At 35.6% G+C, this 65899-nt stretch overlaps 5 protein-coding genes and 1 long non-coding RNA gene across 8 annotated transcripts; 4 read left to right on the plus strand and 2 right to left on the minus strand.

Annotated features, from left to right (window-relative positions):
- The first annotated feature begins 14248 nt into the window (after positions 1–14248).
- On the plus strand, positions 14249–17745 carry LOC147501037 (uncharacterized). Of its 2 annotated transcripts, XR_015221211.1 has the most exons (7): positions 14544–15163; positions 15250–15375; positions 15468–15619; positions 15801–15951; positions 16417–16550; positions 16957–17045; positions 17148–17672. XR_015221211.1 is itself a non-coding variant. In XM_086606072.1 (6 exons), exons 1-6 carry the CDS (start codon positions 14672–14674, stop codon positions 17155–17157), a joined length of 1065 nt encoding a protein of 354 aa, XP_086462198.1. In that variant the 5' UTR covers positions 14249–14671; the 3' UTR covers positions 17158–17745. The 2 variants fall into 2 exon arrangements, 1 of the variants encoding a protein (XP_086462198.1); XM_086606072.1 differs by lacking the exon at positions 16957–17045 and having other exon boundaries at positions 14249–15163; positions 17148–17745.
- A 453-nt stretch (positions 17746–18198) lies between these two features.
- On the minus strand, positions 18199–21717 carry LOC147501038 (UDP-galactose transporter 1-like). Of its 2 annotated transcripts, XM_086606074.1 has the most exons (6): positions 21447–21681; positions 21243–21361; positions 20246–20495; positions 19952–20159; positions 18802–19033; positions 18199–18697 (listed from the first exon to the last, which is right to left on the minus strand). In XM_086606074.1, exons 2-6 carry the CDS (start codon positions 21351–21353, stop codon positions 18485–18487), a joined length of 1014 nt encoding a protein of 337 aa, XP_086462200.1. In that variant the 5' UTR covers positions 21354–21361; positions 21447–21681; the 3' UTR covers positions 18199–18484. The 2 variants fall into 2 exon arrangements, with proteins under 2 accessions (XP_086462200.1, XP_086462199.1); XM_086606073.1 differs by having other exon boundaries at positions 21243–21717.
- Positions 21718–22993: 1276 nt separating this feature from the next.
- Positions 22994–25631, minus strand: LOC147501039 (uncharacterized). Its single transcript, XR_015219761.1, has 2 exons — positions 25299–25631; positions 22994–23523 (listed from the first exon to the last, which is right to left on the minus strand). It is a non-coding gene; the product is annotated as an uncharacterized LOC147501039 (long non-coding RNA).
- Positions 25632–32531: 6900 nt separating this feature from the next.
- On the plus strand, positions 32532–38832 carry EMB3103 (Pentatricopeptide repeat (PPR) superfamily protein). The gene is made up of 12 exons (XM_086606075.1): positions 32532–32801; positions 32935–33019; positions 33116–33379; positions 33468–33770; positions 34404–34508; positions 34827–34926; positions 35733–36052; positions 36867–37043; positions 37129–37257; positions 37714–37948; positions 38028–38576; positions 38764–38832. Exons 1-11 carry the CDS (start codon positions 32542–32544, stop codon positions 38051–38053), a joined length of 2004 nt encoding a protein of 667 aa, XP_086462201.1. The 5' UTR covers positions 32532–32541; the 3' UTR covers positions 38054–38576; positions 38764–38832.
- Positions 38833–39791: 959 nt separating this feature from the next.
- Positions 39792–42425, plus strand: HEMC (hydroxymethylbilane synthase). Its single transcript, XM_086606076.1, has 5 exons — positions 39792–40199; positions 40307–40712; positions 41228–41431; positions 41817–41994; positions 42085–42425. Exons 1-5 carry the CDS (start codon positions 39973–39975, stop codon positions 42210–42212), a joined length of 1143 nt encoding a protein of 380 aa, XP_086462202.1. The 5' UTR covers positions 39792–39972; the 3' UTR covers positions 42213–42425.
- Positions 42426–43228: 803 nt separating this feature from the next.
- LOC147501042 (ARM repeat superfamily protein) lies at positions 43229–60162 on the plus strand. Its single transcript, XM_086606078.1, has 31 exons — positions 43229–43408; positions 43475–43681; positions 43772–43953; positions 46084–46204; positions 46674–46895; positions 47758–47974; positions 48075–48220; positions 48310–48467; positions 48559–48708; positions 48780–48828; positions 50369–50584; positions 50951–51130; positions 51979–52121; positions 53083–53206; positions 53572–53718; positions 53860–53928; positions 55357–55493; positions 55641–55758; positions 56067–56201; positions 56298–56500; positions 56648–56795; positions 56882–57016; positions 57113–57199; positions 57300–57785; positions 57874–57941; positions 58031–58082; positions 58348–58407; positions 58512–58540; positions 59382–59515; positions 59773–59882; positions 59962–60162. Exons 1-30 carry the CDS (start codon positions 43292–43294, stop codon positions 59811–59813), a joined length of 4281 nt encoding a protein of 1426 aa, XP_086462204.1. The 5' UTR covers positions 43229–43291; the 3' UTR covers positions 59814–59882; positions 59962–60162.
- Positions 60163–65899: the final 5737 nt, after the last annotated feature.

A 65899-nucleotide genomic window follows, 5' to 3' on the forward strand; every position in this document is an offset into this window, starting at 1 on the left:
ATTTCCAATAACTATGAGAAGAGAAGTGTTATGGCCTTATTTAGGCCTATGAGGCCCATAAGTCCGAGAGAGGAGGCCCATAGGTCAGCAATATAAAAAGAAGAAGAGGAGTGAAGAAAAAGGAGAAAGAAGAAGAGGAGTGAAGAAAAAGGAGAAAGAGAAAGGAGAGATGGATTTTTTAGGTCGGGACTTCCTTTATCTGTTGGAGGGCTACTGCTTCTACCCATTTTGTGAAGTAATCAGTGGCCACTAACATGAATCGTCGCTTCCCTGGTGCTAATGGCAGTGTTCCAACAATGTCCATCCCCCACATTGCAAAGGGCCATGGGTTGAAGATGTTGTGTAGGGGTTCAGCCGGAGCGAAAATCAGCCTAGCATGTCTTTGGCATTTGCTGCATTTTTGCCCGTAAGATGTTGCCTCTCTTTTCATGTGTGGCCAGAAATATCCTTGGTTTATGAGTCGGTGTGCTGTAGTCCTCCCTGCTAAAAGCTATGTCACTGTACCCCGTGACACTCCGCGGAATTGCCCTGGGTAGAAGACTTACTTCGCACGTTTGTTGCATCTGCGCAGTCCTCCTCATCTTATCTCTTTGTCCATTCCACATTGGAATTTCACCACTGAATATGACATTTATGGTTCCCAGAATGCGGCGGTCCTCCGGTATTCTTTCCTCTTCTCTATTGCCCGCAATAAACTCTCTTAAGTTCCCCTCATCTATCATTTTTTGGACCAACCATCGCAATGCATAACACTCATTTGTTCCGTGGTTCCTTATTTGATGGTGATTGCAATATGGTTTGTCCGGTCTTTCTTCTGGATGGCTCCGCGGTGGAATGTAATCTTGTCTATCCTTTATGACTCTAAAGATGTCTTCTAGCGGTTTGTTCAACCGTGTATACACCCTATCTTGGTATGGTTTTCTGCCCCTATCCTCCTATCTTTCCCTTTCTTTGGGTCTTTCCATCTTGTAACTCCTATTTTCGTAGACCCCTCCCTTGATCTATTTTCCATCCGCACTCTACGTTTAACCCTTGATCTTGCTTTCATCCATCTATTGTGCTACTCCCACGTGTCCTCTACTATGTAGTCCATACAGATCCACCGCTATACTCGATCCTCCGCACTCTACGCTTAACCCTTGATCTTGTTTTCATCCTTCCATTGTGCTACTCCCACGTGTCCTCTACTACGTGGCACATACAGATCCACCGCTATACTCGATCCTCCGCACTCTACGCTTAACCCTTGATCTTGTTTTCATCCTTCCATTGTGCTACTCCCACGTGTCCTCTACTACGTGGCACATACAGATCCATCGCCTAGCCAATTACTCAATATCCTCCGCTCTATGGTTTTTGCATACTCCTCCTCTTTGGACTTCGTCCTAATAGCCCATTCATTCCTCCGGACCTACAAGGCCCATTAGGTTCTCCGGACCTATGAAGCCTATTAGGTTTAAATTAGACTGTAACAGTTGCCCCCTCTTGGAGCTGCGGACTATAAGTCCGCGGTGCCAAGAACTCATCCTCTGTAGGAACAGATGTGGTGCAGAGGAATCTACGCTTGATTTTATTTCTCTTGATCGACTTTATGATTTTTGTTTAGAGGACATGAGCTTATCATTTATGTTTTCTAGATGAGACTCCATATCGCAAAAAGAAGAACTACTAAATGATCATCCTCTCTAAGAAGACTACACATCGCAAAGCAATGAAGAAGTATTTCAACGGAAATTAGTGGACTTTAATCCCTATATACAGTACACCCCGAGACCTTTTGAGGTAAGCCCTCGCACCATGGCGGAATCAACTGCCAATGGATTTATGGACGACTCAACAGTAGTTATTTGAACTACAGAGTATTCAGCGCGGTATAGCCAATGGAGCCCAATCAAGGCTAGTGTTGGGGTGATAGTATGTGCACCAGTGCAGTAGTCCATGCCTGGACGGAAGCTTTGGCTGTATACTACTACTAGTGTACAAAAAATTATGTCATTTTGGCATATAGATCGACTATTCTACTACTAGTTAAATTGAAATCATCGACATCCAAAAGAAACTTAGGTCCGCAGACCCCCATGCCCCCAGTTCCACTGTGTTCGCGGTTCCAACTGAGCCACTACGGTATGCGGTATGCGGTATGCCAAAAGGTGGCTCGTGTGGGCAGAACCTCATCCATTCCCGAAATTGCTATGGGAGAAACTTCCTTGGCAACTATTCGCCATATTGTCCCCATTCCGCCATATTGTCCCCGAAGATCAGCCACTTACCCTTTAGTTAAGCCGGATTCTCCTATGGTCGACACCCAAGAGAAAATTGCTGCGGATTCCCTTAACATTACCGAAAAAACCATTGAGGAAGAATCAACTCCCAGGGCTGTAGACGATACTCCAGACGTGGAGTAATTTTACTACCACAATTTCTTCATAAACTTGCTATTTATTTAGAGTTTCATATCATTAAGAGTTAAAAATTGTACTCCATTTTACAAGACAAGTTTCTTGAATTCTCGACTTTCCTCGTATCATGGAGTTTGCATCTCGACTTTCATTGTATTTTGAATGTTGTGTATATTGATACCTAACATTGTTCAAATAATGTGTTGTACGCACCAGGAAGTGCAATTGTGCATAAAGAGTAATATAGAAAAACTCACTAAAGATCTTTTAACTCAATCTACTAAGTTTAATTATATAGGTCTGCGGTATCAACAATACACAACTCGCTCTGTTAACTAGTCTACTATCCAAGGGATAGGTCTGTGGTATCACCCATATCCAACTCGCTCTATCAACTATCACCCGTACCCAATTCACTCTGTCCACTAGTTTTACTATCTAAGGGGTAGGTCCGCAGTATCACCCATATCCAACTCACTCTATCAACTATCCGAAGGATAGGTCCGCGGTATCACCCATGCCCAATTTGCTCTATCAACTAGTCTATTATCCAACGGATAGGTCTGTGATATCACCCATAACCAACTCGCTCTATCAGCTAGTCTACTATCCAAGAGATAGGTCCGCGGTATCACCCATACTACACTGCTTCGTAAGAAGTCATTCATTTTGAATCTAGATATAACCCATATCACCCATATATAAATAGAGAATTCTTTCCCTTGTATCTGTTGGGGAACTTGTAGTATGTGGAAGCCAAGTATCATAATTCCACCTTCACTTCTTCCAAGATTTGTCACACCTGCAGAGAAATATTCTCGACCATATGCTGGCACCCATTTTTGGTGGTATAAAGGTTAAAAGTATAATGTGTAAAGTATTGGAAAATTTATGCCCAAAATCAAAGATCTATTTGATTTTACTTGCTTCATGTTTGTGTTGAACATCGGGCAAAGCCATGAAATCATCCTACTATCAGATGAAACCCTCCCAACCTTGTTACCATAGATGACTCAACCAAATCCTTGTAAGTCATTCTTAACCTACTGTTGTATTTATGAGGCAAGGGATCTGATGCTCATTTCTGCAAACACACCGAAAAAACCAACACACAACCAAACATCTAAAGAGTCAATAGATACCAAAATACTTTGCACATTTTGTGATACACCATTTTACACCATAATAAACTTGCTATTTATTTAGAGTTTCATATTCTTAAGTTTCTTGGACTCTCAACTTTCCTCATATCACGGATCATACCATCGGTGATATTACAATCCGAATCATACCATCCTGGGGTATTCTCTAGTACCGCGGTGGATGGTATTGATATTACAATCCACCTTTGCCCCCTAGTACTGCTTTCGAGTGACCATCTAAAGTATGAAAGCAAAGTATATCAAGGATGCATGCACATCAGCACATATGTTAATTGAGAATCGAAGTTTGTTGATGTAGAGGTTTGCACGAGAAACGTATGATTGATTCTCTACATTAAGTTTTACCTTTGACCATAGAAGCGTCACATGGAGTCATCCAGCACTCCAGCCCATCTTTCCTTGACCAGATGACAAGTCTTTTTTCCAAGTTCAAATCTCAAACGACATGGCCACACCGTTTGGGACCTAGTCCAAACGGTGTGGCCATGTCGTTTTAGACTAACTTCAAACGGTGTGGCCACACCGTTCAAGTCGCAAAAAAACAGACAAATCGTTTTTTCCAAATTCAAATCCCAAACGACATGGCCACATCATTTTGGACACAGTCCAGACGGTGTGACGAGACCGTTTGGTGTGAAATACAAACGACCTAGCCGCGTCGTTTAATTACTACATGCATAATTATTACATATATAATCACTGTACACATCAATAATTCCTACATGCATAATTATTACATGTATAATCACTGTACACATCAATAATTCCTACATGCAAAATTATTACATGCATAATTACTACATGCATAATTATTACATGTATAATCACTGTACACATCAATAATTCCTACATGCATAATTACTACATTCATAATTACGTTTAATTTAGATTTACCTTATTCTTATTAAATGCATCATCATCCATTCCTCTATTTTCTTCACTTTGAACTTGTTCTACATTTTCTTCTTGAATGGGGTCACTTGGACCTTGTTCTATATTTTCTTCTTGAATAGGGTCATGATGCATTACATTTTCTTCGTCATCTTCATGTTCTAAAATGGGGTTGGGCTCTTCCATTAGTGTTTAGTGTTATGGTTTAAGGGTTTATGGTTTTTTATGGTGGAAGAGAAGATAATAGAAGAAAATGGCTGAAAAAGTTGCAACAAGTCAAATTAACTTTGGTTTGGGGTCTGCCCAACACAAAACAACTTTTGGGACCAATGGCACATTTGTAATAAGTGTTTTAGTTTTTGGGGTTTGCCCAACACAATATGGGGTCCGGCAGTAACAAGTACCTTATTAATTGTAGTGGAAAATGTTGAGATTCTTTATTTTGATACAAATTACAAAATTCGAATTTCTCCAAGGTTACATGGTGTCTGTGGAGGGCTAGGGAAAGATTATAATAACTATAAAGTTATGTATATGTTAACACTTTTTTGGCCTCTGGTGTCCAGGAACAGTATTTAACCTTCTTTGATTGGCATAAATAAGTTCATACAAGAGTATGGAGTTCGCCTCCAATCCATTGATACCACTTTTTTCTTTTTTTATTTATTTTTTCTCTGCTAGTTTCTGAAATTACCGTTTCTATTTTAAGCTAACAAACAAGTTGTAACCTTCCACTACAACATTTATATGCATTCTTCAAAATCCAAATTCCGAAATGTAATATTGTGCAGATAGTGCCAACCGTTATCTTTTTTTCTAATTGTCTGATAATCAATTTAAGTGTCTCTAACTATGACTAGTATACTATTATGCAGTGGGAGCGTGAGCGGAGAGGGAGAGTGGAGAGGGAAAGGGAGAGGGAAGAGTGAGAAGGGAGAGAGAGAGATTGCAGTCGAGAGATTGAGAGGGCGTGGATAGCAGAGGGATGAAGAGAAGAGACGAAAAATAAGAACAGAAACCAACCAAATGATTTTTTGTCCACATACCCCCACTCGGCCAGAACGTTCGCTCCGCTTACTTGAAAATGTTACAACTTAACGTCCATACTTCTTCATATTATGTAGTAGCAGCTGACCAAGTGAGCGGAGGGAACGTTCTGGGCGAAGAGGGGATGTGGCCCAAATTGTAAATTGGTTGGTTTCTTTCGGTCTGTCCTCATTCATTATCTCCTCTTCTCTTCGTCCCTCTCCTCTCCCTCTCCACGCCCTCTCAATCTCTCCCTCTCTACTCACGCCCCCACTCCATACCAGTATACTAGTATTTGAAGTTTCATGTGCATTTCATATTTAATTATTACAAAGTTTATACAACTCTATCTAAATTCATGGTTGGCATAGTGAAATCTCTAACACAGTATAGCATGGCTTGGGTCTCTGCCCATCTTCTTCTACTCACCAACATTACCCCAAGAATTAACCTCATCAATGACACCTACACCTCAAAGCATTCCAAGAAAGCTGTAACAAAAATTTCATTCCCTATATTCTCTAGACGAATATAGAGAAATACATAGACAAATAATTATATTATCATTTTAAAGGAATAAGTAATAGATATAAAGAAGAAACATAATAGTTTTGGTTAAGGGTCATGAAAGTTGTTAAACTATTTGTAATATCATAAATTATTTCTATAATAGATTCAAACAAATATAATATTATATTTCTTCTAATTTAAAAGTGATTCAAGCTTTGTATATGGAAATGAAAATATTGACTTTTGAACAAGTGATGGAGAAAGGTTTGAGATTACAAATGTCATTTTTCTGACAAAGGTTGTTTTTTGGTTTCTATGTTACAAATGTCCGCTCAGATTTTTTCTTTAATGGTGTGGAAGGAAACCTTTAGTTTTAGACTTGGCTTGGATGTGAATAAAAATATAATTTATAAGAAATAAGTGAGAAAAGAAATTGAGAATAATAAGTTATGGACTTTGACTTGATGATCAAAGGAATAAAGTCTTATTTTTATTAAAGGCTAGTGCTCATTGTTCTTCATTAGCTCGCTAAGTTGACAAGTTTTTGTTATATAAAACAAGTTATTGGAGTACCACTTGGGTGTAAGTGATAGATTACAAAGGACAATGTTATTTTAATTGAAAATATTTAACAAAGAGTTGGACAATTATGGTATGTGTATTTATAGTGAAAGTATGAAACAGGGCCGGTTAGGACTTGGTTAGGGTCGGGCCTATGTTTTAGAATCTTATCCCTAGCCCCCTTACTAGAAGGCATTAGGGCGGGGCCCGCCCTAAACTCTGTGAGGGCTTTAGTTGTGAGGGCTTTATAGGGCTTAGGGTCGGGTCGGTCAGGGCCGGGTTAGGGTCGTTAGGGCCAAATTCCCACCCCTAGTGGATGGTACCCAATTATCCGAACCTGAACCGAAACCATTTATAACGGGTCTGAATCCTAAAATATTAGACCCATTTAAAGTGGGTCTTTAATAACCGACCCGATAAAGAACCGAAACCGTTAGAACTGAATAGTAAAAAACTAATAGATACCCAAACCGAAACCGGAACCGATTAGTTTGATTTTGATATATAGAATTTAGTATTATATTACACTAAATAAAAACAAACCCAAACATTATTATTATATATAGTCTATATTTGTTAGGTGTAAAATTATACTAAATATATATAACATTTAGCATAATAGTGAATGTGTGTTATTAAATGCATATTTTATAATATTACATTAAATATGTGTATTATAAATATTAATAATAATGTTTACGTGTCTACGTCTATACGTATAGTCGTTTACTATGAATTAATTTATGCACTGTCTATATTAATTAATGCATGAACGTGTACGTGCTTGATATATTACATGTATATATATTAGATAACGAATACGTGCAATACTAACTAACAATTGTGGTATATGTGGTATTTATTCTATATATGACGCATTACGTATAGTATAATATATATATGTTCGATTTAAAATATATACATACATACAATGTATGAGAATGTATTTAAAATTTTTAGATAACTTTCAAATATTATTATTGAATTTAGGACTATTACTTCTTATGAGATGACAAAAATATCGATGACAAGTGTTATAGTCACCGTAAATCAACTTTTATATCGGTTATATAACTAAAAAAAAATAATTTTAGTAATAAAAATGTATAACCCGATAAGGAATTGAAACCGGAATTGGAACCGACTTAATTAATGGTATGGGTCTGGATTTTCAAAATATAAGAAAAAATCCGAAAGAACCAAACCCGATAGGAACCGCTAAAAATAGACCCAAAACCGACTCATGAACACCCCTACCGCTGGCATAGAAAATTTGCCAGTGATGATTAGTCGTATCTCTAGGATTCGTCTAGTACTTGTTGCTGTTATTGTACATCTGGGGAGTATGCGGTTTAGATGAGCTAGACATGTAGGTGTCATGTTGGGCAAGTGGCAACACATTCTTCATACAAATTGCAGCTCGTTGGCTCATCCAATATGGTATGATTACCTAAATCTATAAAACTATTAAAGATGTAAAAAGTTATAATATCAAACATTGCGAAACAAATAAATGAGGGGTTATAGAAATATGAAAGATTCATATGAGATGTTGGAGAAAACTAACACATGGCATATGAGTAACTAAATCAAAAGAAGATTTATTTGGAATAGGAAAGGGAAAAGGCTTTGCTATTATTAATTGTAGTGGAAAATGTTGAAATGCTTTAAATTGATACAGTTACCATTTTTGTGCGAGTAATTTCTCGAGGTGGAGGGCTAGAAACGACCTGATTTTTCACAATAAGTCTATAATAGTGGGAAATATTATAATAGCTATAAAAGCATGTATATGTTAACACTTTGGAGAGAAACGATACAAGATTCGAGGAGCTTATAACTTGATGGGCTACTGTTATAACTCCAGATGATGTCATAATTTATCATTTTTTTAATTAAAAAGGTTGACCTGCCATATAAAATTTGCCGATTATTCGTATCTCTAGGATTTGTATAGGACTTGTTGCTGTTATTGTGAGTATGAGAGGATATTTTGTTAAGGATATCAGAAGCATCATCGACGCATTTCTATTTTTTGTTGTGACAAGTCAGCGTTTTTTAGTGAATAAAATTACCAAATTAAAGTTAAGTACCAACGCGAAAAATCTGAAAATTTGGTTCGTTTTCTGGACGGCACAACTTGTCTCGTGCGAAACTTTTTTTATTTGGCACAGGTAAACTTGTCCCGTGCCAATGGAATCCAATTCGTTCTCCACTTTGAGACTTCCAGTACTCATTCCATTTCATTTCAAGTTTTCATCATCCCATTTCAAGTTCTCCACTCCCTTCAATCACCAAATAAATATTTGTTTTTCAACCAAATTTGTTTATGTTTTTTGCAATTGATCAATTTCGTCGAGCTTGACGTAAGAAGAGCATTCTGTGTGGGTCGGGGTATCCTTGGGAAAATGAGGGTTAACTCGTACCGGAAAATGATTTCAATTTTTCACAGAGATTGAGTATTATTGATCATCCGACATTAGCTCCCGATCCAAACAAACATGTTTCGCGTTTATATAACACTGACGGAGTAAGTATGAGTTTATGAATGTTGTTCATTGATTTTGATTTAAAATCATGTTTAAAATTTATCGTATACTAACTATTTGATTAAATGCCTCAACATGTAGAAAATGAGTTCGACGAACTGGAGATGTGCAATGCCGAGCATTAAAGACTTCTGGAGTCACCTAGTGGAAAGAGGGGACGAAATGGAGCACGTAAGAGCTTAAAGTTTGGGAACACCTTTTGGTCCACTGATATCATGTACAAGCATTCGGACTGACCGTCCACTGGTATTTGCATTGGCGGAACGATGGTGGCACACCACGCACACTTTCGCCTTCCATGTGGTCAGATTGGTATCACACCACTTAACTTTACAATGCTAACGGGTTTAAGTGTGGGCGATAAGAAGCCAATTTTGTTTGATTCAAGTATCGAAGATTATTTTGAAAGGCTGAAGACTCTACTGCCTTCGTTGTTTGATTTTGAAGGTAGACTTGTTCCAGAAAATATGGATGGCAGATACATTTTGAACCTGCCCATTAGAGAAATATTCATGCAATGATTAGATTACGAATATTGTTTAAAACACGAAGTTGACGCTTTATATTTGGACCCAAACTCTGCGGAGGAATACGAGTTTATCAGGATTTTTTTGTTATATTTTTTGGGCCAAGTGGGTTTTACAACAGGAAAATATGGGATTCGGGCTGGTTGGTTAGCGTCTTTGGTATGCCTTGATAACTTGGAAGATTTTGACTGGAGAGATGCTTTCATGGCACACCTATATACAGGGCTTGATTTGTTTGTACAAACAAATGAAATGGGGAAGCAATGCAACAGAATTATTTTGATACTACAGGTAATTCAATAGGATTTAACTTTTAAGATATAAGCTTTTATTTTGTTAGTTAAATATTATATAATTTAATTAAATTAGATACACTTTCTTTTGATTATTTCAATACTGGTGGTATGAGTATTTGGCTTGCTTAAACCCTATACTGAAAGAGGATTGAGATAAGGACTTATGGCCTCGCCCACAGGGATGGGCTGCAGACGGTCATGCTAGATTAAGGGATGAGGTCCATAATGATCTTCAAGCTGCTAGGATCCAAATAGAGACGAAAAGTATGAGATCTATTGTTTGGAGTCCATGGCAAGATTTTCAATTTGAGAATATGCATATCTATCAGCATAGTACTCTAATGTCGTTAAAAAGATTCATATTGCAAGCCCCTGATATATGTGCTTGGTTCTTTGGAGATAGAGTGACTATGCAGACCATTGAATATAGAAATATTCCTGCTCCCCTACCCACAGATATATGTGCTATGGATGTATCAGAGAATTTGATTGAACTATATCGCATTGAGAGTGTGTGGGCGTGTTTTACTGATTATGTTGATGTAAACACCAATCTTGATTATGACACTTATTGGCGGAAAGTTTATAGGGGAAGCCTATATGCGGGTCCACTTTATAGAGGTGCAAACATGGATGTCGCAACTAGTCAGAGTTTTAGACGGGACGTTGAATTCCCATAACCTTCAAGTTCCATAAGAACATTTGGAGTCTATCGTGGTTATACACCCCCACCTAGTGATCCATACAACCCATGGTCATACTGCGTTGTTAGTTCTCAGGGAATGGAGAGCACATTTCACTTGGAACGTTCGGTGCTTGTACCTGACTTACAACAGTTTAATGAGGTATATTTATATTTCATTATGTTAATTTAAACACACTATGTATATTTTACTTAGATATAATATTGACACAATGCAGGAAACAGTGCGCGCTCAATTATCAGATGAAATGCAAATCAACCAGGGGATTCGAGCTAGTTTAATTGAGCACTCAACAGTATTATGCCTATTTAGACGAAGAACGAACGCAAAGAGCAAACGCTAAACATAGGATAGCTGAGATGACAAACGAATTGGCAGCCTTGGTAATTTTATTATATGTTTTACATTTTCAAATATTTTTTATATATATTCAATTTTAGATTTTAATTGCATTGTATTGATATTTCAGATATTAACTACCGATATCATACAGCAAAACAATGCTCCTAATAATAGAGGGCGAAAACGGAGAGGGAGTGGCTAGAGCAGTCAGGGCAGTGCTCTATAGTGCTATATTGCACTATTTTATAATAATTTAATGGTGTCATTGTTGGTTGTTATTGTTTTTAATGGTTTGAACATGTTTTTGAGAATCTTAACAGGTTTAGGTATATTAATTATGTTGATTAAACAAAGGAGGCTATGTCCAATTTTTTTTATGCATTAAATTAATTATTACACTGCATTAATTTAAAGTCAAGATATTTGGGGGCTAGTGAATCTATTCATTGCGTTAATTATTACATTGTTTTAATTATTATAGCAATTTTAGAATCTATACATGTTTTTTGTTATATAGACAAAGAAATTCTCATGTGAACAATCAAGCCCATATGAACGTGACGAATAAGCTTATGGGCCTCCAAGCCAAAACTGCATTGCATAATAAAGGAAAAATACACTAAAACAAATGGATCAATTTATATCCGTTGGCATTATTCCCAATGGATATATTTATATCCGTTGGAATTTATTCTCAACGGATATATTTCTATCCGTTGGGTCTTTGCCTATATATTCAAAGTCATTTTCATTCTTCACTTTAGCTTATCATTTTCATTCTCTAATCATTATCAACTTCAATTTCTATCTTATGTTCAACTACCAATATGGGCGGATCAAATATTGTCCACATTTCTACACCTAAGATTTGTCAGTGGTGTAAGAAAGTTGGTCATTACGCTACTTCATGTCCATACATTAACATCAAATGTCCAAAACCTGAATGCAACGACATGATGATAGTGGTCATAGCTACCAATGATGATGAAACATTGGAAAACAAACTTCTAAAGTGCGATGTTGATGATTGTCCCTCAAATATCAACATCTATCATTCAAAAAATGTTGACATACATGTATGTCATTTTTGCAAGGAAGCAGTAGATTTTTGCCCTAGGTGTGGCTTGTGCGATCAATGCAACCCTTCAATGTGTGGTGGAAAAGCAAATTGTACCTCTTAGAATTTAAGTGTAGAATATATAATATTTGTACGTTGTTTAATTCCGTAGTGTATTGTCTTTAATTGTTTTGCATATATTTTTAATTCCGTAGAATTTTATAAGATGTTTTGTGTTTTTATTTCAAATTAACTTATAATGTTTTTCATTTCTAGTTGAGTTGATTTGTTTTTAATTTCAACTTATAAACAAACACATTTTTTCAATAAAATATATTTTCATTAAAACAAAATACAATTTTATTTAAATAAAAACATACACGTAAACGATAAAAACATATTACAACATAAAACTTAAATAAATTAGTACATTAAAACATAATCTAATACCACTCAAGTACATGTCCAATAATATCCAAACAACGTTCATGAACAAATTCAACTCTTTTCATTTCTAGAAACATACGTTTCGCCGCAGTTTTTCGCTTTTCATCGCTATTGAAAGCACCAACAATCCTAAATGCCCGCGGCAAGGTAAGATATTTCTTACAATATTTGCAAATCCTCTCAAATCGTTCTAATAAGACTTTATTGGTTCTACCTCCATGATTGTTGTTATGCCTAAATATTCCACAAGTTGTATCCCAAATAACTCGCCTAGGTCCAACGCAATATTACGCTTCATTCATTCAAGTGCAACCATATATGCTCAACACAATAATTCATCTTCAGCAGCAGGGATGAATTCCAAATTACGTTTTGGACGAGAATGACGCTCCATATTTTGTGAATTGGCGAGAGAAAGATTAGTAAATTGGTGATCCATTTAATGAAATAAGAAAGATGAGTGAATTGGTGAAAAATAAGTGAGGTAGTGAAACAATATATATAGGCCATAAGGCCAACGGATCTAAATATATCCGTTCAGGCCCAACAGTACAAAAGCCCAATGGTACAAAATCGACCCATTTGTATTTTTTATTAAAAAAAAAAGGAAAAAATGTTGAATGGCAAAACTTGTCCCGTCCCGCTCTTGGACGGGACAATTTGTCCCGTGCGAGTCATTTCTATATTTCTGACTATTTTGATTTCGAATTTGACAACTATTATAATAAAAACGGTGTTTTGACAGCGCGTTGGGGACGAAAATTGTCAAATAAATTGTCAAATGTCACATTAGAAATCGAATTTAGAAATGTGCTGACGATACTCTCAGTGGGCTTTTCTTCATCTTTACTAAGTGTATAATGCGGTTTATATGAGCTAGCCATGTAGCTGTCATGTTGGGCAAGTAGCAACACATTCTTCATACAAATTGCAGCTCGTTGGCTCATCCAATACGGCATGATTACCTAAATCTATAAAACTATTAAAGATGGAGAAAGTTATAATATCAAACATTGCGAAACAAATAAATGAGGGGTTATAGAAATATGAAAGATTCATATGAGATGTTGGAGAAAACTAACACATGGAATATAAGTAACTAAATCCAAAGAAGATTTCTTTGGAATATGAAAGGGAAAAGGCTTTGCTATTATTAATTGTAGTGGAAAATGTTGAAATGCTTTAAATTGATACAATAACGAGGTGTATATGCTAACACTTTGGAGAGAAACCATACAAGATTCGAGTAGCTTATACTTTCCTCTAGTGTCCAGCATCAGTATTTAACCTTCTTTGATTGATCTTAATAAAAAAAATATATCAATCCGTTAAAAAAACCCAAGAAAGTTGTGATGCCTACTCCAATGTTCATCATAGCCATAAATAAGTTCATACAAGATTGTGGAGTTTGGCTCCAAAGCCGTTGATACCATTTTCTTTTTTTATTATTTTTTGTTTTATCTCTGTAGTCACTTTCATATAAATGATATAATTCTCGATTCCTTGTAATTTTACAATAAAATAAATTTCCTCATTTATTAAATTAACGTTTCTATTTTAAGCTAACAAACAAGTTGTAACCTTCCACTAAAACATTTATATGTATTCTTCAAAATCCAAATGTACTTGGATAAGAAGTTTCTAATCACCGAAATGTAATATTGTAGGGGATAGTGCCAAACGTGATATTTTTTTTTCTAATTTTATGATAATCAATTTAAGTGTCTCTAACTATGAAAATGTTACAACTTAATGTATCCATATTATTATGTAGCTAATCAAGTGAGCAGAGCGAATGATCTTGGCAAAAGGGGGAGGCTATGCGGTTAGTTGGTTTTTGTCTGTCTCTTCTCAACTTCTCTCTCATTTTTTCTTAGCCCCCAATACTCTTTCTCCTTCACCCATCTCTCTCTCCCCCGCAGTGCACTAGTATTCAAGTGAGTGGAGCGAACAGGGACTATGTGAACAAAAAGTTATTTAGTTGGTTTCTGTTTGTTATCATTTCTTGTCTTTTCTTTTCGATCCTCTTCCTCTCTCTCTCCCTCTTTCCTCTTCCCTCTCTACTCTCCACTCACGCCCCACTGCATATCAGTATACTAGTTGAAGCTTCATGTGCATTTAATATTTAATTATTATAAAGTTTATACAACTCTATCTAAATTCATGGTTGGCATAGTGAAACCTCTAACATAGTATAGCATGGCTTGGGTCTCTGCCCATCTTCTTCAACTCACCAACATTACCCCAAGAATTAACCTCATCAGTAACACCTACACCTCAAAGCATTCCAAGAAAGGCACAAAAATTTCATTCCCTATATTCTCTAGACGAACTTCCAAACGATCACTTGTTCATTTAGGCATTTCGTCATACTCTTTTCATGACCATTTAACAAACCATTTCTTCTCCCCAGAGAAACTACTTGTATGTATATACATTGTCATCTTTCTTCTCCTTAGACTTGTTTTCACTCTCTTACCACCAGACTTTCCTCAACGCTGGCATGATCTCATTGTTTCTTCTGAGAAAGCAGAAGCTGAGGCTATAAACTATCCTTCACATTTGTTCAAAGCCATTGTCGCTTATGAAGATCGTCGGTTTTTCTGGCATTGTGGGGTTGATCCTGTTGGGGTTGCTCGGGCCGTGTTATTGTTTCCCAAAGGTGGGGGCGGTAGTACGATCACGCAGCAGGTGGTTTTTTCTTCAATACTTGAGCTGCAAGTAAACAATTTGCCCTCAAATATCTAGAATTTATTTGTTCTTATTACACTTTGCAGCTTGTGAAGAACACATTTCTAACTAATGACCGTACCTTATCGAGAAAAGCCATTGAAATGTTATTGGCATTGATACTGGAGAGGAAGTTGTCAAAATCGAAAATTTTATGTTCCTATTTGAGCAAGGCAAGCGATGTATTTTTTTTTTTTTTTTTTCACATCTCTATTATGTTATAAATCTTTCATTGGAAAGTTTAACGGGAAATGTGATGATACAGATTTACTGGGGACATGGTGTTTATGGGATTGAGTCAGCATCTAATTTTTACTTTGGGAAGCACCCCACAGTTCTTACTTTAGGAGAATCTGCGATGCTTGCTGGCATTATACCTGCACCCGAATTACGATCACCATTCAATGAACCAAGCAGGTAACTCCTCTGTGAGTCTGATCTTTCTAATATACTGAAGATGTATTTTCATGGATCTATGTTCTGTTTGCTTTATAGTTGGATATGCGGCCTGCTTATGCTTTACATTCTTGAATAGTATACTCAAGAGCTTTTCATAGGTTTCCTCACAAGCAAATTATAACTTTCCTATTTCTCTAAGAGGGAAGACTTCGCAAGCAAGAGCATTGAGGAGGATGGTTGATGCTGGGTTTATTGATATCGAGGCAGCGCTTTCAATCGTGAATCAGCGTCTTTATATACATGGTGATGTGTCAGAACACCACACTAAAGTGTACTTTTTTTCTCATGAGGTATACTGTGACTTGCTTTCTCTAAGATTTACCTCCAATCGTCATTGATATAGTCTTAATAACAAGGAGTGAAGGACACACCATTTTCTACAAATAAACATTTTCTAAGACCATGTTTTACGTCGAATGGTCCATGAACCTTGAGGAAAACTTGCCTTTTATAAATTTTATCATAAAATGTGCAGGCAGAATGAACGTCAATTGATATAAGAAAAGTGAAGGTCAGCACAAGGCTCTAAAGAAGGGTCTGCCCGAATACTAAGTTATTTTATATTTGACACGTTCTATTAGGAAGTTCAATTTTCATGTTAATATAGTGAGCACTGGACGAAGTATAGGGCTAGGAAGAATTTCTAGTTCCTTTCAGTAAATGTCATTCTACTAAAATAATCTCGAACTTACGCATATTTCTTAAAGCATCTAGACTGGGGACCTTTTAACATTATGATTGATTTGTTTTAGCAGGAACCAAGGAACTTGAATAAAGGACAAGTCCGAATCTTTGGTGCAAAGGATATCTGGGACTGGGAAAGAGAAAGTAAAGTATGGGAAACAAGAGAAAATATGGAAAGATGGGCCATGAGAGTTCGAGAAAAGAGGTACACTGCAACAATTTCAACTGTAAAAACATGTGGAATATTCTTCTTTTCCGGTAACTGAAAGCTAAGGAATCTTTCTATTGTTTAGCATTTGTTAACACTAGCCTTTACTGTCTAACTCATCATTTTCACAAAGAGCCATCTTCATCCGGGTCCTTCGAGTCCGAGGTGTTACTGATGGCTTCTGGATAGCCTATGCCTCACATACCCATAAAATGCACAACCAATAAGCGTAACTGCACATCCAGCAGCATTTAATGCAGAAATTGGATTTTGAAATATATCAACCAAGAAATGAACACCGCTAGTGCAACCTGTTAAAAGTTAAAATACCACCAAGACAGTATCCATTAGTGAAGTTTATTATTATTATTTTTTTTTTTTTTTTTTTTTTTTTTCTACTTAGAAATCTATAGGAACAGTGGAGCCTGACATGCCTCGACACCATAAACTACACAACCATTCCACAACTTAAATGCACAATTATTAGCTGTGGTAAATTCTCCTTTCCAGTTACAAAGAAGAGCTCTGGTAAATTCTCCTTTCAGGTTTCAAAGTGAGAACAGAATATTATACTAACCTAACCTGTTGTTGCAGGAGTAAATGATTTTATCGTCAGCGTAAAGACACTGGAATGTATCGCAAGCTGACAGTTCTTAGCACGATGTTCATACAGAAAATGAAGGACATAGGAAATATCCTCTTTTATCAGTCTTCCAGCTCAACTGGTATCAGTGGTTTAATTTTGAACACCTTTATTGCTGGATAAGCTCCAACAGCTGAGCACACAAAATGAATACAAGATACTGACGGAGTGACGGGGAACTTGAAATGCAGTTTCTGTATGAATAAAGGATGTCAGGACCAAGGAGGTCATGGATGTGAAATGCTTGAACACCTAAACCGCATTTAATTTCAACATATTTTTACTGATCAACAACACAGAATGAGATTGCCTATTAAAAGGGAGTATGTGAATAAGCCGTCAGAACACTACCGTCAGAACACTATTGGAAGAATCTAATTTTGGTACTAGTAGTGTTTGTTGTTTCTTAATAACTTCACAGAAGGAAAGAGCATGTCCCAGTGAGACTGTATTTTTATTGTTTTTTGTGATTGTTTTACGGTAGTTAGTAAAGCAACTTGTAGTGTTATAGAAGCTAGTCAATAAAATCAAGTAGAAGTAGTCCGTTCCACGCAATATATGTTTGATACTTCGATCAGTTCGATGTATAGCAAAATCATGTAGTTGCAGTGTAGCACTTCATTGACTCATATTGAGGGCAACTATAAGGAATGAGACCATTTCCAACCGTTTGGCGTTCTTTTAATCCCTATAATTGCAAAAGTTTTGTCTCCCGCCGGTTGGTGCCACCCAATTCTGCTATCTTTGCTATCTTGTGTGCTATGTATATGCAGGTAAAATGCGGGAAATAACATCAGCTACTGACACCACTTGAGATTGGCGTCTTGGTTGTTTTACAAGAGTGATTGGTGATTTTCTAGTGTTGCACCTTAAGGACATTGGACACGCTTTGGTGCCAATTATTGAGTTGGACACCTTAAGGACATTGAAAGTTTGAAACTGCAAAAAATAACAAAGAATAAAACCTTGAACAGACAGCCCCTTAGTCCCTTACAACATCACTCGAGAAGGAATCTAATAGATAGGAAATTAATTCCAAAATCAGACTTCAGACCAACTATTGAGTTACATGTTCAATGATATTCTGTGTACTATAAGTCTATAACCAGCTGCTTTTTCAAGGAGGACACAACAAAAACGCGGCACATATAGCATGAGGTGTCAAAGAAAAATTCTACTTTTACTAATGGATCAGCTAGCTTACACAAGAAACATAGCCGACATAAATACTGCCTCTAACTTCTGAACCTTGCCTAATCTAGCATCACATGGACCCCAATTTGTTAACTTAGACTTTATCATCTAATTTATCGTTTACAAGGGGAGCCATCTCCAACCGGGTCCTTGGAGTCCGAGGTGTTCCTGGCTGCTGCTGCGAAAGCTTATGTCTCACATACCCGTAAAATGTACAACCAATTAGAGTAACTGCACATCCAGCAGCATTCAACATTGAAATTGGATTTCGGAATATCGACCAAGAAACCAACACCGCAAATGCAACCTGTTAAAACAGAATCAATTAATGAGGTTTTCCATACTTATTGTTTACTATAGTGGTTAACAAGTAGGAAAATGTGAGGCCTAATCCATTAACTTCATTCTTACCTTAAGATTACCCGCAACATTGAAAGTTACAGCTGTTGTGGAGTGGATAACATAAAAAATGGAAAAGTTAAGACAGAAAGCCAACAACCCAGAACCAAAAATTATGGTTAGTGATGAGTAAAGAGACTCGTGTGTGTGCAACCATTCCACAACCCCTCCCCCTTCAAGTAGAAGGGCCGGAACTGACAAGATCATTGTTGCAAACGGTGCCATGTAATACACTGTGTTTATGCTACAAAGTACAAAGAAAAATATGTCAGAATCAACATCGAGTTGAAAGGCAGTAAGTTATGTAGTAAAGTGAAAACTACTCTATTGATAAGTTACGCAGTAAATGAAGTACTAAAATTGCATAAAAGGCTGATCTTATAATAAGCGCATACGACACCAAACCAAAACAAATGTTTAAAATAAAAATGCAATGATTCATCTCTAAGCTTCATATGACTTTCTTACATTTGCCAGGTTTTTGTGGGGATGTGTTGCAATGGTTCATCCACACATTGGGCACTAAAGCAGAAACAAGAATAATGAATGCATGTAGCATAGATGAAAATGTTAAGATGGATGATAAAGAGTGACAAGAAGGGAGAGGTTCCAAATAAAAGTCCATGAGAAAATAAGTAAAAGTAGGCATAGATCATATATAGTAGGACATGTTCAATGAAGACAGAATGATGCACCTATAACAAGGGGACAAATATTGTGTAGAAGGTAAGAGACACGAAGGAAATCAAAACAGATGTGAGACAAAATTATTGGAAATGATTTTAGAAACTATACATACTAGGCCCCAATCATATACTTAGTAAAAAAACTCGTGTGACAGATCCCATTCATATAGTCACACGGGAATAAGCCAAGGATAGATGTGATCTTTGTTCTCAAACGATATTAATTAAACATTTAAGCACCACACATTCATTGACAGGGAAAGAACCAAAAGTAGATAAGTATTTCCAGACAATCTGTTACGCTGGCAAGCAAAGGTATAGACACACACAGAAAAAGAATGCCTAGAAATAGGAAACTATCAGCGTTAATGAATCTGGTGTAAGTACAACGGTGTTACGTCCATACAGATACATTAAGGCAAACTAAGTATTCATATACTGTGAGTGGATCAAAGAGTTGAAAAGGGCCGAACTACCTGTCAAACTTATATCCATGCAGTAGTGACTCTGCAAGTATGGTCTTGGTAGATGTAGCTAAACAACCAAATAGCGCAGCACAGAATCCAAACATATTGAAATTAAGCTCAGTGACAGATGTGAGAAGTATTCCTCCAACAATAGGCACCAGAGAAGCCCAGATGCGCCAGTCAAAGTATTTTCTCCAGACTAGCCATTGCAGTACAACTATTCCAAAATTCAAATGCAAAATCAATAGCTAATATTTTGACGAGTGTCAATCTAATGAAGGCAGAATTACATAAGAAACCAACCTGTAGTTGCAGGAGTGAATGACTTTATTGTCTGCATAAAGGAGACTGGAATGTACCGCAAGCTAACATTCCCCAACACAATGTTCATACAAAAAACAAAAGACATAGGAAATATCCTCTTCCATCGGTCTTCGGGCTCAACTTGTATCAGTGGTTTGACTTTGAACACCTTGATTGCTAGGTAAGCTCCAACTGATGAGCATATGAAATGAATGCAAGATACTGACAGGGGGAATTTGAAATCCAATTTCTGTACAAATAAAGGATATCAAAACCATGGAAACTTCACACTAAAGATGCTTGAAAATCTAAACAGCATTTTATCAGACACATGTTTCCAGTAATAAACAGCACAAACCAAAAGAGGTTCATTAGTCCACAGCAAATGAAAAACATATTTGCAGTTACTATTGCAATAAGCTACCAGACTACTATTGTGCAGAATAAGACAATCATATTGCAGCTTCTTCTTCTTTTTATCCGTAAAATTTATATTTCAATCCCAATAAAAGTGTTACAAACTTACAATCAAGTTATATTCCTAAGAGTAACTAGCTATAAACCCACATGATTCCCGAATACAAAAACTACAAAACCATTGTATTCCAATTACAAATGAGATCAAGAAATCTCAAATCCCTAAAAATGATGACATTCCTTCACCAATCATTCCCTTGTTCTCAAACATAAATACACTAGATACAAAATCAGGTGGTCAAAGCCACCAAGCTGAAGCAAAATAAGAAAAGAAACACAACACGGATGTAGGCCACGAGTCCCGTTACAATACAAAATCATATTGCAGTGATAATACTCAGTGTTAGTAGTCGGGTAACAAGTCACAGATATATTCTAAAATTAATCAGAAGCACCGTCAGCTGGTATATATATTCATGAATTTGAAAATAAATCACAATAACAGTACAGTTTCTAACAATCAGATCAACAATTAGAACAAATCTCATATAAATCATAGATATAAAATTAAAGTAATTACCTGAAAGATCCATTTGTTCATGATAATGACAGTAACATTAAAACCCCACCACTGAATAATAGCAAGAAAAGCCCGAAAAACAGACCACGAACACAACACACTATCTTCCATTACAAGATCTAAAAACCAATAATTAATTAACAACAACAACAACAACAATGGAGATGAACAATTCAGAAATAAATATGAAAAGTTGAAACCAACATGAATGTTTGCTGCCTTCAGCAGAAGAAGCAAAAAGAGTGTGTGTGTGTCAGAATATAAAAAGAATTGAAACGCTTTTATTATGAGGAAAGAGAATTAAAAAAAGTAAATAATAATAACCCTAAATTGGGGAAAATTGAAAAAGAGGAAAAGTGTTGATCAACGGTGGAACTTATTAGCATAGCTCTGTGAGAATGGTGTGTTGTGTTGTGTTGTAATGAAATTCAAAGGGGTCAAAATATTTTTAGATTATGCCTTAATATTTGTTTTTGAGGATATTCTCGGGTAGCCCAGAGTTATGAATAAACGTCTGGCTACCCGAAGATAAGATTTGAGACCATTGGATGTTAGATAATGTGTGATCCAACATTTTCAAACCGTTGGATCACACATCCAATCCTCTCGAATAGTATTTATTAGGATATTCTCGGGTACACGACCTCATTATTTATGAGTCCTATTACTAATGACCCCATATTGTGTTGGAAAAAAAACAATTATTACAAATGTGTCATTGGTTCTAAAAAATCTAAAAAAAACAATTATTACAAGTATGTCATTGGTCCCAAAAAGTTGAATTCGAAAATCGAAGCTTAAAAGACCCCAGTAGGCCGTTCATTGTGCAAACCCAACAATATGGCCACAGTTTGGACTAAGTTTCCAATAATGTGGCCATATCGTTTGAGAAGACTTAAATTCAAAACAGCCACGTGGTCATATCGTTGGGTTTGTCTGATAACCTAATCGAAGTTTAAAGCTTGGGGTTTTCGAATTCAACTTTTTGAAAACAATGACACACTTGTAATATTTTTTTTTTTTTTTTTTGGTCTGCCCAACACAATATACACTTGTAATAATTGTTTTTTTTTTTGGTCTGCCAACACAATATAGGGTCCGTGAATAACAAATACCTTATTTATTACTAGGAATATTTTCATTACGGCTAAAATTGGAATACTCTTTATTAGTGCGTTTGGTTACGACTTTCACACATAATTTTGGTCAAGTTCCTCTCGAGCACAAGTCTATTTATTGACCTCTGATTTTTTTTTCGATAAAATTTAATTCGGAAGTATAAAATCGGTCCCACAAGGGAACGGAATGTCCAGTGTCACCAGTGTGTCAATGCAGTTCAACAAGCAGATACCACCTGGTTTATCTAGATCAACTTAACTGGTGAACATCTCCACTGGTCAGTTTGCATATATATTGGTTAGGTAGAATGTAGATGTTCCACAGCACTGACAGGGTTGGGTTTTTTCCACCATCAATAGTCCCCTCCAATTATAAACATATGCAACAATAAACATAATCCTGTTGCTCTCAAATTTGATTAAAAGTCCAGCGAGCACTAGAAGGTGCCATACTGCCATGTGTTCTATAACACCTTAGACTTTTAAACGCACTTTGAGTGTGAAATAAGTTTCCCTTTCAAAGTACTTACTTGCTTAACATCTACCCTACGTTACTTGCTTACAGATTCAATTCCGGGTTCGTCCTGTTGATGATTAAACCAACGGCAGCAAAGAAAAAACTAAGCAACAATATAAGTCAACTGTGAAAGCCTTATTTCTGGATCAAAGGGTTGACATCAAATATTGTAGATTTACAGTCAACTTATCGACATACATTTTTAGCCTTGTAGGCTTTCATCAACAAAAAAGTATTAGTGTTGCATCACAAATTGTTCTATTTTTTGGAGAGTCCATTGAGGTTTGTGCAATATGTCTGGGTCAAATTAAACTAGATCACATAATTGAGGTCCTCAAATATGTTCAGCAGGTCTAACTACAATCTCAAACTAACAGGCACGTAGTTCAGCAGGCTTACCTATCTCAATCCTGCTCATTCGAAAACTTTATCTACTTCCTGTCCACCCCATGAATATCATAATTCGTGGAGATAAAATTACAAAATAAATGTTGGTGCTTTCAACACATATAGCACTCAGAGAAAACTCTCAGGGAGGATCACCCCTCGTTATCCATTAATGACACCAAAAGTCAGGAGGTGATTCATACAACAAACTTTGTTGCTGGTGGCTTCGTACTTTCACTTGCAGGAGCCACAGCTAAGCCTGCATAAAGGCAAAGAGTTAACATCAGGATCTGCACGAACAAAAGAAAAGAGGCCACCCTTTCATAAGGGGTCACGACAAGTCTTCAAACTAATTTCCGAAAACATTCTTCGACTGAGATAAAATTGCCCTTTCATTGTGTTTTCGAGAGTATGAAAGATGAAAACAGTTCAATTACTTGATATGGTCTAGATACAGACACATTACTTACGTTCATAGTTTCTATTGACTTTCACCATCCAACTCTATATCCAGATTGATCTACAGTGGCATAAACATGCATAAACATTTTGGTACAGTGGCATAAACATGCATCTATAATTTTAAAAACTATTGTGATCCAAGCACTTTACTATGAACTACTTCCTTAAGACAATACATGATCTCAACAACCTCATCTCAAATTTACTTTTTCCACCGTGTGTACATTTCCATAATGGTGGTGTTTTTCAACTTTACATACATACATCTACAAATGCAATTTACCAATGGGCCATTTTGACAGCATAGCTTCATTCATAAGAATGAGAATCAAAGACCTGTTTCTTTTGATGTGCAAACTTGGTCACAGGCAACCAAGTGGATCTTTCTCCTTCACGAGGTAGAACCCCATTAGAAGTCTCTAATAATACTATCAGTATGGCTAGCGACACTGACCGGTGAAGTCAAAATAGACATTTGCTAGACTAGTAGGTTAGCGAGAGTGCTTCCAATTAAGGTACTTATCCCTCCCTTACAAAACAATTTATGCAGCTATCTTTCGATTATCCTGTGAACATGATCAATAATTGGGTCCCAAACTTTCTTTTATTTGTAAGAACCGCCCCTGGGTTGTCCTAAGTACTTGCCAATCCCAATACAGCAGCAAGATGCTAAATGTTTGGTACATTACTATCTTGATTATAGAGCATTTTGCTAGATTTGTTTTAAACTGGAGACATCCTCAAACTGAAGCAAGCTGGTTTTGACTACGAGCACTTGACTAAATGATGTGTCAAGATACAATAAGGTGTCGTCAGCAAAATGGAAGATAACAAATTTGGGGCCCTGTACACCAGATTTGAAGCCTATAATAAACTCCTTAGACAAGCCTTGATGGATGAGTCTACTCAACAGTTCCATGACAACGGCAGACAAAGGTGGAGACAAGGGATCCCCTTGCCTCAATCCTTTCTAACTTTTAAAATAACTAACAAGAGAGCCTTCCACCATCACAGAAAATCTAGCATGAGAAATCCAAGTTTGAATCCGATCAATCCAAGTCTCCCCAACCCCTATCCGACATAGCAACTAGTCAAGAAATTCTCAGCTCACATGGTTGTAAGCTTTGGTAAAGTCGATTTTACAGACAATTCCTGACTTGCCAGATGGAATTCTGAAGCCTCTGCTCTCGTTGGCTATTAATGTACCATCCAAAATCTGTCTCTTGACCAAAACCACACCTTGTTACAACTTACAAAATCATAACAAAATTTCTTGCCTCCCTATTTGTCATCGTTATGGAGGCCTTGAGGAAGCTGATTCACAAAGCCATGTCCATGGGACATATCCCGGATATTGGTCTCTTACAATATGCAGATGACACCTTACTCATTTTTTTTATACATCACTAAGTCAAATGCTCGTTATCAAAGCCATTATTCTTATGTTCAAGGCAACCTCTGGATTAAAGAAAACCAATTGAGGCTTCATTCAAATATAAAAGATCGTGGGCAACATTTAAAAACTAGGCCAGTGTCTATGGAATATTTAAATGAAAGTAAAAATAAAGGTACCTTCTGGGCCGGTAAAAGCTTCACCGTAAATAGCTTTAATTCTAGACAAGGGAACCGGTGAGCCGTCCACAGTGGCTTCAGCAAAAGCTGTTGTTTCCAATCCCACATGGATTCCTTGGAGGCTTTGTTGGCTTTAGTAAGAGAGTTTTTTCAGCTTCTAAGGCTTGGATTTCGTTCTGTTGATTCGCTGACCGAAAACAAAGTGCAGCAAAAACACCCACTAGAAATGTGTTGATGACAATGTTGTTGTTGCTCGATCTTGTCAATACATCCATTGCTTTGCCTGCCCACTGCATTTCTTCTTCTTCAACTTAGCCGCCGTCTCTAAAATTTGGGTTGTGTTATGAATCCTAGACGAACGGGTATTAAAACGACACCAGGACCCAACGGCCCAACTAACAAGCCCACTATAGTTAGAAAGGGAATTCTTCTATTGTTCATTCTCTATTCGAACAGGACACTGAAGGGGTGTGCATGGGTACCCAATTACCTGAACCGGAGTCGGAACTATTTATAGCGGGTCTGGGTCCTAAAATATTAGACCCATTTAAAGTGGGTCTTCAAAAACCGACCCGATAAAGAACCGAAACCATTAGAACCGAATAGTAAAAAAACGATGGGTATCCAAACCGAAACCGGAACCGATTAGTTTTATTTTGATGTATAGAATTTAATATTATATTACACTAAATAAAAACAAACCCAAACATTATTATTATATATAGTATTATATATAGTCTATATTTGTTAGGTGTAAAATTATACTAAATATATATAACATCTAGCATAATAGTAAATGTGTATTATTAAATGTATATTTTATAATATTACATTAAATATGTGTATTATAAATATTAATAATAATGTTTACGCGCCTTACGCCTATAACGATATAGTCGTATACTATGAATTAACTTATGCACTGTCTATATTAACTAATGCATGAACGTGTACGTGTACGTGTTTGATATATTACATGTATATATATTAGATAACGAATACGTGCAATGCTAACTAACAATTGTGGTATATGTGGTATTTATTCTCTATATAACGCATTATGTATAGTATAATATACATATGTTCGATTTAAAATATATACATATATATAATGTATGAGAATGTATTTAAAATTTTTAGATAACTTTCAAATATTATTATTGAATTTATGACCATTACTTCTTATGAGAGGACAAAAATATCGATGGCAAGTGTTATAGTCACTGTAAACCAACTTTTATATCGGTTATATAACTAAAAATAATAATTTTAGCAATAAAAATGTATAACCCGATAAGGAACCGAAACCAACTTAATTAATGGGTATGGGTCTGGGTTTTCAAAATATAAGAAAAAACCCGAAAGAACCGAATCCGATAGGAACCGCTAAAAATAGACCCATAACCGAAACCGGTAAGAACCGACCCATAACCGACCCATGAACACCCCTACTGATAAGGAATCGGAACCGACTTAATTAATGGGTATGGGTCCGGGTTTTCAAAATATAAGAAAAAATCCGAAAGAACCGAACCCGATAGGAACCGCTAAAAATAGACCCAGAACCGAAACCAGTAAGAACCGACCCATGAACACCCCTACGTGCAACAAGTTGTATCTATATAATAAGCTAGGGATTTTTTCCGCACTACAGGACAAAATTACATTTAGCCTAAGACAAACAATGGTCCAGATTGATTTTGGCACAATTGGATGGCTGAAATGTGATGATCAACCTCAAGATACGTGTTTCAGCTGTTTTTAATTACTTAAGTCAGTTTTATATCGCATTAGCAGTGTTCGCAACCCGGTTACATCAGCGGTGTTCCGTAAGTGTATGGTCGCGGGTTCGATACTTGCTGCAATCATTTTATTTTATTTATTTACTTTTCATTTCGTTCTCATCATTATTATAAAGTTTAATTTATTTATTTTTCGTTCTCATCATTATTATCAAGTTTAATAAGTTAAAAACAACTAAAGAATATAGTTCGCGTTGTGAGTCGGATCCAGGAGAACACACACTGCGCTCGCTTGGTAATACTATCTACTGACCCATAACCATCATGCTAAGTGAATTTTATCTCAATTAATTCTTAGACATTTTAAATACTATCTATTGTGGGCAAATCACTAAACCAAAGAGATGAGTGCCTTTCAGGCATGGGGCATATACTAGCAGTAATATAATATACAACATTAATGAATGTAATGCTTAATTTAATATAAAGTACAATAATAAAGTATATAATGCATGAACATATGTGAATGAATATTAGTTTGTGTGTTTATTTTTGTGATGAAGAAGAGCAAGTTAGATTTAACTATAAAGAGTTTGGTTTGTGATTGTGTTTATTTTTGGGATTTTATTTTATTATTTGTTATTTTTTTATAACTCCACTAAAACAAATATTCAAACCAACGAATTATTAGAAGTTGATTCTCGGTGAAAATGTTTTTCATTCAATGAAGATCATCCTCACAAAAAATCAACACATTTGAAAATGTACAATTTTGTTAAAAATTGATTGGAATGTTATAAAATTATTCAATGACATTGTTTTTATTTTTTATTTTTTATCTTGCGAGGTTTATTAGACATCGGTAGCTAGGAACATGTCAAAAGAAGGAATATCCCGATGACTGATTTTAATCTCTGTAAGAAGTGTTATGAGATTTTATATATTGAGAGCGTAATGCTAAATAATATAGGTGTCGTATTAGCACACGACACTAGTTGTATGTTATATTGAAACAGGTGTTGCTATTTTTTTTATTTGTTTTATTTTTGTTTGGTTGGTAAGCGAGGTTTTTAGAGAGGTCCCCTACCCCTTTTCATAAACAGATGACGTAAGTCATTCTAGCGAACAATTTCTTATGAGTTAATTATAATAATAAAATAGTTTATATATTGTTTTTCTCTTTGGTAACCAAACCATTTCCAAGATCTATCTTATAATAAAACCTATTAAACAAAAGAAGAAATGGATTACCATGATCCATTTTTTTTATGTTGGGGGAATTTTGTTACAGTTGAAAACATGTATGAAACACGTTTTTTGTTGTGTTTGTGACGGGGAATCTTATAAAATAGCTACAACAGTGGCAAACACGTGTTTGGAATTATACTTTTTCATCATTGTGGGCACTTGTCAGATCATTGGCTGGGGATATCACATGGTTGCGCGCACCATTTATAATAAATACAAAAGTTTAATAACGCCCCAACCATTTATAATAATTTTTTATTTTTTTTGGGAGTGTTCTCCATTTTTTTTTTTTGGTAATCAAGCTGTTTTATTTATATCAACAAATGATTACATTAACATTGTCATGCTCCAGGCTTTGTTTCAACCATATTGGAACTATCTGACAAGGAATACTAGGGAAAACAAACTGAATGTTGACCTCATTGTTTCAAGGGGTGATTGTCCAGTTCTTGTACTGTGGATTTGTAGAAGCAATAGTCGATAGCTTCTGTGCCACTAAGTGCTAGACCACTTATAAGCACTTGTAAGTGGTGGATCACTTGTTTTTACCCATTTGTTTTTTTCCACTTATAAGTAGCCAACAGTCAAAAAAAATTATAAGCAGGGCCGAAAGTTGTAAGTGAGAAAATCCTAGCTACTTACGCCAACTTATAAGTTGGGATTAGACATAAAATTATATAACTACCCGTGGATGTATATAAAATTACATAACTAACCAAATAACAAATGAGTTGATGCAAATGAGAATAAGTTAATGTCTTTCCAATAACACTTCATGATTATCATAATAAACAATATGTCTATTGTGGATTGTTTAATGCATGGTCTATATGAATTTATTTCTACTTCCATTAAATTGATTTCTTATATGATCGTCATTAACTTCGACAATAGAGTACATGTGTTATTAAAATATGGGTAAAATTGTAATGTCGCCACTTATAAGTGCTTGAAAAAACAAACACCCCTACCACTTATAAGTACTTATAAGTAGTAAAAAACAAACAGATTTTAGGACCTACTTCTAAGTAGCAAACACTTATAAGTAGCAAACACTTATAAGTAGGAAAAATAAAAAACAAACATATTTTAGGACCTACTTCTAAGTAGCACTTATAAGTGTTTGACACTTATAAGTAGCAAACACTTATAAGTAGGAAAAACAAACACCCCCTAAGTTTCAACTTCTGTGTACATAATTAATATCTACATAACCAAAATGTTTAAAAAGATTTGCTGCATCTGAAAATATCAACTGTGTTGTCCAAGAAAGATTTGAAGTCTTATTTCCCATATAATCAACTGCATTTTTCGCCTCCAACTCCACATGAAGCTTTAAGGAGGTGTTTTTTGGACACCAACTAATGGCTCTGAGAAGTCCTCTACAATCAGATTCCTCTGCACTGGTAGAGCCGCTTGTGCTTGTTCCTACAGCCACCAATTTGCCTTTGTCATCTCTCAACACATACCCATAACCTGCTTGTTTTTTATTTTTAAGAAATCTAGCATTCACATTCAACTTTAGATGTTCCTTTGGATGAGGAAACCATTTAACAGTGATGGACCAAAGCAGATTGCTTGTATTGGGCCTAGGTATAATGAGAAGGTCAAATAAATTTTTTATGACTTTGCTTATTCTGTTAATAGAAGGTGTAGTCTTGGTATGGAGGATGTTACATCTGTCCACCCAGATGTTATAGTAAAGAAGCATGCAGAATTTGGTCCATTGTTTAGTTTCTATTGGCCAATCAGGGGGTGGCTTGAACCAAATGTCAATCCACCTCTAAGAGGAGTATAGCTTGAATTCCTCTAGACGAAACAGCCAAGGTGTTTGAAACCACAAAACTGTTGTGAATGGGCAGGGCAGCAGAAGATGGTGCACACTCTCTAACACATTTTCACATAGAAGACATGCTTTATTATGGATAAACATAATATTAGATAAATGATCTCTAGTGGGTACCATCAGTGGCGGAGCCAGAAAATTAAGTGAGGGTGAGCCATCACAACCAACCATACATTTTTTTTTTAAACTAATATTTCAAACCCAATCACAAAATTTATTATTTCTTTTAACTAATACTTCAACCACCATCTTTAGTTTCTTTGTGACTTCGTTTTGAGGAGGATCTTATTTCAGCATTACTAACATCTTATGAGTTCAACATTGGTTGAGTTAGCAATGACTTTTCTTTGATCAAATACTTTAACATAGTTGTTTAGGCTGAGTCCAATGGTTTGGATCCTAAAACAGCAAACCACAATAGCACAGTATATACGGTTAGCGGGATAGTGTTGTTCGACCCAATGGTTTTTCTTCTGTAGTCGCCACTCAAGAGAAAAAAATTCTTTTATAACCGCCATTCACACTGGCGTGTGACTCTTTGTTTTTTCACGCCCTCCCCACTTTACCCTTTCTCCCATCTCTCTTTTTCTTCTAACCGCCACAGTAATAGACGTGTATATTTATTCTTCTAACCGCCACAGTAATAGACGTGTATATTTATTTCTAAATTAAATCAAATTCTAGCCGCTACCCACAGAGGCGTGTATATTTATTTTGAATTTTTTCTGTGGCACCACTCGTTTTGGTGTATGCTATATCGTTAAAATTGGCTGTAGCGAAATTTATACCGATAGCGTTAGCGGTTGGCGATTTCACACACCATTGGATCACAATTTACGTGATATTTGGTGTTTTGCCGCACTATTGGACTTAGCCTTAAACAATACTTAAGTAGCAATTAATCAATGCAATCTATTCCATTAAATTTCAAGAGAAATAAAGCATCAAGTTTAAACCTACAAAATACCAAAAAAAAAAAAAAATGGTTTAGAAAATTTATTTAAAACTTACCACAGCATCCTCAAGAGAGTGAGAGACCGAGTCACCAAAAGAGAGAGTACGTAAGGGGTTTTTGGTTTTTATTTATTTATTTATTTAAAATGAGAGAGAGAGTGCCAAAGGTTAATATTTGGGTTTTCTATTTTCAATTTATTATTTTTGGAGAGTGAAAAAGAGTACGTGTAAGGGGGTTAGTGGGTTACCGTTTTTGGGGGATGGGTTTGTTTTGCCTTTTTATTTTTTTCTTTTCCTATTTGTTTGGATTTTGGCTATGAGGGAATAGTGACTGTTTTTTTTTTTTGGTGGAAACTGGAAAGTGAGGGTGCGCCAGGGCGTACCCTGGCCCCCCCCTGGCTCCGCCACTGGGTACCATCTCATTATAGAACTTCCATGCTAGGAGTGTGTGTCTCGACAAATTTGCATTATTCCAGAAAGACAAAGTGGTAGCGTGGGTTACCGGAATATTTACAGGCATGCTTAGTTTATTATACATAGATTTAATACTACATGTGCCTTTTTTTGTAAGGTTCCAGTGTAAAAAGTCAACTAGGTTTCTAGTTGAGATGTAAACATTATGAATATGCATGTCAGTTGCACGTTTGTCTTAATTATTTATAAAACTCGTTATTAATCAAATTTATATTGTTAAAAAAAATACAACTAACAATAAAAGTAATAAAACATCTTATGAAAATTGTCTCTAGTTCATTTGAATCACTGGATGAAAAACATTTTCATCGAGAATCAACTTCTAATAATTCGTTGGTTTGAATATTTGTTTTAGTGGAGTTATAAAAAAATAACAAATAATAAAATAAAACCCCAAAAATAAAAACAATCACAAACCAAACTCTTTATACTTAAATCTAACTTGCTCTTATTCCTCACAAAAATAAACACACAAACTAATACTCATTCACATACGTTCATGCATTATATATTTTATTACCATACTTTGTATTAAAATAAACATTACATCATTAGTGTTGTATATTATATTACTATACAACTTATTGCACGCTTTATCTTAATTATTTATAAAACTCGTTATTAATAAAATTTACAATGTTAAAAACAAATACAACTAACAATAAAAGTAATAAAACATCTCTCGTTCAATTGAAATTTGTTGGGAAATGGAGTTTGTTGGTGAAAGAACAACATAATTTTGTGTCTTGTATCTATTTTTGTCCTCTATAAGTATTTTTTATTTTTGTTCCCAAAACATATGTTTGAAATATATAGTAATAGTTCTTATTATATTTTTGTTTTTCTGTCTCTATTTACTAATCTAACCTATAAACCCTAAAGTCTAAACTCTATTACAAGCCACTCATCAATAGTGTTTGTTTTTGTCCCGCCAAAAACATCTATCCCCATTCAACTCCCGCCGAGAGAGAGAGAGACGATGGAGACCACTTCAATTTTGAGCGGTGGTCTCGTTTTTCAACCCCTCATCACACACTCACTTTTCCATACAACCCATTATTACCGCAATCGTTGCCAACTTACCTCAACTGGAACTAGTGTTAATGAATTTGAATTCATTGCCACTTCCACAGCAACCACCCCAACTCTTCAGATTGCTTCTAACAATCCTAAATATGCAAAACGAGCTGCCATTCTTAACATTCAGCGAGCCCCAGATTTGGGTTCTGCACTTGCAAGGTTATTTTTACTTCTCTCTGACGCATTTCTTCAAACATTTACTTGAACTTGCATTTCTTGCTTGATTGATCAAAAAATATTCAAATTTTTGTATATTAGACTGTTTGAACTAATAGACTTCATCTTTTAACAGGTATGGAGAGATACTGGAGGTGCAAGATTTAAATATTATATTGCGTCATTACGGGACGAAAAACAAGTGGAAAGATGTTTCTATGGTATGTCAAGTTTATATTATTGCAATGCTATTATTTGCCATTTGTAAGCTTTCTTATGATTTATGGTAACAGTTTGGAGAGTGTTGATTTTTGCAGATCTTTGATTGGATGAGGAAGCATGACAAGATAAACTTTGCATCTTATAGCAGTTTTATCAAGTTCATGGGGAAGGGATTTAATCCAGTAAAAGCTCTAGAAGTGTATAATAGCATACAAGATGATTCATTGAGAACAAATGTCTCGATTTGTAATTCAATTCTTGGTTGCCTAGTGAAGAATGGAAAATTTGAGAGTGCTATCAAACTGTTTGATGAGATGAAGCGGGGCGGGTTGATTCCAGATGTTGTTACTTACAGCACTGTATGTGTCATGAACCCTATCTCTTCCTTTCACTTTATTTTTACAAATGTTTAGGTTATTGTGATCACCGTGTGTCTTTTCATGCTAGCTGCTTGCAGGTTGCAGAAAAGATAAAAATGGATACCCTAAGGCAATGCATCTGGTCGAGGAACTAAAACGTAATAGATTGCAAATGGATGATGTAATCTATGGGACACTTTTAGCGGTTTGTGCTTCAAATAATCGATGCAAAGAAGCAGAGGAAGTTTCCCAACTGATGAAGGATGATGGTTTCAAACCTAATGTATTCCATTACAGCTCTCTGCTTAATGCGTATGCTGTGGATGGAAATCACACAAAGGCTGATAGTTTGGTTAAAGAAATGAAATCTGAGGGACTGGTTCCAAACAAGGTACATTTGATGTTTACAGTCATTTTTGTAGTAACTCATGTATATGCGTGTTATGCCTCATTTCAGATGTTGATAAGTAATGCACAAACAACTAGCCATATCGCTTAAAATGTATGATTTAGTAAGACGTTTTTCATTATGTTCTTCTGATATGATTTAGGATATCTGTCTAACCTCTCATTTAACATCTTCCTAATTTCCCTTTATAGACAGACTGTAGGTAAGGGACTGAGGATCTCAAAAACAGCCAGATATACAATTTTTTTTGGGGCATACAGTTGGTTAAAGATTGTTAGGTCCATAACGCCAATTGGGTATAAAACTTGCCTAGGTATATAATACTGTAAGTAACACACTTAGTGTTGATTGTACCCTTAGCTGGTATTTCAGTATATGATATAGATGTCCTCTCGAAAATTTCGAGTGCAAGTTGATTATGTCGCTCTAACATTAACCCCCACCCCCCCACCTCCCGCAAAAACTATTAGAACAAAGGGGGGTATAAGCATTGCTACGGGGGAAACACCTATTACATACAAATAAAACAGAAGAACAGTTTCTTAATGTATGTTTCTATAATAAAATTTTATTCTATTTTATTTCTCAGTTCCATTCAACAATTTATGGCTGCAGGTTATCATGACTACCTTACTAAAGGTTTATGTTAGAGGTGGACTGTTTGAAAAATCAAGGCAATTACTACTCGAACTTGAAACGTTGGGCTTTGCTTGTGATGAGGTATGCAAGGGATTATTATATTGAAGCAGTTGTCCGAATTTGTGTATAATATAAACTCTTTGTTTCTATATTATTATGTTTGTTTAGAATGGTTTAGAATTTCAAAATCTGTCTGTTTATATATTTTCTCTAGAATAATTTCATTCAGTTGCTCAACGATAGCTTTAAGGGTTACTCTGATAGCTTAAGGTTTGTGTACTTGTGAGATATCTGATTTTGAAAAAGTGCAGAGGGGATGATGTCCTTTTCTTCTCTCTCTTGATTTTATTTGTTTTAGTTTGTTGTCCTACTTCAACTGAAACACTGACTTTCTTATAGATGCCATACTGTTTGTTGATGGATGGTCTTGCAAAGGCGGGACATGTGAATGAAGCAAAAGCAATTTTCAATGAAATGGTCACAAAAGATGTAAAATCGGGTAGGTATACAGTTTAAATATACTCCTTCGTTTTTTTGTAATCTTACTAGAAGTTCACATAGATATTTGTATACTATATATAATTAACTTGGATTTTTACTGGCCACCTGGTTTGGTAGTCCATATCTACTTCATGGCTACTTCTATAAACACTCAGCTTTTATCATGTATAATTGAATCAACAAGTTCATGGAATTTTATAGATATTCCAAATCTGTGGGTGGAGGTTATTGTATACCAGGCTACTGTATCTAAATCTTTGAAGTGCACTTAATAATGGAATTTAAGCATTTTTTTTTTTTTTTTTTATTCTTTTCTTTTTTTCACCCTATTTCTTGCTTCTAAAGTTCTTAAATCTACATGTTTGTGCATTTTAATTTCTGAGGCCATTAATCTACCTTCCAAGTTGTGTAACGAATCAAATTGTGGACTCTGGTCCCAATGGAATTAACAGGTAACATCCATAAGCCCAACGGTAGCGATCTTTCTGAAAGGGTTTTAAGTGGATGGACCCCTATTTAAAAGTATTTCTCTCCTGACCTCATAGAGCATTGAAATCTTGGGATAAACATGAATGAAGATGGTTTAGCAGTCCATACTGTTTATAAAGTTAACTATGATGCAATTTGCATGGAATTTTATTTTCTCTTTAAAAACTTTTATTGGTCTTATTATGTGCCTTCAAAAATTGTAGTAAATGTGATTTTAGAGATTTGGTGATTTTGCTCAGTTAGTACATAAATAAAATAAAGCAGAGCAAGAAATTTCATTTGTTAACTGTGTTTTGGTGCAACTATAATTTGCAGATGGCTATTCCGACAGTATCATGATTTCAGCTTATTGCCGAAGTGGGCTTTTGCATGAGGCAAAGCAGCTTGCAAGGGATTTTGAAGCCAGACATGAGAGATATGACTTGGTCATGTTAAATACAATGCTTCGGGCTTACTGCAAAGCAGGTGAAATGGAGAGTGTAATGCAGATGCTGAGAAAGATGGATGAATTGAAAATATCTCCAGATTGGAATACCTTTCACATCCTGATCAAATATTTTTACAAGGAGAAGTTATATCAGCTGGCATATCGCACCATGGTGGACATGCACAGTAAAGGTCACCAGCCAGATGAGGTAGTTTTCCTGGAGTTTCTTATTTTCATATAATTGAATATTCATCATCTCTGTGTAAGCCATGCTGATTTAATAATCATGTCCTTTTATAAAGTCTGAAAATGATATTGGAAAACTGATGAACGTCTTGTTTTCTAACCAGTAGCACTTGTCAATTAAGTATGGAGTATTTTATCCAAGCACTAGGGAGAATGGTTAACGAATTGAGACCCAGGTGCTTTAGGTAAACCACGCTAACTGTGATGATTACCCCAAAACACCATGGCTGATTTTATTACTTATTTACCCAACTTCTTTGAACTTGCTCTCTCTTATCAGTAATGGCAAACTGACTTCGTGTAATCGTGTTAAAAAATCAGGGTGGAGGGCAATGAACCTAAATGGTCCTGTAGTTGTAATTGTGCTCGTGGGACTTAATATTTGTTTCAATAATATTTATGAGTTGAGTTGACATCATTTCACAAGTTGATAGTGGTAGCAAGAAGAATGTTATATGTAGCACTGAGATTGTTATATTGTTTTCATTTGATAAGTTGGATAAGCTTGCTATTCTCTTCAACATGTCTTTGTGGTAGTTACTAATTGTTGACCTTTGCCATTTATTGGTGGTACTAGTGGATAGGAAACTGAAAGTCTATCAATGCTTTATCCATTACTTTCTGTTAGTAGCCATGACTTGGTTATTTGTGTGGTACACTGAAAAAGGAAAGCTTTTAATGAGCCACGTAGAGGACATAATATCCTAGGGTATTACATGGTCCGATGAACTGAACAGAAATTAGTTTCACAATTTTGATATTTTTATTATCTGCAGGAACTCTGTTCCTCCTTAATCTTACAGCTGGGAAGAGTTGGTGCCCCATCAGAAGCATTTTCTTGTTACAATATGTTAAGATACAGCAAAAGAACAATGAATAAAGCCCTCCATGGAAAGATGTTAAACATCTTAGTGGCAGGAGGGATTCTTAAAGATGCATATGTGGTGGTTAAGGTATATTTATCATGCTTCAGTGGCTTTGGTTATGTACATCTAGATCTTGACGTAAACTACTTTGTCCGATTTCTATATTGTCCAGGACAATGCTGATCGGATTTCTCATGCCTCTTTAAAGAAGTTTGCTGTTTCATTTATGAAAAAGGGTAACATCAACTTGATAAATGATGTTGTGAAAGCTGTTCATGGTTCAGGCCATAAGATTGACCAGGTATAGTAATTTGAGTAGATCCACAGTCCAGTATTTTAACACCCTCCTCTGAAAGATCAGGTTTTAGGGTCAATGCAGTAGTTAACGAGAGCTTACTGATAGAACATGAACATACTGTTATCACTTAACTTGTCAAAAATAAATAAATAAATCAAGAAACTTGTACCGTGTCTGTCATCTATTTTTGTATTTCTCCCAAAGAAGGGGGGAAAAAAGGAAAAAGAAAAGAGCAAACAATTCCCTATTATTCATCTATAGCTAGCTTTTTAACAACATATTTGTTCTAGTATCCCAGCTTAACATTTTGTAGTCATATGTTTGGATGTATAAACTGTAAAGGGTATAATATAGAGCTCTCACCTTAGGCCTCACTTTGTATCTAAATGTTCATAAAAAGCCTAGGGCGATTCTACTTGGTAATTAAGAGTTATCCAAAACTTTTGTTTATCTTTCCAGGAAGTATTCTGTATGGCTGTGTCACGCTATATTGAGGAACCTGAAAAGAAGGATCTTCTGTTGCAGCTGCTGCATTGGATGACAGGCCAAGGGTATGTGGTGGACCCAGCTTCAAGAAACCTAGTCCTCAAGAATGCAGATCTGTTTGGGCGCCATCTGATTGCAGAGATTTTATCCAAACAACATAAGATGTCAAAATTACTAAGAACTCAACAAACAGAAAGTAGAACGGCAGGTAGTGGACTAAAAGATACAAAGTGAGTATCTCATCCAAGATTGTTGGGAAACATCTGAGCTGGTATTATCCTTCACAGATTTGTACTACCTGGTGGCGGCCTGAAGAGATTAGGAATTTTATATGCTAAATAATCGGAAAGATGCTAGAGTTAGAAGGGGAATTCCAGAAAAATGCCGTCTTTCTTCATTGAGTTGAAGTGAGGAAGTAGCGTACTCCGTCTCCATCCCTGGGACGATTGAAGAGTAATTGCCTTGACCAACGACGTTTGCTGGAATAAAGATATGATTTTGATGATCTTTACCTCAAAATTGTGTGGGCTTGGCTTTAGTGTTTTGTATAGAATGCGGTGATGTATATTCCGACCTCCTCAATTGTTGCACTGATGCCCTAAACTTGCTGATTCCAGTGGATTCTTCAAGGAGTAGTTTCCCATATGTGAGCTGTAAGCAAGTCGTGAAGGTGACATTAAGTGTAGTAGGCATCGAAACTCAGGGGAAGGATGAGTTGGTGAGAAATTGGCTGGTTGTGCCAACGTAGAACTTCCCATGTGTTGTGTTACTGAGGAACAGAATGTCGATCCCACTCCGACTTGTAAAATGTATCCATGCAAATGTATTACAGTGTAGTAGCTACTGTGCACGTAGTACCCACGTGGGATCCACAATTTTTTTTTTAAAGTTTATAAACATTAAATTACTATTTTACTTTTCAAAAGTTAAAAAAATAATAAAAAATAATAAAATGACCAAAATACCTCTACGTCCACACACATTCACTATTCACTCGACTCATCATTTTTCTATATATTAAAGATATTTAACTGTTGTTTGTTGAACAACAATTTTTTATAGAGGCGAGTGTATAAACAGTATTTTCCGTAACTCATCTTGGTTGCTCTTGGTTAGAGCAGATGTTAGCAACGTAGCAAGCTTTCGGGCAAATATGTTGCAGGACCATTGTCACCAAATTCAGTGTTTTTTTTGAACGAGTTTAAAACCCGTTAAATTGGTAAGACGTATTCTATCAGTTTAAAACCCGTGCTTTTCAAAATATCACGTTTTTAAACTTAAAAAAACGTTTAAAACTCGAGATTTTGAAAATCTCCCGTTTAAAACATTATTATTATTATTTTATCTAAAATAAAACGCGTTTTAAACTTAAAAAAACATTTAAAACTCTAGATTTTGAAAATCTTCCATTTAAAACTTTATTATTATTATTATTATTTTTATCTAAAATAAAACGAGTTTTAAACTTAAAAAATATTTAAAACTTGAGATTTTGAAAATCTCCCGTTTAAAATTTTTATTATTATTATTATTTTTTATCTAAAATAAAACGCGATAACAAAAAAGTATAAAACGCGAGTTTACTTTTTTAAAGAGTGGGCGTTAGATTGACACAATTCTATTTTGCTTTGGACTATTAATATTTGAAAATTTTAAAGTTATTCACTTATATGCCATTATAGTTGGTAATTAGTAGTATTTTATTTAGGGTTGTGTTTTGGTAATGAATCTAAAACTTTTAATATTTAAATGAGTAATTGATAATTTGATACTTTAATGTATTTGAATTTTATTTTATTTGTATTATTATTTTTTTATTTTCTGTGCCTATTTTTTTTTCCACTTTTATAAAAAATCAAACTTCTTATTTATCGTATTTTTATTATCGGTTTTTACCGTTTCTTTTACATATTATACGTTTTAAACCCATTTTACAGTTTTACATATATAAATGATTAGACATTTGGACTAATGAATCTAAAATTTTGTAATACTGGATCAAGTCTCAATTATTAACAGCACAAAAACAAAAGACTGCTCAACTGTCAAATGATATAAAAAAAAAACAAAAACAAAAAGATGCAAATGGGTAAGAAAGTGTTTGATTGTGATTGGTTTATCTACTGACATTATCTTTTACAATCCAATCTTCAAAACCCAAACTCCATCTCTTCTTTCTTCTTTTCATTCTTTCTCCTCTTTCTCTGCTTCTTCATTAGTTTTTTCTTCTCCATGGAGATAATTACTTTCAAGCAGCATCCTTTTTTTCCTGATACTTCTAAATTCTCTTCCTCTTCTAACATTACCACCCATTCTTCTTCTATTACATTCTCTGGCTTTTCTCCTCCTTCCTTTAAAACCCAAGTTTCTAGAAAGCTTATGGTTACAAAAGCTACTGCTGTAACTGAACAACAACTCCAAACGAAAGTTTCTCTTATCAGAATTGGCACACGAGGAAGGTATAATGTTCTACTTGATTTTAGCTACTTATTGTTTTTGGGCATTGGGTCGATTTATACTGCATATGCATCTTGGATGAATTCATGTTGTTCCTTATGTAGGACAGCCCACTTGCACTTGCGCAGGCTTATGAAACAAGAGCAAAGCTAATTGCTTTGCATTCAGAATTGGCTGAAGAAGGGGCCATTGATATTGTGATAATAAAAACAACTGGTGACAAAATATTAGATCAGCCCCTTGCAGATATAGGTGGTAAAGGACTTTTTACGAAAGAAATAGATGAGGCACTTTTAAATAGTGATATTGATATTGCTGTTCATTCCATGAAAGATGTACCTACATATTTACCAAATGGTACTATTTTGCCTTGCAACCTTCCCCGGGAGGATGTTCGAGATGCGTTCATTTCGTTGAGTGCAGCTTCTTTAGCAGAGCTTCCACCTGGGAGTGTTGTTGGTAGTGCTTCACTCAGGAGACAATCACAAATACTTTACAGATATCCGGCACTCAAGGTTAGTGGTTTCATATGTATTATGTTTTGTTGGCGTTAATTAGGTTCCATCTACTCTAGAGGTAGTAAATCCTTTTAAGAAGATCACAGGCATGGTCTTGAATTACGAGTTGGTAATTTATGGGGCAAGGTTTTTGTTTTGTGAAGAGTGTCACAAAAATAAAAATTTGTCTGTCATCATCTGTTATCCATTCTACTGATTCATATCTTGATGGGCAGCACATCCATGTCCTCTAGGAAAACATTTTTCAGTCAAACCATGCATAAACTTTCTCCGAAAACCGCCCAATTGTTTTTGTTACAGCCCATTAGTTGTTTGGTTAATTAGAGTCTGTCTATCACAAGAATCAGCACTCCCTTGTCCCTGGACAATCTCTTAACTTTGCCTCCGAAAATGTCCATTATCACTGCTTCTGATGTCTGCAAATTCTACTACTATCAGTCTATCACCCATTGTGTTGTCTAATCTTTAATGTAGTTTTGATTTTACCTTGTTGAATGGATGTCATGCTACAGGTGGAGAACTTTAGAGGGAATGTTCAGACACGATTAAAAAAGCTTAATGAAGGGAAAGTCCAAGCGACTTTACTGGCTTTGGCTGGTCTGAAACGCCTAAACATGACTGATAAAGTCACTGCAGTTCTGTCAATTGAGGAAATGCTTCCGGCCATTGCTCAAGGAGCAATTGGAATTGCTTGTCGAACGAATGATGACAAGATGGTAATTACTCCATTAAAACATTTATTTATCTAAATCACCCAATTAACTGTTTTAATTAGCAAGCTTTGCTGTGGTGTGGGACTTCTTACTTCAAACCTCGATTAAGCTGCCAAATGTGTGACCTTGTTTTCCCATTCAATTACTTTATAATTTGGAGGGTCTACTCGAATAACCTAAGCAGTAAGCAACCTCCTCCACGAAAAGATACAGACACACGAAGAAATTAAAAGAAAAAAAAAAAAAATTGCTCTTACTTTTTCCCTGTTATCTTTTTTCGATTCTTTTTCCTCTATATAACGAAATAATTCTTTTTCTTTGTAATGTAGTTAATGTCTTTCCTATGTATCATACAGTTTTTCACATGCTTTTACTTCTTTGTTTGCAGGCTAATTACATTGCCTCGTTAAATCACGAGGAAACCAGGTTAGCTGTTTCCTGCGAGAGGGCATTCCTTGAAACACTAGATGGTTCATGTAGAACTCCAATTGCAGGCTACGCCTATAGAGACAAAGATGGAAATTGCGTGTTCAGAGGTTTAGTGGCTTCCCCAGATGGAACCCGAGGTATGCACATTGAGGGTTGAAGTTAGGATTCTGTTTTTATGGTAAAGTTATACTGTTTCTAACTGACCCAAACTTTGTTTCTTGTTTCAGTTCTTGAAACTTCAAGGAAAGGTCCATATGTTCTTGAAGATATGGTTATCATGGCAAAGGATGCTGGCGAAGAACTGCGCAAACGTGCAGGCCCTGGGTTTTTTGATTTTATTAAAACCCTCAAGTAGGAAAACAAAATGGCGAGAATTGTTTATCCTCTTTTTACAAGAGATGCATCGGGAGTTGTAATTTATTCTCTTGAAATGAGAATAGAGTTGTAATATTATTATTAGCCTATTAGTAGAGAATGGTTCCTTCATTTTCAGAGTTTGGGATGTAGATCAAATTGTACCACTAGTTTAATTTAATTTAATAAAATAGTATTAATTTCTCGTTCTCAATAGCATTTTTAGGAAAGAAACCAAAAATTTTTAACCAAACCAAAAAAACAACAACCATTTTTAGGAGAAACATTAAATTTTTGATATCAAATGATGTGGTTTTTGACATCAAATTTTCGATATCCAAAACCGCGAGAGACATTTAATATAACACCAGAGTTGGAACCAAATTTTGGGCGATTTAGTGTTTTTATCAACATGTGACTCTCTTGAAAATGGAAAAACACCAAATTGTTAGAAATTTGGTGTTTGATGCTAGGAAGGTATCTCTCCTAAATATGATCTCATCATGAGTCTAGTTCATAGTTTATATCCAGGTTGTCATAACCGGTGCGTGGTAGGAGAGAAATTATGATTCATCACTTGACTACTTTTTATTTATTATTATAGCATTTCCAATGTAAGTAGTATGGGGAATTGAGAATTTTCACCTCTAAATGCTGAAAAACATTTCTAATGCAAAGTCAATATGAGGGGAATTGAGAATTTTCACCTCCAAATGCTAAAAAAACCCTGCCCAATACAAGGGTGACTATTTTCCTAAGTCAAAACGAGACTAAAACTTCCAATCGGACGGAATGTTTTATTCTATCTCGTGTATTTTTTCAAATTTTTTTTAAACTTCAAACTGGATGTTTCATTCCATCCGGCGCGTTTTTTTTATCAATTTTTACATTCATACGGAATCAAACATCCTATTTGAAATTTTGTAGAGGTGAATATATTAGTTAATTACCCATTGGCCCATATTTTCTCTCCTCTTTTTCATCATTCTTTTTTTCCCTCCTCTATTTTTATCCGTGTTGAAGAGAGAAAAAAAAAAAAAAAAAAAAAGCAAACCCTAGAAAAAAAACATTTCTCTCATCATGTCTAACGATGAAGAAAAACGCGCGAAGAAAGTAGTTGAAGATGTTGGAAAACGTCTTACTGATCTTGTTCTTAAACCTCGTTTAAACAAAGACACTCTCCTCAAATTACTCAGAGTAATCTCTCTCTCTCTCTCTCTCTCTCTCTTATTAACCTTTTTAACTATTTTTTTCTACTTTCAGGAAGCAGAAGATGCATTACCAGTTTTAGGTCAGTCTTCATCATTAAAAGCTGCAATAGAGCCTTTAAGTAAATCTCTTATTAAGGTTAAGCCTCATAACCTACTTCAGCATAAAGATAAAGATGTTAGAGTTCTTGTAGCTGGTTGTTTGTGTCAGATCATTCGTGTTCTTGCACCTGACCCACCTTATAGTGATGAAATATTACGGGTAATTTTTTTTTTTTTTTAATAATTAATTGTAATAGTGGAGTCCTTATTTTAGGCTATTCGATTAATAATATTGAACATTTATTTTCAGGAAATTTTTACTCTTATTACTAGTATGTTTTCGGAGCTATCTGATACAAAGAGTCCTTATTTCACAAGGAGGGTTAAGATATTGGAGACTGTTGCTAGACTCAAATGTTGCTTGCTTATGATGGACATTGGTTGTGACGATCTAGTTTTGGAAATGTTTAATATTTTCTTCTCGGTTGTGAGGTAGAGTTAACAATTTTAAATGCTCATGCGTGTTGTCTGTGTCAGGTAAATAAGAGTTAATTATTTTCTAATTTTAAAATTCTGATACCTGTCAATTTACTGCCTACATTTCTTGATAACATAATCCATGTTTCAATACCTTTTCTGCTATTAAATGCTCATGCGTGTTGTTGTGTTTCAGCATTTGTTTCAAATGTTATACCACACATGGTGACACCAGTCAAATAAGTACCTGTAAGCATTATTTACTGGCTGATAAGCTGCATATAATATTGGCAATAACATAATCCATGTTTCAATACCTTTTCTGCTCTTAGTTTTTCCTATTTGAAGTCAAGCAAATATTTTATCAGCTTTTAATATATTTCTAAGCATTTTTTACTTCCTGCCCCATAAGAAGTTGGAAACTTTTTGCTATCATAGTTTCTGAATTCTTGTTTGATTACAAATGTTTAGAATAGTAGAACTCTTCCCTGCTCTACAGTATGTGAAATCTCTCTCTCTATATAGATAGCTAGAAAGTCCAATTGTCTGAGTATATTACTCTGTTTAACACATTTAATGTTGATGCTGTAATCTGGAGAAGATGTGAACAATTCCTTAAGGGGAATACTATCGCTTATTCATCCAAGTATCCATCTAAGGTGAAACATATTTTCTTAGTTGGGCGTCATCCATCAAACATTGTAGCCAAACAGAGTGTATGATTTTGGGATCTACGACTATTGTATTGATTATGATTTGTGAAGCAAAATTAATTAAACCGACCATTGGATAAATTAAATTTGTAATGCTTTTAACTTTTTGATAACTTAAGCAAAACATAAATCTCGTAAAGTTTTAAGTAGTATTAGTGTATTACTTAGATGCGGTTGGGTGCTGTGCTCTCCTTAGAGCCTTGTCAAGGAAGCATGTGGTGGAGGCTATATACTCTCCTCTTAGGGTGCCTGAAATTTTGATTAGGTTGATGAATTTTCTTTCAACGCTAATAAAGTGCAAAATTCATTCCTTGGAACTGGCTCCATTTATTATGGTATTATTATGCTATAATACTACCTGTCCATTTTACTGAAGAAGTTCTCTTCTCAAATCTTTTTTTCAAATATTGATACCGAAGAAGTTCTGTTTATCCATTTACTACCTGTCCTTATTCTTGTGATGCTAGTAGAGAGTGTGGGGATTACATTAGAAATAAAGATGAAGACACTTCGTGAAAGGGCCATTGTGAAACTTAGAAATAGCTTTAGACTGTGAGGCATTTTCCATCCACAACTGGAGGTGGTTTGGTATGATGATTGCCATGAACTTTCTCTCTTGGAAAAATGTTTTTGGTGGAGGGATCTAGCTTGTGGTTGTAGACCAAGCGTGCTGAGGATTTTTGGATGGTATGGTATTCAAATCGTTGCTTCCTTGTTGATTTACGTATAGAAAGGGATCCAGGGGAATTAGGGATTCTCATAAGGAATATCCTTTGCTTCTTTCTCTTTAACTACTAAACCTGAAGCCTGCCAGAACTATCATAGTTTGAATCAGGGGCTTAGTATAAATCATTTAGTTTAAACTGAACCAATTGTGAGATGAATTTTGGAAATCAGCCTTACTTCCAAGTTAGATGTCACCCCCTCCCAATGAGAACATCTGAACTTGTGATTGGAATACTTGCTCTGTCCGTTATCTTTGTAATTTTATCAACTTTCAGCCCAGTAGTGCTATATTCTCCTTTGGCGATCAAAGTCCGTTCCAAGATCTACCTATTGAATCCTTTTTTTTTAATCGAGAAATGGTATATATGCCAACCTTTTTATGTTACTTTGTGTGCTCTTTTAGCTTCACCTAATTTATAATCTATGTTCATTTTATCACTTCATTCCTCAATGAAGTAAATCTTTCATTTACAAATAGTTCGGATTTCTGTATTGTTTGTTTCTTTTTTATTTTCCTTAAAGATGATCTATAAAAAGCGAATACCATGAACTTAGTTTTGATAATATATGAGATGCTTCAATCTTTGTCCTAGCCCATGTTGAAGCCGGCAATTTCGTCTGTTTGTTTCTTTTTGTCTTTACCTAATTGTTTAGTCATATGAGGATGTTTGATGTTGTTAATGATGATGAAATGGTTTTTTTGCAGAGAACATCATCAGCAAAGTTTGCTGCAGTCTATGTTGTCCATAATGACTCTTATCCTAGAGGAGAAAGTTTCTCAACCACTATTGGATGTGATTTTGCGGAATCTTTTGAAGGAGGAAAAGGTATGCATGTGCCATTTTGTACTTACCATGATATGAGCCAGCCTAATACAATATCTGGACTAGTATGATACCTTGTATGGGCCCTGTAAACACGAACCATTAACATAAAAACCTTTTTTGCTGTTGAAATAGTAGAAGAGGCTTATATGAGGGCGCCTACGTGGCCCTAAGCTGTGCTAACTAGTTTGGCACGTTAGCCCGCTTATTGTTCACTGTCCATTTTACTGAAAGACACAACATCGTTCTAGTGTGCTTATTTTTTATTCTTTATAAGATATTGCTCAGTCACATGTGGGTTGTTTGTCAGAAATATCTATTGATTGTATAGATGCTGGTGCATTCAGTAACTGAGGATGATATGACCCGCTACACAATGTTTATATATTAATTTTTCAATGAATGATATTCTTGTCAAAGACAGATATCTCTATGCCAGCTACTGTCTAATATCTTAGCTGTTCATTCTCAGGGTGCAGCTCCCGCTTCTTTTAGACTTGCTGTTTCTGTCATTCAAGAATGCACAGAGAAGCTTGAGCCCTTTGTCCAAGGTTTTTTAACATCTTCCATATTGGATAGAGACTCTGTGGGGAGTGAGCTTAAAGAATATTACCATGAAATTATTTTTGAGATTTTCCAGTGTGCTCCTCAGATGCTTCTTACTGTCATCCCAAGCTTGACACATGAACTACTAGTATGTGGTGCCATTATCTTTATTAATATTAAAGTTGTTTATGCTCAAATGTTTTGTTTAGTCTTGCATTGGACATTGATAGCCTTCATAACAGTATATAAGTTCATGGGCCTCTCCACTCATTTACCAATTGGTTTTGAGTTGGATGCTCTCAAAGTTTGAGATGGTATTAGAGCAAGCTAATGTATTTGGCCCAAAGGGCCCGTTTACTTCATGTCACCCAAGTATGTTTGTCCTCATGTCAGGCTCAAGTACGCCACACGTGAGGGGGCTTGTTGAGATGTTTAGTTTAGTCCCATTGAAAGCCTTGCACAACAGTATATAAGTTGCAGGGCCTCTCCACTCATTGCCAATAGGTTTTGAGTTGGATGCTTCTAAAGTTTATGATTTACTAATCCTTGCAATGATCTGATCCTATTAATTTGCATCACTCATGCTTTAGTAAATCTATGTGTCTCAAAGTTACTACACAGTCACACACAGGACATATTTTTCAGGATCAACGCCTTCTATTATTCTTAGTCTAAGCGACAATTTTGGTTCTTTGACAAGTTTAGGGAGTGTGGATATGAGTCCCAATTAATAGTTCATTCACAAAGAATCATATAAATCTGAACTGTTTACCCCCAGCAAGCTGGTTCCCAAACTAAAGAACGCGCACTACCAGTTTTCAACATTAAATGATACTTCTTTCTGAACGGAGAAGAGAGAATTGTTGGGATCCAAAGTTCTTACTTTGAATCAAACAACCAGGAGTAGATACTATTGTGTTGTATACTGAATCTGTTCCAAGCTCTGTTTAGATTTGTGTATTGTTTAATCAGTACTTACCTGATCTATTGATCACTTTATACATTTACAGACTGATCAGGTTGATGTCCGGATAAAAGCTGTCGATTTGATTGGAAAGCTTTTTGCCTTGCCTGGACGCCATGTTGTACAGGAATATCGTCAACTTTTTGTTGAGTTTTTGAAAAGATTTTCTGATAAATCTGTAGAAGTTAGGATTAGTGCACTCCAATGTGCTAAAGCTTGCTACACTGCTGTTCCCTCTGGCAGTGAGACACTTGAAATTCTTGGTAAGTTTTATTGCAAACTTCACAACATTTAAATGATGAAATTATATCCGTCCTGTTCTAATCTGTAATTTTGTACTGGGAAACTAATGACTTCTGGCAGCTGCCCTGGAAGGACGCCTGCTAGACTTTGATGATAAAGTGCGAACACAAGCAGTGGTCACAGTTTGTGATTTGGCTAAATCCAATTTGAAATGCATTCCATCTGAGATAATATTGCGTGCAATGGAACGTCTTCGACAAGAAGGTGTATTTGCATTCAGAAACTACTCTTCCTGACTTTTTGGGTGGATTGCTTTCATGCTTACTCACAAGTTTCCCTTTTTTTTGGTTCTCAGGTTTCTGTCAGAAAGAATACCATGCAGAAATTGCTGGAACTTTATCGAGACTATTGCACCCAGTGTTCTGAAGGTCTTATAGCACTTAGTGACCACTTTGAACAGATTCCATGCAAAATTTTGATGCTGTGCTATGACAAAGATTGCAAGGAGTTCAGGTTTGCTACCTATAGAATTAGTACAGGCTAATTACCTTCTGAATTTTTTGCGTGTTTCTGGACGTGATTCTATGTTTGTCCATTTTTGCAGACCACAGAACATGGATATTGTGCTTGCAGAAGATCTATTTCCTTCTTCACTTTCTGTGGAGGAGAGGATGAGGCACTGGATTTTCCTGTTTTCAGTTTTCACAGCTGCTCATGTAAAGGCGTTGCATTCCATCTTATCTCAGAAATGGAGGTACTTGTACTCGGCTACTGATATGTCTACTGATGGAATTACCATTTCACTCAAAACTCGTTTGCTCCCAGGTTGCAGATGGAGATGCACGTCTTTTTGGGTCTTCGAAAAGAAGATAAGGTATTATACTTATAGAGCAAAGTTCATATATTAGCGGAGCATAATTATTAAATCGTATATATTATAGTGTATCATTTTTTTATTTTGAGGTTATCGAGAATCGTATTGGACGGTATTATGTATTGTATGATACTATGATATGTTTAAAATAGATTTTTGTAGTTTCATGTGTTTGTGCTAGCATATGTAAGTGCATCCATATTCATACATATAAAGTCTTATCACATACAATATTACTAGCGTATTGTAAAAAATGTCATCAGTTTAAACCAAACCATTGGGCTCAAATTAGTTTTATACATAAAGGGCGAAGCTAGCTGTTAGATGAGTACGTAAAGCTTGCTTTGGGTTATGGTTGTTGTTTTTCATAACTAAAGCCTAAAATGACTTTACAAAGCTTAGGAAAGAGAAGAAAAAACTAATAAATCTTAAAACTCGTTCTCGAATAAGTTTTTTAATTGTTTCGTGCGTTTGAAGTGTATTCTGTATCACAAATACAGGATGTATTGCGTATCGTAATTGTTTCATGCGTTGGAAGTGTATTGTGCCATATATGATATATTGTGTATCGTATAGTACTATAGGTATCATGTATTGTACGTTGTTGAGAACTGTGAATCTATGATGCTGAGCATCTCTTAGGTTTTGTATTTACGTAACAACTGGTGACAAGTTTGTGGTTCACCTCGTTTTCTCCCGTCTGTCAATTGACAGATGGCAAAAGGACCTTATTGAAGATGCTTTGCACATGGGAGGATTAGGCGAACCTCACACTGGCATAACAAAGTCATCCTAATATGTATAAACTAAACTTTAAATCTTAATGTGCGCTCGTTCCATTATATTTCAACATTAGTATGTTTTCTTTACCACATAATCCTTTTTCTTCCAGCCTTTGTTCCCGGTTTCCTTAATGCAGATAGTATCTCTCCAGAAGATATCTTCCTTTCAATGTGAACTGCTTTTTATTTTTCATTATTTTCATCTTTCTTATGTTGATTTTATTATTTTATGGTTTTCTTTTTCGTTTTGTATACAAGTTGTTTAAGATGTCAAATGTGGTATATCGTTACTGCTGGTGTTGAGATGTTTAGTCCCACATGAGATATTACAAGCCACACTTAATGATATACAAGTCTTGGGGTCTCTCCACTTATCACCAATTGGTTTTAAGTTGGATGCCATCTTCAATATGGTATCAAAGTGGGCTGTTGTTTACTCGACATAACCCAAGTATGTGTGTCCACGTGTTAGGCTCAAGTAATGCCACACGTAAAGGGGTGTCTTGAATGTTTAGTTCCACACTCCCACATGGAATATGTTAAGCCACGGATACAATTATACAAGTCTTGGGTCCTCTCCACTTATCACCAATTGGTTTTAAGTTGGATGCCCATCTTCAATAGTTGGTTTTATGTTTTCTTATTTTTTATTCTTTTATCTGCATAAGCGATTCTTAAGTAGAACAATCTATGTAGTTTTACATTTTTTGGATCTGTAATCTTAGTTTGATCATTGAAGCATTTAAGGAATCTTGCAGGAGAATATGTCAGATGAAGTTCAGAAGAAAATTGGAATTTCATGTAGGAAAATGTCGGCATGCTTTGTTGATCCACTTAAAGCCGAAGAGTGCTTCCAAAAATTGCAACAAATGAAAGACAATGGCATTTTTGACAATTTATTACACCTGTTGGATGTGGAGACATCTACGGCTCATACTACCAATCCAAAGGAGAGAAATATACAATACTATAGAGTGAGTTTGTTTTTTTCTCTTTCATTTGACTCTGGTGTACATAATTGTCCATATACGCGGACGATATCTTGTTATAGGATACCTTGAGTCTTCAGTGAGGAGTTATACCTAAAGGCTTGTATTACCAAAAACAAGGGGGTGGTTGCTGTGAATTTTCTGTGGAGTTTTGGAAGTATATTTTTTCCCTTAACGGTTTATGAACTCGTTAGCTATGAATTTCTCTGATTCTAAATGGTATTTCTCTGTGATTTTAGGATCTCATTATAGATGTTATATGATCTCAAAATGTAATTGTACCATGTTGTGCGTTCTTCTTTTCATTTGGATTTGCTTTAATCATCAATTTCACTTCTTGTACTTCTCCAGGAGGCACTTTTAAATGGGGTACGCGATAAACATCCACTTTTTGAGTTCCTGCGAATACTTTCCATAAAATGCTCGTTCAACATATTTGGGTCGGAGCATCTGCGACAGATTCTATTAGATCTTTCAAGTAAAACTGTCGAAAACAAGCACTTGGAGGCATCATCAGTCAATCTGCTTATGGTAAACAACCTTCTCAATTCAAACATATCCCTCTACCTGTTGCTACCCCTCTCTCCTGGTGGCTTGTGCTGGTCCTCTTCCCGCTTCTCATCTTGGGCTCCCGATGTGTGTGGTGAATTAATTTGTTGTTATGTGTAGAATGAGTTGAATTTCCACCTTATTCATTCCCCTCAACAAAATATAGTCCAATTTGAATGTTCAAATCGATCAGATGGTTGTTAATTGTGAAAATGTGCAGGACGAACTCCTTAACTTGTTTGACTACTTTTCGTCAGTCTAAAAGTATTGGAATGACTCCTTTATTGTCAGAGTGATCAGTCATTCTGAATAATTGTGTTGGGGTCTAATTTCTTAGAAGCATCAAGAATAGTGAACGTTTGTGACCATCGACATTGAAGTTGGTCTTTAAGTCGTTGGTTTGTGGTATGAAACATTGTAAGTCTCTTTCCTCGTGGATGTGTGCATATATATTGGCCTGGGATTTGTAGGATAATAAAAGCTTGGCTAATGAAGTCTATTATATTAATCGGGCCTAGATGGGAATAGTTAAGATTGATTCTTGTTTTAAAAAAAGAAAAAAGAAAAATTCTTGTTTGGGTGTAGTTACTTCATGTAATTCTTGATCTTATCATCCATCATAACCTTGAGGGTCTGTATGCTTCTGTTAACATCTTCATGCGTTTATCTTGCTTTCTATACTAATGTTAAACCATTTGTCATTATTTAATTTTTTCTTTTAGTATGATACTTTGATTTATGTTATTTTGATTTACTTTTTATATTCAAATATGCATTGGTAGAATATAGTTGTTACTAACTATGAATCTTCCATTAATTACTTGAGCTAGAATGTTGTAAGCATTTGTCCTTCCTTACTGAGAGGATCTGAAGATCAGTTAAGGATGCTGTTGTCTGAGGAGGAACACCCATTTTTTGATAAGCTGCTTCAGATATTAGTGAAGGCAAGCTGTTATATAGCAATTGAACTCAGGCAAGTTTGTTTCCAAGAATGAAATATTTGTTATGCTTGATGTCTTCTTTTCTTCCAATTTAAATCCTTTTAGATGCGCTAGCAAGAAATTTTACTCTAAAGCAGTTTGAGGTACAATTTGACGAGTGGAAAAGTAACAAAGAAAAATAGATTAAGAAATGAGCCATTTCCTTTTATAAGGGCAAAGGCGGGCTTTGAGTCCCCTTTTAATTAACTTTGTATAGTCATTGCATGCGTGAAACTGGGACCTGACTTTGTTAGAGCATTGTGAGTGACCGTTAATAGTATCAATTAGAATATTTCTGACCATTAAGGACACAGAACAGCTGATTAAACTACTGTAAATAAAATAGGTACGCGAGTTGAATGTATACGGGTAGCCAGCTTGCTGACTAGTGTATAGGAAGTGGCTCTGTAGCAATCTCTGAGGCTTACGTACTTCATACGTGATTTTTAAAAGCAACAATCTTGTGATAGCATCTTCTTTTCATTGGCTTACTGTATGCAGATAAAACAATGACATTGCCAAACCTATTTAGTATAAAACGAAATGTCTTTTCATCTAATGATAATATACTAATGTCTCTTCATCTAAAAGTTATCCTCATTTAACTGACTTAATTACATATCCTAAATTTATTTTGTATATGTGGTTTACTTTAAAATGATCCAGGAATTTAGGTTGTCTAATGCTTGACTGAAGATATTAGCTAAGTTTAGTGAAAATGGTGAGATGCAATTAATGTGCCGACACCAATTTAGGCGTGGCTAAAGATTTGAGTTGTTTTATAGAGATACTTAAATCAAAGCTTATTTTACAATTAACATTGGTTGAAGTGTTTCTCGAGTCACCTATGATTCTACTCGAGATAGTGATTGACTTCTTTTTACCTGCAATTTCCTTCATGTTTAAGTTTTACAATATCAGTACCAGCTTTAACTCTTTGATATTCATCTTTAGTGCTATTTATCCTTTCTTGGAGAGGGCATGCTTGAAGGGAACTCGTTTGCAGTCAAAGTATGCCATTTCTGCTATTGCTGCATTTGGTGGTGCTTCTGGTCAAGCTTTCTCAAGTTTATATAAGGTATTCTTTAGCTTTGGGTTATAAAGAAAGTTGATATTGAGAATGAGATGTTTGATAGTTTATTATGTTAAAAGTTAAAACTTCATTCTAGCAAAGCTGAATTTATTGTGAAGGTACAAAATACTTCATTTATGTTAATAGTGTTCTTTGTTGGATACTTCGTTAAATTGTTAATACTTCGTTTAGATGTTATAGTGTTCCTTGAGTTTTGAAAAGCTAGTCACTCGGAAAGTTTCTTAGTTTTTGGCATGTAATACTGTTCTTGATGGTAAGTTGGGATGAAAAGGGGTAAGGGACCTCTCTAAAAACCCTGCTTACCTACCCAAAAAAAAAATGTTATTTACAGTTGATTTTCCTCATTTCAGAAACTTGTCGATTCTCTTCGTGCTAGGAGAAATATCTCTACAGTGTTGCAGTCTCTGGGCTGTATTGCACAGTATTCTGTGTCAATGTTTGAATCCCGGGAAAAAGAGATTAAACGTATCATTCAGACAATTTTTCATGAAACAGATGTAAGTTATTCTTTTCATTTTTCTTAATTTCTCAGTAATTTGTCAGTTGTGATGGATATTTTTCTGAAAGTATATTTTTCTTTTCATTCTATAGGCTTTCAAAAACTTAATGGGTCCATATATGAACTTTTACTTGTTTAGGTGCAATTGTCAGATGATCACCCTGTATTGGATTTGGATTCTGGCTGCAGCACTTCTTGCAGACTCAAGGTTAGTATGGGCAGAGGAATTATGCAATTAAGTTATTACTTATTAGCTTCTAATTTCGGACTTCTGCTTTTATTGGGAACATTGGTACCTAATATGTACCTCTAGAGTACTTTCATGTAGTAACTGCTCATGTTATTTGATTCATTTGCTTCCATTTATCTCTGTTATATTCTGTAACTTATAGTATGTATGAAATTACACATGAAGCATATTTAGTTATTTACCTGAAAGACTAACATTATTGAATTTGGGCATTTAACTCGAAACTAATTGGCATTTGACTCAAAAAACACTGGCATGGACATCTCCTAAGCGACTATTTTATTGGAAAGGATAGCTATCAAGGAAAGTATTCATTTTGTAAGGTCATATAGTCTTTTAAGAGATCTCCCCTTGAGGCAAGCAGTAGGGGCACAAGCCTCCAGTCTCATATAGGGTTTGGTAGTTTGCAGACTTAACTGCACTTTACACGTATGGTGTGCCTCCTTTTGGCTTTATTGCCTGTGGAAATATTTCTCTGCACTTGTGATGTGGGATTGCGTGCACCATCATCCCTTAAACGAAGCTCCTATCTAAAATGGTAAAATGAGATAACGACTTTATGAACAAGACAGGCATAAAAAAATATTCTATGTTGAGATGTTGTGTAGGGTGTTCTGCATAGTGAAACGGGTTGTGTCTTCACATAACAAAGTATCTTTTGGCATGCGATCAGAAAAAGTGAAAATCCCCACCTTGTATATTTACTAAGTTACATTGACATGGAAACATGTGTCATACCGACACGAATACGAAGTGTATGGCACGAAAAATATAAAAAATTGAGGTGTATCACTTACAATATGTGTCCGTGTTGTGTTTGACAGACACATGGATACATATCTGACATGGATTATTTTTAAAATATGGCGTGTCCATGTAACATGTATATTATGCCACCCACCATGTTAGCCGAAGAACTTTAGAAATGACATACATATGCACATATATCTTTGTTGTTATAATTGTTTTTTGTTGCATGTATTACTTTACATGTCTTGTTATTGTTATGCAAGCAAGGCACTCCATTTATGATAATCTCATAATGGTGCTCATCAAGTATCTGAAAACTTACCAACTCAATCACACAAGTCTTAAAGGTTCCCTTGTCTATTTTCTCTAAAAACCTTGAAACTGGAAAACCGACCATATTATAGAGTCAAATGAACATTTGGATTTCATGGCATTCAACAGCCTTTTAGTGAATGCCAAAGTTTTGTTGTTAAGGAATTAAAGACTGATACTGACATTTCTTTTTGATTATCCGAAGTGAAATTATGACAGTGTCTTAGGTCCCATCACCAGTAGTAGTATCTAGATCTTAGCACGCATTAATTGGTAACTGTACATAATGGAACACTTACTATCGACATCGTCAGCAACATGCAGATTTATGGACTGAAAACACTTGTCAAAAGCTTTTTGCCTTATCAAGGAACTGATGTGAGACATCAAATCAAGGACTTGTTTATCATTTTGGAAAAGATACTTCCTGAGGGTAAATTTTCAGATAATGCTGTCTCTAGGTATGGATCTGAACTGTACTATTTTTTCTGAACTAAAGCTTTAGTTGTCTCAACTACGGCATTACCATGTTGATTGAATGCATACAAATTAGTATGCAGCATCGAAGAGTTACTCTAATCTATGCTTTGTATCAATTTATTTTGCAGCGAAAATGACACAGCTCACGTTAGATTAGCTGCTGCGAAGTCTGTTCTCCGGCTTGCTAGAAGATTGGATTTGCATATTTCACCACAGATATTTCACTTGGTGATTCTCAAGGCTCGGGTATGCAGACTGTAGTTCTATGTAAATAGTAGATCTCATGGTAAATTAGATTGAATATTTGAATGTGGATATGCATGTGACTATACTCAACTTTCCAAACATTATCATTGTGGGTTTGTACAAGTGGAAGAAACTTATCCTTGGATTTTAGGCTTCTTTTTTGTGGCACTTATTTTTATTAGTTGGGGGCTGGGGGACTGTCTTTCGTGATCCTTTATGTTTTTTCTTTACTGATTCAGTTGACCTTGACCTAATAGTTAAATAGTTAATACTTTCCATTTTATGTAATATTCATTTTTACATTACAGGATCCTTCACCTCTTGTGCGCAGAATGCTACTGGAAAAAATACATAAGCTTCTAAGGGAACGTGCTATACCGAGTAGATATGCATGTACTTTTGCTTTAGCAGCCTCAGATTGCGTCAAAGATGTGCAAGCTAATGTAGATAAATGTCCATAGACTTTGTTTTTTCAATTTACTTATTTTTCTGAAGCAACTTAGATAACGTTTGTTGATTGACTTCATATTCTGTTGTAGTCCTTGAAATATATGGAAGAATTCATTCGGGTGTACAATAAAGAAGCTCGAATCCACCAAACTTCTGCAGTTCAGGATCAAGGAGGGACAGTGACGAACTTTCCAGGATACATTGTGGTGTATCTGATCCACATTCTTGCTCATGATCTGTCCTTTCCCTCTGAGGATTGTCAAGATGAAGAAGTTTATGCTCAATTTTGCAGGTAGTGTGTCTATATAGTCTTCCCATAATTAATTTATTCCTCATTCTATACATGTATTGAAAACCAAGTTTGAACCGTTGAACAAAAATATCAGATGCGATAGGGTTGTGTTAACTTTCTGTGTTTTTTTTGTATGCATTTCTGCAGTCCTCTTGTTGCCATCGTGCAGGCACTCGTCAGTGCTAGTTTAGCTGATAGCAGTAACAATGCTGCCAATGACACACTGTCGTTTATATTAAATGTATTTCGTGCTATTCGTAAAGCTGAGGATGCCATTGATGTTCATAAAACTTCGGTATGTGAAGTTGATTTTAAATAAAGGGGTTCTGTTTTTTAAGCCTTTTCCTTCTGATACTACTAATTCACATTGTGTGGTAACAGAGGCTACATATTCTGGCAGACATTGGTGTGCTCGTTGTAAAATTTCTTAGCCATATCATGCCTTCAAATCTTCCTGGACTGATGATGCTGCCGTCATCATTTTATAAAGTTAGTCTTGATACCACATGTGACGAGGTAAGTTATTTATGGGTTTGTTATTAGCCTTTTGTAATCAGTGGTAGGTATTTACTCTAAAATTCTTTTATGTATTTTGGTCTTTGGCATAAGTAGGTAAATGCAACTGCTGTCACTCACTGCCCCTTTGATGAGACTTCAATCGAGAAGGTCCTCAACTTATGTGGATGCAATGTTATTGGAGTAGGTGGTCGCTAAACATTTTACATCGTTCCTCTTATCTCGACTACGTTTTAGAGAATGCATTATAAAGAGTATCCTAACCAAAGTCCACTTTCGACAGCAGACAAGTAGCGCTCTGGTCAAACGAGGTAGAAAATCTCAAGAGGATAGCATGCTCTTGGATGGTCTAAACCACACCAAGAGTAACCATCTATTGCACAAGAAAGCAGATAAGTCAGCATGCAGGATAAAGGAAGAAAAGGAAAATTTGTCGGTGCAGCAATTGGAATCCCAACAAACTACTAGACAGGTCAGTACTCGGGGAAAAACTAAGAGGGAGGTGTCTCCTGGTGGTAATGGAGCAGCAGAAACAGTTCAGCATGAAAAGGGGGCAAATGGAAATACTAAACCAACCCAGGGAAGAGATGATATCTCATCTTCTTGTGGTTCTGTAATTACAAAACCTTCATCTTTGGAATCTCAGGTTTCAGTACAAGAGGTAGATATAGTACAATGTGGACAGTTAGGAGAGAAGGACAGGAAGGCAACTAAGAAAAAATCAGCTTCATCATCTGAAGCCAGACTAAAAGATTATTGTAACTCAAAGGTTTGAATATAACTTTCCACCTTGAATGGAATTTCGAGCTTGTTAACTGTTATATCTGTTAATCGGTTGTAGTTGGTGATATGGATAGGAAGTTGGAGATCCCGGTGAGAGATTAATTGGTCAGAGAATTAAATTATGGTCTCCAATGGATAAATGGTGAGAGTGAGACTAATGATAAATTGTGCCAGTGTTTGTTACGTTTCATTTTATAACTTATGTTTTCTTATTGTGTTGGTTTATTTCAGTTTTTATTCAGGCTCTATCGAAGGATTTGACTCCCAAAATAGTTCTCACAGGGTGAGTTACATAGAGATCAATAAATTAGATGTAGTAGCACTCATGTATTCACGTATAGTAATTGGGGAATATACTGATATCGGCGTTGTACTAATAGAATTTCTTGCATTTAAAACTGTATGCTATGAGTGACATAGCCCTTGTCACCTCTCACCAATTATTTTATCGATTCTATGGTCATAGAGTTAGCACCAGTTTGTTTGCTTTTTGGAAGAGCTTGTATCCTCCTTGCTTGATAGTACCAAACATTTTGATTCATTTGAAGGTTGCTTATGATAATGGGGAAGTTGAGCTGTTACACTTGGCAACTGAGAAATGGGAGATTGTAAGCAGCTTATCCTCACCCACATTTGTTTTGAATTACTTTATTGCTATTAAATGCATATGGGCTAACAGGATCCATTTTACCTTTCTTTTGTGTTGGCACAGGAAGCCAGCAAGTTCCAAACAACACCTTGGTGAGTGGTTTGCTTTTCCTCTCCGTATAGTTTTGGTGGATGTATACTACAGTTTGGTTCTCAGGATTTTGTGTTTGGATTCATTTTGCATACACTTCATGAAATATTCTAATAATTAAGTATGAAATTTTACCTTCATTTACTTTTCTCTTACATGGGAGAAGTGAAGGTTACGTGCATAAATGCCTGTATTTGATGTTCACCAAAGGTCCAATATAAAGAATTAAGTTCTAATCATTAGTTTCATTTGGTTATCCATGATATGGTTGCTTGCTTAGAGCTTCTTCCTAAATCACTTAGTATGAAGTTTTCGTAGTATTTTGGAATTGATCTTAGTCGTGCACTCATGCGTATAAAACTAGTATATTTGTGTTGAAGTCAAATTTATCTTTTGAAAGTTCTTTTGCAATTAGGCAGAGATTAAAATGAATTATTGTAATAAGTTAGGCTTGATATGTGCATTTTCCTTTCTTGTTTGAGCAGCCATAAGATGTTGGCCACCTCCCCTCTCTCTCTCTCCCTCTCTCTCTCTCTCTCTCTCTCATGGTTGTTTTAATGAAAGATATGATGTTGACCATCTTTTTGCACCATACATGTTGATAGTTGTCTTCCAGATACATAGCTCTTTAGAATCTTAAAGTAGTTGCAAAGGGCTCCTACAAGATGGATTAGGGAAGTACTGTGTATATTAATTGTTTGAGCACCAAACTGATTTGTGAAGTTTTCTGTAGCATAGATGTCAAAACTTTTCCAATGATTAATTTTGTATCATCTCATTCTTGTAATTTTGTGAGTACACTTGACCAAATTATGGAAGGAACTTACAAATGATATGTTGCAGCGAACCTGCTTTGGAATCTTCTATCAGTAGTTTAATGGACAGGGTCACTCGTGGCAAAGCATCGAGATGTCAAAACACTTCAAAAAATAAGAGGAAAGAACATATTGGTAATGGAAAAGCTCCTCTTTTTGCAGGTATATTTGTTTATCATGTTACTTGTGATGAAACGTGGAATTATTCTAGCTTAGGCTAAATTTTATTCCACCCTAGTTGTTTCTTGTCATTAAAACCAATCAAAATACTCTAATTTCCAGAAAAATGTACTTTTGGTATGTTGTTTCTTTCTTCCTTTTCCCATTTGTACTACCCGAGGTATTTGGTTCTCATTGCACCATCACATTGTCTTACAGTACCTACACTGATTTTATGAACAAATGTGGTAATCTTTCAGGAGATGAGAAGAGGAAGAAGGGACACAATTTGGGTTTTTAATGGCGTTTAGATACATATACTTGAAGTAGATGACAAAGCTGTATAAATGGTTCTAACTCTCTTTCCCAGGTATCATACTACGCTGTGTTTCATTTTTCACTCCCCTCTGTTATCATATATTCACTATTTTCTTTTACTTGATTTCCAGATTGCTCATAGAATTCGAGGTGGAAAGTTTTGACTGATTGTGTCCCAAATGTTAACTTACAAAATTGTGTTAAAATATCTTTTAAGCTGTTGTATACCTTTTTCCCTTGATGTTATCATGTAGGGTAATTGTATAAGCGACCAAATTAGTGACTGAAATTGTTAATATGTAAATGTAAATTTGTGATTTCTTGTGGCTCTACTATAAGGTTTTAGTTTTTTAAAGCCCTCTCCCTCTTTGTGGCGACGTGCCAACATGGCGTGATTCAAATCGTTACTTACATAGTTGATGGTTACATGTAGGGAAGGAAATGGGCTGGATTTTGAATTTTGATTGATAGAGGCCTAGGCACAGAATATTTTAGAACGTACCCGAACTGGAATCCGGGCCCCCACTCACGTTATACTGGTTGTATTGTAATCGAATCCAAACGAATTGCAAAATTTGAAACCTGATTTCAATGAACTTAAGACCAAACCCACAGCTTAACCATTTACTGATTTACAGAGTGAATTGCTTGAGGGAGAGTGAGGGTTGCCTTAAGTATGTACGCCAAGTTAATTTGAATTTGCTTATCAGGTTAAGTTAAAGGCCTGGGCTACCACGAGAATATCCTCATAGGGATGAGGGTTCTGAGACCATTGGATGTGTGATCCAACGGTTCGAAAATCAAAAACAAAAAAGAAGAAAGAGAATATGAGTTTGTTTTTGATTTTCGAATGGTTGGATCACACATCCAACGGTCTCGGATCTCGTCCCATATGAGGATATCCTCGGGTAGACAAACTCATTCTTTTTATAGATCTTAAATATTGGTTCGTTCACCATAAAATATCGTGATAGGTTTCAGAATATACCAGTTTTGATACATCATTTTCACATTGCCTGTTGTATTAGGAACCTATTCTTATGGTTAAGTGGTTGGCGTTATTGTATCATCTAAAAATTGTGAAATAAAATCAGAAGAAGTTTGGAACTTTTCCCAGCTGAAATTAATTCTTAACGTAGCTCACTAAAAGGGTGTATTCTTGTTAGTGACCAAAAAGGGGAAAAAATTATTTTTGTTGTTTGGAACAATTTGATGTGTTGTAAAAGCAGCACATACAGGACCATTCCTCCCGTTGGACACTGCTACTGTAATTCAGCTGGGCATCATCATGATGCCTTCTATTGTATGGAGGCTGTTAGATAGGTGTTTTATACAGTTTACAATATATATGTCAAGGTTTTATTAAATCTCTTTTTTTGGTTGGAAAAATGACATTCATTAGGTCACCTCTGCCAAACAATTGATAAAGATGTCAAGGTATTAAAAGCTAAACTGAGTGATATGAGTGTGCTGGATAAGTTTCTTGAAGCCCAGCTAGTTGAACAGCAAGCGAAAGGTGACCTTTTATAATTGACTAGGATCACTTTATTCTCCTTTTTTTTTTTTCTAGTTTTCTAATTTTACTTAGGTGGGTAACATAAACTTGAAAATGAAATCGGTATGAGAATCTGGGAGCAGCTAAACAACAAAAACTGCTTCTTAAATACAAGGAGATTGTGAATGAGGTATCTTGATTATACCTTTTGTTGTTTGTTTGTGCACTTGATACCTTGATTCACTACATCCTGCTCTAGAGGGTGTTGCTGGCACCAGTTCCCTATGCGGAAAGGCCATTTAGGGGCTTGTAGTTCGGCAAGATTGTTATACAAAGAATTGAAGCTGGTATGTGGACTGGAAAGTGCTGGTTTCAGATCGCGTAAATCCAACATCTCAGTATCTCACCAAGACCATCTGTTAAAGTTTTGTGTTTTCTAAAGCAATCAATCATTACTCATTAGTTAGCTATGAGATGTAATTAACTGGTCTAGTCACTCCAGTGGCTGATAATTTTTTTGGTCCTTTTGACACCATTAGATATGCTACTAGAGTGGGTTAAAATTATGTTGCAAATTTTAAGGCCACTCCTTTTATTGTCCTTTCCATGTCGAATGGGGCATCCAGATACGCTGATAGTGTTTGTGAAACAACCTCGCTAGTTCGATTCTCTCCAGGCAACTGGCGAGGCAGTATCTGTTGGAATTTCCAACCAGATCCCCGGAATTAGTCAAGGTGCGCGTAAACTGGCCCTGACACCTGGTTATCAAAAAAAAAAAAAAAAAAGTTGAAACAACCTGGATGTACTGATACATGTAGCATATTTCAGAATTCGTGTCTAGCTTAGCAAGTCCTTGAACTTAAGAGCATTCCCAATGCAGGTGGATATGGTGGGAATGTGACAATATTCACCTCTTTATGGTTCAAAACCTTTGCCTAATGAAAAGGTGAATATGATGGTGACTATTTTTCCAAGTCAAAACGATGGTGAAACCTTCAACCGAGATAGTGGCTGAGTTGTGAACTTCGGACGGAATGTTGAATACCGTCTGGATTACAAAACTCATAAGACGGAATCCAACATCCCGTCTCGCTATATTTCTTTTTTTCCAAACAAAATCAAACATCCCGTCCGGCTGGAAAAAGGTAAAAGTGGGCTGTTTCGCATCTATTGATATTAGACTCACCAGACGGGATGTTTCATTCCGTCTCGTTATAAAATACTATACGGGATATTACATTTCATCTCGATCCAAAAACCTCCAGACGGAATCCAACATCCCGAGATTATTTTTCATCTTTATATTGGACAACCTCATCTTGCTTTTCACCAAAACGGTGGAAAAAAAAAAAAAAATCTGCCTACATGTAGGTGAATAATAGTGGCTTGCATTGGGAATATTCTAAGATTAAGAGATAAAAACACCAAGGGTGCGTTTGTTTACCAGGAATCGGACTTGAGGAGTGGAATTAACTCGAATCCTTGGTGGACCACTCACTTTTGGCCTATTTGGAGACATATAATCCAATAGAATTGGATTCTAAACGGACTCCAATTCCTTTTATTAAGTCTTTGACAGACCCCTGTTAATCCAAAGGAATCCTAGACTATAGGAATCGGTTTTTTATTTCTAATCCGAAAATGGAAAAATAAACTAAAAATTGGAGTCTGTTAGAGGATTCTATACGGCAACCAAACACATTAATTGAAGTAGGAATTGAATTCCGATGATTTCTAAACGTTTGCCAAATACACATTTTGTAAGTTGGAATCAAATTCTATTCTAAGGCCCTGTTTGGTAGCATGTATGGGCCAGTCTGTACATGGGTTAGGGTGCACTATCCAAGTTTTTATGTTTGGTTCTTATATTTTGAGCCTAATTCCGTAGACCGTAGGCAACTAGTTGGTTGGCCCAACCACAAAAGCGTGTATACTGGTATCACTTGTGGAGCACTGGATTCCAATCTACAGATTAAGTTATAAAACCCATAAACAAGAAAATAAAATAAAAAAACCACGAGAAGAAAAAAAAAATGACCGCGAAAGAGAAGTGAAGAAACAACCTGCTACCAGCTAGCTCCCACCATTTTTATCCATTGATCTCTCTACCTTAACGCCTTTTGATTCAAACTCAGGTATTTCTTCTCTCTCTTACTTTTATATTTCAAGAACATTGGTAATGGAAGTGTGAGTTTGAACAATATAAAAGGGTTTCAAAATTTAGGAATGTTGGTAAATTGAAAACACAAATTTACCCCCTGAAATCCATCACTTTTCTGTAGTTATTGTACGTTCTATTCTTTTGCTAAAAGTTTGGGCAATTTGTTATGCAAAATGGTTTCTAACTAACTAAGTAACTAGTTTCAGTAGTTTGCAAGACTTTATAGCCTTTGAAAAAATATGTATGTGGTTGGCACAAGTCATCGATCTAGCCTTTGGAGTTTGGAAAATGTATATGCTATTGTTTGTGCGAGTCAATCGATTAGAGCTCCATAGGCTTTTAGGAAAAGGAGTACTCAACTAGAGAGTAATAATTGAAGAGGAAAAGGAGCTGATCGAGGGACGATTTACATATTTTGTGGGCTTGTAGGTAATATATTAGTATGACATACTGGTTAGTTCAATTCCCTCTTATGAGTTACTATGTCCAACTAAAACTATTACACTGATGAAGACCGTTTATCAGATTAGTTCAAGGTTCCCATGAACTAAGGTGTAAAGTTCTTCCAAAAGGTGCCCAGTGAACAACTTATTAATCTAGTAGTCTAGTATGCTCTATGTATAAGTGACCATATGCCTTACTTAGGGCGAATGAGGTTGAATCAAGAATCGACTTGTCGAACATGAAGCTAGTGCTGAATTGCTGATTGCTTAATCAATTATATAGTGCACAAGTTGGAAATATTTGCCAAAGTAAGAGTGTATGGGTGTATAAGAGAGTCGGGGGACACACTAACTTCTTTATAGATTGTTTTAGTTTGAGCTTTTTGGTAACACTAGTTAGCTCGTACATTTTTCTTGTAGCATTTTGTTTCATTCTTTTCTAAACAAGATTATTGTGACAAGTTAGCTCATACATTTCATTTGTTTTGTGACAAGTTAGCTAATGATGGCCTATTGCATCCATTTGTTTTGTATAACAAACTTGATGTCTGCTTTTAGCTATAATATTGTATCTCTGCGGTGATATTTGAAATTCCGTCTAAAATTGAATAGTTAGTCTTTTTCACCAAATCCAACTCTGAATGAAACTTTATTGAGTCCTCTATCCAATGCAGCAAGCCACAGTCCTTTTGGATTTGTGAGGAGAGAGTTATGGACTCGAGAACTTAGGCTGTCAGAATTTTCTAACTGCAGAACTCAGGTTGTGTGCACTGGATTGGATCCACGATTTCACATGATTAAGTTGAGATTTAAGTTTTGATAAAACATGAAAATGTAAGTTTTGAGTGTCTTCTTTCTAATCCAATTGGCCTTATCCCGTTCCGAGGCATGTGGAGATAGTTATGGTGTCTAGAAATTTGGTTGGCAGAAAAATATTCCGTCAGAATACAGTTTCTACGCACTGTATTCGAGCCCCGTTTTTGTATAGTTAGCATAAGAGTTAGATTTTTTGTAAAACATATAAGTCTGTGAGTCTTCTTTCAACGCAAAAGCCTCATAGCTTTTGGACATATATGGAAAGACATGTGCCATCCGAAGATAGTCGGTCTGATTTCTAGTCCAGAGAAATCATGATTTTACCGAGTTTGTGCTATATTTACTTCTAGGATAGGCTGGCATTGAGATTTTGTGTTCAATATGAAAAAATAAGTGAACATATCTTAGTTTCTAAATAATCAAGTCACGTGTCATTTGGATGAATGTAGAGAAAGTTATAGCTTCATCATGTTGTCGCTTGTAGGTGCATAGACCTATTTTGGAAAATATTTCTAGTAATAAACTAAAAGTTTCTTAAATCTTTCTAGGGTGTTTTGTATACTATTTGTAACCTAATTTTATTTAATTTGCAATGTAGGTAAATATTATTTGGCGGATCTGGGCTATGCCAATGCACCAAATTTTATTGCTCCATTTCGTGGCACTCGGCTATCATCTAAAAAGAATTTGGAGTGTTGCATCCTACAAATTACAAAGAGTTATTCAATCTTCATCATTCATCTTGAGGAATACCGTTGAACGCATCATTGAAATTTTGAAAAAAAGCGGTTTGCTATTTTGGCTCTTCCACCTCCATGTCCGCTTTGAAACACAAGTAAAGATAGTAATAGCATGTTGTTCTACACAATCACATATGAAGAGAGAAACTTAATGATGAATTTTTCGATAAGGATCGGAAAGAGCAAGAAGAACTTGAAGGAGACTCTGGAATGAGGAGACAAGATCTAGGAAACCTTAGTAGAAATAGAATACGAGAAATGGCATCAAATTATAGAAAGTCTATTGCCATTGCAATGTGGAATGACTATTGTGACTATTACAATGCAGATTGATGTAATAATTTTGATTTTCCTTTTTAGATTTGTTTCATGTTAAGAATGTAATGATCGATGGTACGTGTTTCTAATTAAATA

This window comes from Coptis chinensis, chromosome 4, assembly GCF_015680905.1.
Source record: "Coptis chinensis isolate HL-2020 chromosome 4, ASM1568090v1, whole genome shotgun sequence".
NCBI classification, from domain to species: Eukaryota; Viridiplantae; Streptophyta; class Magnoliopsida; order Ranunculales; family Ranunculaceae; genus Coptis; species Coptis chinensis.

What these genes read in the sequence shown, in the direction of transcription:
- LOC147501037 (XM_086606072.1), top strand. Translation starts at nt 14,672, where the DNA reads ATGGCTTGGGTCTCTGCCCATCTTCTTCAACTCACCAACATTACCCCA. An exon ending in GTAGTACGATCACGCAGCAG is followed by an intron (nt 15,164 to 15,249) that starts GTGGTTTTTTCT and finishes TACACTTTGCAG; the next exon opens with CTTGTGAAGAACACATTTCT. An exon ending in CCATTCAATGAACCAAGCAG is followed by an intron (nt 15,620 to 15,800) that starts GTAACTCCTCTG and finishes TATTTCTCTAAG; the next exon opens with AGGGAAGACTTCGCAAGCAA.
- LOC147501038 (XM_086606073.1), bottom strand. Translation starts at nt 21,353, where the DNA reads ATGGAAGATAGTGTGTTGTGTTCGTGGTCTGTTTTTCGGGCTTTTCTT. An exon ending in ATTCACTCCTGCAACTACAG is followed by an intron (nt 20,160 to 20,245) that starts GTTGGTTTCTTA and finishes ATTTTGGAATAG; the next exon opens with TTGTACTGCAATGGCTAGTC. An exon ending in CATGGATATAAGTTTGACAG is followed by an intron (nt 19,034 to 19,951) that starts GTAGTTCGGCCC and finishes TGTACTTTGTAG; the next exon opens with CATAAACACAGTGTATTACA.
- EMB3103 (XM_086606075.1), top strand. Translation starts at nt 32,542, where the DNA reads ATGGAGACCACTTCAATTTTGAGCGGTGGTCTCGTTTTTCAACCCCTC. An exon ending in ATGTTGTTACTTACAGCACT is followed by an intron (nt 33,380 to 33,467) that starts GTATGTGTCATG and finishes TTTTCATGCTAG; the next exon opens with CTGCTTGCAGGTTGCAGAAA. An exon ending in AAGGTCACCAGCCAGATGAG is followed by an intron (nt 36,053 to 36,866) that starts GTAGTTTTCCTG and finishes TATTATCTGCAG; the next exon opens with GAACTCTGTTCCTCCTTAAT.
- HEMC (XM_086606076.1), top strand. Translation starts at nt 39,973, where the DNA reads ATGGAGATAATTACTTTCAAGCAGCATCCTTTTTTTCCTGATACTTCT. An exon ending in AGAATTGGCACACGAGGAAG is followed by an intron (nt 40,200 to 40,306) that starts GTATAATGTTCT and finishes TATGTAGGACAG; the next exon opens with CCCACTTGCACTTGCGCAGG. An exon ending in TTCCCCAGATGGAACCCGAG is followed by an intron (nt 41,995 to 42,084) that starts GTATGCACATTG and finishes TTCTTGTTTCAG; the next exon opens with TTCTTGAAACTTCAAGGAAA.
- LOC147501042 (XM_086606078.1), top strand. Translation starts at nt 43,292, where the DNA reads ATGTCTAACGATGAAGAAAAACGCGCGAAGAAAGTAGTTGAAGATGTT. An exon ending in GTCTTCGAAAAGAAGATAAG is followed by an intron (nt 48,829 to 50,368) that starts GTATTATACTTA and finishes GGAATCTTGCAG; the next exon opens with GAGAATATGTCAGATGAAGT. An exon ending in AAAAGCTCCTCTTTTTGCAG is followed by an intron (nt 59,516 to 59,772) that starts GTATATTTGTTT and finishes GTAATCTTTCAG; the next exon opens with GAGATGAGAAGAGGAAGAAG.